The sequence below is a fragment of the Saimiri boliviensis genome, chromosome 7, assembly GCF_048565385.1.
Source record: "Saimiri boliviensis isolate mSaiBol1 chromosome 7, mSaiBol1.pri, whole genome shotgun sequence".
NCBI classification, from domain to species: Eukaryota; Metazoa; Chordata; class Mammalia; order Primates; family Cebidae; genus Saimiri; species Saimiri boliviensis.
This window is the reverse complement of record NC_133455.1, coordinates 41,796,831-41,868,919: the sequence shown is the minus strand read 5'-3', so window position 1 is coordinate 41,868,919 and position 72,089 is coordinate 41,796,831. Positions and strand designations below refer to the sequence as shown.

Genomic DNA, 72,089 nt, shown 5'->3' with positions numbered 1-72,089 from the left:
TATAGAAAACATTCAGATATTTTCTGTATAAAACGATGGGAGGAATAAATGATTTGAGCAGATGATCTTTCAACATACAAACTACAAGCTTTTTATTTAAGGCTATTGTTTGTATGTTAAATCTTACAATAATTTTACAATAATTTAGATAATCTAGATACTCTAGTAGTTGGAAACCAGAGTTAGAAATACATGCATGCTCTGCATGCTGGAAATCAGTTTATCATACTAAGGTAGACCCACTAGGGTACTATAACATCTGCAGCAGAGAAATGACCCTACCAAGTTGTCAAAAGTCACTAGCAGCTCAAAGTTGCAAGGCATTAGGCCCTAGAGTTCATGGTTACAGAGAACATTTTAGCTCTATTATGTAGGATCCAATAACTGCCCATCATTCAAGGAGGGCAACTGTCAGTCACTCCTCTTGGGAATCCTTCTTAATATAGGATTTTTCTGTTAGAGAAACTCTGCTATGTACCTCTATTTATACAAGTATTTGTATGTAAGCGGATTTTCTAAAATGGTTGACATCTAAAAGTTAAATGCTGTACTTGTTATACCCATCTTGACTGAATTTATTTTGAAATGAATGTATGCTTGATTTGAGGCAATGCCAGAGAAGTATTTAAATGTAGTTGGTTCCAGGAATACATTTGTCTCAAACACTCCCTCCCTGCCTCCCACCCTGCCCCTCGTAGTAGAACTACTATTCATATTACCATGCAGTAATATATAGGTAGAGCAGTATATTCTTCTGTGTCTTGATCCTCCAAATAACTCTCTTTTAATTCCTCCTGGCCATTAAAAAAACAAAACAAAACAACAACAACAAAAAAACACTTATACTCTAGGATGACTGATTCCAGCCCAGTGGCCTAGCAAGGCTGAATCAACCTTGCATATCACACTCTTGACATTCATGTGTGCTAGCATAAGAATTATAATTGAAATAAGGATTTTAGCATCTCTTCTCTAGATGCTTACCCTCCTTGGAGTCAGGTCAAATTTATTAAAGGAAGTTTTGTTTCTAGACAAGTTGTTTGAAATAAAACAACAGTATGTTGAAGTAACACAGTGTGCCTACAGCTTTTAACTAAAATAGGGAACTTGGGTCCTGAAATAATTTCCTTTCAGTTTCAGTTATTTTATCCATAAAAAGGGAAAAAAAGCATTAGTTCACAGAGTAGTTATATGTTTAAATGTGATAATGTATGTTAATCACCTTGTACGTACTCAAATGTGTTTTGAAATCTGAGGTTTACATTGTGATAGTTTAAATGCTCTGTATAAGTGACTTACAACAGACATTAAACATTGTTTGGCATTTTCATATATCTGTATCTGTATCTTGATCTACAATAAGCTTAACTTTAAGTGTAGCATAAAACAGAACCTTTGATAAAGTGATAATATGAGGAATGATATCCAGTTATCTTATACAGGTATAAAATTACCTATACATTCTTATGAGTATTTTTCTAAAGTAAAATTTGGATTTTACTTTAATTATATATGAGAAGCAACAAAACAACATTTATAACAATTTATCCCACTCAGGCAACTTTTCCCCACCAAATGTGTATATCTGTATACATTATGCATAAAATATTCATGTGTTAGATTGTCATGATATCACTTACATAAACTATTAAGCCACTACAGATTTTTTTTCAAGTATTACAGTTGCTTTCATTTTGATTGTGAAAAGATGCATTCAACTATCCATTGCCTCTATGAAAAAGGATGAGTAATTCTTAACGCCAACCATTATGACATTAATGTCAACCATAAAAGGACACATCATGGACCTGGGACAAGGGCAGGGGCAGAGGGGCGATAAAAGACAGAGAATACTATCTTGGGAAAGAGTGCAGCTCTAGAGATTTAACTGGTTCTTAGCTAGGCTGCAGAATGGTGTCTGCAGCTCAAAGGTAAAGTATCTGATTATAGTTATACCAGTGGAAATAGGACAGAGTTAATGAATCATTTTGTTATTTTGAGAGATTTTACTTTTGTAGTTGCTCCATCACTAACAAGTAATTTCTAGACACCACGTAATATGTCTATTGCCTCATTTGTGTATTTACCGAATACTTATTATAACTAGAAAGTATTGATTGCCATTGTTCAGAGTGCTTGGTAACTATTATCTCACTTAGTCTTTATAATCTCATTTCATTCTTGAGGTAGGTACTATAGATGAGATGTCAAAATTTCAGTGACAATGCTGAGGTCATACAAGTAGAATATGATAGTTTTTAATGCATAAACCATAGAGTTAATCATTAAATTCCCATGAGCCTTCTGCGGTGGGTCTAACACCTAAACCACAGAGCTTCTGGGACTTTAACATACACGCCTATCACTTAGAGACTTTGATAGAAAACATATTCTAATTTAGTAAGTCTGGGGAAGCCTGGGCATTCTTCAACATTTCTAATAAGCTCTCAGGTGGTATCAGTGCTGCTGGTTCATGGATGTCAAGGCAGTAGACAGTGTGAAGTGCCCATTTACATACTGTTTTGTCAGAAGCCAAAACTAAATTTCAAGGACAAGTTGGTTCATACTTAGTCCTGTGGTATTAATAACAACTGAAATATCGCTATGTCAGCACAATAGAATTCCTATGAGATTTTCTGGGCCTTGCTAATAAATTTAGGTCTAAACTTTTTACATGGGGGGCCAGTTCACTGTCCCTCAGACCATTGGAGGGCCACTACATAGTGTGCTCCTCTCACTGACCACCAATGAAAGAGGTGCCCCTTCCTGAAGTGCAGCGAGGGGCCGGATAAATGGCCTCAGGGGGCTGCATGAGGCCTGCGGGCCGTAGTTTGGGGACGCCTGATTTAGACTGATCTAATGTTCAGAATTTATGTAAGATAACTTTATAAAGTGTAGTTTAATGCATAAGGGTCAACAGTGTTTTGCAGTTAAAATACAGTTCTGCTTAGATATTGGGTATTTTGTCTTCACAATATGACGAAGTAATTGAGTATAATCACTAACATTGAGAAAACAGAAAGCCAAGGCAAGTGGCTACCACCACAGGTCACTTAGGCAGAACGACACACATCTAGGCCTCCCCACACCACATCCAAATCCTTTCCTTCTCTTCCATCAGCCGACCTTGATATTGGACTGTATTACACTAATTAACTAAAACTAAATAAAGAAAAACACTGGTACTGAAACAGCTAAGACAGCCACATTCTGATTTTGATTTTAATATCAAAGGCCAAAGCGATTTGACAGCATTGAGTATGAGTAATTTTCAATTGTTTTGCATTAACATAAACCTGATTGAATACAAAACATGGCTGCATATATCATTCTGTTATCCTGCTAAAAACAAAATAAAATTAAAAAAAATTTTTTTTTAGTCTTATTGATTCCCTTAAAACCCATTGTCACGGGAGAAGTATCAGTTATTTTCCAGATCTGTAGGTTTGGTGTTAACTGGCAGGAGATTGGTCATTTCACCTTTTCCATTTATTCTAATGGAACTAAATATGTTAGAAATACTACCTTCCTCATATATGGATGTTCTAAAATTTTATAAAATTATACTCAGAGTTCAGAGTTGATCTCTAGATGTTAAGTGTATTTATCATCTGAAGAGGGCTAATCTTTTCACAGAAAATAAAATTCCTCTAAGTTACTGTGTAGACAAAGTAATGAAGACAAATTGAGAAATGCTGTCAGTCCCTAGAAGATGAGAATGCCAGAATCTCTACTTGAGAAAAAAAAAAAAAAAAAAAAAACCAAAAGCTCAGAATAGACAGTTCAGGACTTCTAATCATGTTTATGATTTATAGTGTTATTTTTCTGACAATTGACAAAATAGCTTCATTCTTGAAAGAAATGACTGACACCTCATCTTCACTGTGTTCAAACAATAAAGTTTGAAATGATTTTTTTTTTTTTTTTTTTTTGAGACAGAGTCTCGCTCTGTTGCCAGGCTGGAGTACAGTGTTGCTATCTCAGCTCACTGCAACCTCCGACTCCCTGGTTCAAGCTATTCTCCTGCCTCAGCCTCCTGAGTAGCTGGGATTACAGGCATACACCACCATGCCCAGTTAATTTTTATATTTTTAGGAGAGACGGGGTTTCACCATGTTGCCCAGGCTGGTCTCCATATAACCTCATGATCCACCTGCCTCAGTCTTCCGAAGTACTGGGATTGCACTGAAATGATTTTAATAATAACGAACTTATTTTGGAAAATTGTCTTTTCTTTTCAAGTGTACACGTGCCTCTAAAACTAAACATTGGGTTATTGAGAGCCATACTAACACTGTAAAGGCTATGGGATCATCAAGTTGTACTGAACACATGGTGCAAGAGGCTCTACATGGGAGTTGAGAACTATGGTGCTCCAGTCATGCTGAGCAGGAAACCCTAAGATCCCCTGTGTTAAATGATAGTGGGTGGTTAGGATGGTGGGTGTTCCGGGATGAGCAATCCCTTCAACCCCTAACATGACTTAATTATTTCATACAGCCATCAGGATTATTAAAGCAAGCATCACAATATCTGGCTAATTAAAAGTTCAGGTAAAGAATCATCGATGACTCATAGTTTTCTCCTCACATTAAGTTTTGCTGGTGTCTATTTCAGAAGCTATGGATGGCATAAAAGTGAATAGATGATATGGGTTCTGCACACTTCTCTCACCTTCATTAGCTCTTGCTTCCAGTCTCTCTGGTCCGTCCAGACACTCAGTTCCTCAAAGGCACCAAGCTTCTCCCAGCTTTTGGCCTTTAGACTTAAGGGTCTCTCTGCCCACAATAAACATCCTCAGCCTTACTCATGGCCACTTCAGTGCTCTATGTTTCTTTAGTGGTACCTTTCCCTCGGAACACTTGCAATGAGCCATCCATCTAACTCATTTAATGTCTGACTTTTCTACTAAACAATAACAATGTCAGAGAGTGTTTTTGCTCATTCACTATAGTATTCTTATCACTGTTCACAGTGCTTGGCCCCCAGTAGTTCAATATTTGTTGACTAATGGTTCATGAGCAAGAATGTAGACTCCTGAGGCATTGCCCATGTTTACATCCCTTGAAGTAACAAATGAATAACACCTTGTGCATATGAAGTCAATAAATATGTAGTGAATCCTTAAATTTAAAAGTAAAATATTTTGCGGGAAGAAATAGAGAAATATCTGGATGGGATTGTGAAGACATCTAATCTAAAATAAAAAAAGGCTTCTCTAGTGAGAACACACGTAAGTTTGACCTTTTGTATTTATGGGCTGTGACTTGCAAGGATTTATTATTTAGCTTTAGGAGGTGGATTCTTGTGATTTCCCTCTACATGCATGTATTAGAACAGTAAAACACAGAGATGGCTAATTTTAATTTTAGAGGTCATTAAGAAATTCCATCATGTAGAAAGTAATGATTTCTTAGAGTTTTGGTTATTCACCACTGCAATTTGGAATGTTTGGTGTAATTTTAAAATTATCACAATTTTCCACCTCTCTTCTATTCATCCTTTTGGCCACTGAAGCATTGCTGCATAGATTTGTGATATTTAAATAATGAGAAATGAGAGGCAAGTTACTTTTATTTAATACTTTTTTTATCAAATAATAAAAAGCTATTAAATAATAGCTTATGCTTATCACTTTGAAAACTGCAATATATCAGTAACAATCAACACTCAGATAAGACATCACCACACATTCTTCTCTTCAACAAATAAATGCTAAATTGTGGTTCAAAGTCAAATGATGTAATTTCTGAGACGGCAGATTCAAATTCATCATCTAAGGATATCTTGGAAATATGCTATGGATGGAACTTTTATTAACTATCCAGGAAGAAACATATTATTACTTCCTAAAAATGTTTGAACAAAAGCTGTTACTTTGAATGACGTTTCTCCATAGATAATTGCTATTTAGATATCAGAAACTAGCTCACACAGACTCACACTTACATGTCTTTGTTTTACTCTCCTTTATAAGGAAGACAAATTGAAAAACAAAATAAGATATTCCATCCCCAAAAGGTCAATAATGTTTTTCTTTTAAAAAATCCATTCTGCAAAACTATCTTTATGGCTGCTCAGAACTTATGACAAAGACTATATCCAATAACGAGGCTTCAGAACCTAAGCTATGTTCCATTGTTTGCAGTTACCTTGGATTTTAACTAGATGTGCAAGTTGACTTCTGACCATGGGGAATCCTCTCCATGAATGGATTATGGATTGTTGAGGCCATGGCAGATAACCAGTTCCACAGAAGCAACTTCTTGTTCTTCTGAGGAAGATCCATAGCACTGTGGAACAAGGAATATAAATGAGCGATGCCACAAGAGACTGCAAATGGGTTAAGAAAATACAACCCTCAAAAATGAACTCTGAAGGTGGAAAAATCTATTAGGAAAAATATTGTTGAAAAAATGCAGGGATTTAAAATGGCTTCAGTTGTGTTAAGAACACTGGTTAACATTCAGTAGCCTTAGAATGTCCTTCTTAAGCATGTAACAAACTCTCTCTTGATTCCAAGATCAGTAAGTGACTAAGTTGTATAAATTTGCTGCAAAAACAAAGCATTTTTTTCAGCATTACCAGATTTAAAAAACAACTCAATTTTCTGGAGGGGAAGACATCAAATGAAAATATTCAAATGTAAGTAATAAAATATTTGGCCTTTAATCAGTTCCAGTAAAATTATACTTGAAATCTCCCCCACCACCACCCATAGTCATACACAACCACGTCAAATTTTAAACATTTTATAATGGCCAAAGAAGGTGTTTACATAGATCTGTTTATTAATGGAACTCACTTTTTAATCAGTTTTTAATAAATTGCTAATCCAGTTTAGCCTCAAATCAGTTCCATCCTTTTCCTCAATCCCTTTTCTGATGTCTAACAGTTAAAGTCCTGTGCCAGGAACAGGGATTCCTGCGATACGTTGGGAATTATCTGCTCTGGGTTTAAAAAAGTACAGTTTATAAAGTTCTCTCTCGTTTCTTCAGCCCCTACGAAGATTGATAAAGGCATTTCCAAAGGCAAGTGAAATTCTTCCCCTCCCTGCTTGTTCTTCTCCAGGCCCCCCTCCTCCTCCTCTTCCAGCTCCTCCTCCCCCTCCACGTATTCAGCCTCTTCGACCTCTTCCTCCTCCTCATCTTCGACCTCCTCTTCCTCCTCCTCATCTTCGACCTCTCCTTCCTCATCTTCAACCTCTCCTTCCTCCTCCTCGCTCTCCTCCTTTACATCACACATCTCCTGGTCATACTCGTCATCATTTTTCTCTTCCCCCTCGTCTTCCTTCACCAGCAGAGGGGCAGGAGACTGGTTTTCCTCTGGGGTGGGACTGAATGCCAGAGGATTCTGCACAAGGTCATACAGAGTTTCCGGCAGCGCCCAGGTTTCCTCGCTGCCGCCAGGGGGCGCGTCGTTTCCGGAGGATCCGGCCGGGGAGGCCTCGCCCCCCACCAGGGCCTGCTGCGCCCCCAGGGCCTGCTGCTGGCGCTGCAGCTCCTCCTGCTGCCGCATGTCCTCGTAGATCTGGTCCATGATGAACTGGGTGGTGTTGCGCGGCGCTCGCATGCCAGGCGCTCGCCATTCGTACGGGCTGGCCGGCCGCAGCAGCGTGTTCAGATCGGCGGGCGGGCTCCGCGAGGAGGAGCGGCGAGGGTGGTGGCGCGGGCCGCGGCCCCTGCGGCCCCTGCGGCCCCAGCGCTTCTTCTTGCCTGGGGGCCTCGCCCAGCCAGGGTTCCAGGATCCGCTCCAGCAGGAGCAGCAGCAAAAGCAGAGCGGGTGCAGGCCGTACACAGGAATCACTTGCACCCGGCCAGGGGGCCTCGGGAATCCCGGAGGGGGTGGGCGCCAGGGCCCTCCCCAGCACCCCCAGTTAGAGCACACGGGTGGTTGGACCCAAAACCCCGGGCCGTGCTGTGGCTTTGGCTGTTTCCTTGGGGGCCCATACTCGGTCTTGGGGCTATAGTGGTGCCATCTATTGTACACGGGAGCGCCCCGGCGCCTTCGGTGGCAGGACGACCAGGAGCGCAGGGAGGCCGAGTGCGCCCCGCCGCCGCCCAGGTTCAGAGGGCCTTCTCTCATGTTGAGGGTCTCCGTCATGGTTCAGGGGGCTCTGAGAGGTCTAGATGGTAGCGACCCAGAAGCTGTCGTCAAGTTTGGCCAAACAGGACGGTCGGAAGAGCGTCGTCTGGTCACCCCGTCTCTCCACGCAGCGCCACGTGTCTGCCCCTGGGATCACGTCTTCCTCTCCAGGAGGCCGCTGTCTTCCTGATTTGCTCGCTCTTCGGTCGTAATCTCTTGTCCTTCGCACCCGGGTTGCCTCGCCCAGGTATGCTGGGTGAGACTGGGGCTGAGTAAGGATGGTGGGGGAGGAAGGTGTTGGCAGGTGACACGCAGTGAGACACACTCCCGGGTCCCCCCACACCCGGCTCGGCTGAGGCGCGGGCGGGGGCCAGGGAGGCACGGGTTGCGCGGTTACCTTGCTGCTCCCTCTCAACCCAGGTGCTTCACTGTCGCCGTCCTGGCGGGACTGGTGTGGCGCAGGCAGCGGCAGCCTTTAAATATCCGCCGTGGCCTCCCGCGTCCCCAACGCGTTCTTGGTCACCCAGGGCAACAGCCAATTGGGGTCGAAATCGTCCTCCCTGTGCGCAAGGCCGGGGTCTGGCCAGAACCAGGCTCGAGGTGAACATTCGCAGGGGGCTTGTGACGCAGTGTTTGAGGGAGGCGAAGCAGGGGTCCAGGCTGAGTTTGGGCTGCTCAGTCAGGCAAGGCTGGAGGGAGTTTAGCGGAACTCCTATCGCCTTGAGTCAGGGTGGGGACGGGAGAACTTGAGTACTGGAAACCCCACATTCTACACCTTTGGATAGCCTAAGGGATAAAGGAGAGCTACTGGAGAAAGAAAACTTGGCCCAACCTCTTACCTTCTGGCCGGTGCCAGCTCTTCTTGCTCCTGGGAATCAGGATTCATAATACGTAAAACAAGACCACAAACATTTTTATTGCATGTGCTCACTGACAAATAATCCTGTCATCTACCCTGAGAGATAGGCGTATCTTAGCACCTGTCACAGATGAGGGAACTGAGAGATTACTTTCCCTGTGGTTGTGGGGCTAATAAATTTCTGGGCTACTATTTAAGCCTAAACCTGTTTGACACCAAATTTACGTTCTTAATGGCATCGCTATACGCTCTACCAAACCAGCAGTAGGACTCTTGTGATAACTAAATGGCATACGTTTTGGAAGGTACTTTGCTATTTGTAATATACCATACATATGCACCTCGGTTAAACAAATATTATTATTACCAGGATAAATACCGCAAGTTTGTCCTTGGGAATAGAATATTCCCATTGTCTTTCCTTTTGCCCCTTCACTGACCATTACAGCATATACAAGGGAAGCCTTTAAAGCATTGTGGTTAAGCATGTGGATTTTAATTTAAATAAATGTGGTTCAACTTCAACTTACCAATTACAATATCTCCTTAAGCCTCAGTTTCCTTACCCATACCACAATTATACAGGAACATTTTCCCATACAGCTGTGTAAAGAATTAAATGCATATAGCATGTCCTCTAATAATGTTTTACCCAACATCATTTCTTTATAACGTTGCTGAGGCAAAACAACAACAAAACCACATTTTTATTTTATTTTATTTTATTTTTTTATGTCTCTCCACTTAAAAGTAGCAGTTTCCAGGAACCTGTGATGCTAAGTGAGGACTTACTGTAATTCCTTAAAGCACTTAGTGCAGGTACCCTGTAGGTACTCAGTAACTGCTATCTATCACCTTTATATTTAAGTACTTTGTGACTTATAAAGGAGGTGATATAGTACATGTAAAGACACTTGTGCTTAATGCAAAAATAGGTATCCCCCTCCCGTCCCCTGGCTTGTTTCCTTGTCCTGTGTGAAATGTCAAGGAAAGTGCTACCATACTTGAATCTAGAGAAAACTGTCTCAGGGTATATCCCTTTATTGCTTTTCTGTGCTGAGTGGAATTACACAAAATGGAACACTGCCCGCTGGGAACTTCAGTCTCTATAAGACTCCATTAAATGCCAGAAAAGCAAAATGTATAAAAGCCCTGAAGCTAGCAAAGGTCATTTATACATTCCTGGCTGAAAATTGAGAACTTTGTAGGGGGTCTTGGATCAGGACTCCAACATTTGCCCTGGGACCTGTAGAATCCACAGGCTTCATTTAATTTCATTTGCAATGTGGTTTGCTGAGGACAAGCCTACTTGACTCAAAGTACAGAATGCTGACACGTTTAGCCTACAGTATCCCTTTCTAGATATGGACTCACCTTTGACAGTTATTCCGACCCTGCTTTACTTAATCAAAATGGAATGGTAAGAGCCCAGATTTACTTTTCTAAGGACATGTGTGTCATGCAAAAATGGGTTTAAATTGAGAGAAGTATAGATGGACCATGTTGCTGTAGTGGAATTCCAGTCAGTTTCTTTTTGTTTTACAAGAGGTGGTTAACTCATTTTACAGGTGATTAAGGGCATCAGTTTTTGATCAGTTGATGTGACCTCTATACAACTATTCTTGGCATTATATACTTTTTACATGGTGATAATGTTTACTCTCCCCATTAGAAAAACATTGACACATTATTGACTTGCCCAGATTTTCTTAAGAGAAGCAGCAATTTATCATTTTGAATATGATTTTAGTTTTACTGAGATTAGAAATATAATACAAGTTTTGAATGTACTGGTAAATTGTCTAAGAAAATTGACCACCAAAGCATGTTAAATAAAAAGTCAGACATTGAATTAATTTTTAATGACACATTTTTATAGTTTTTTTTTAGTGACAAATAATTGCGTATATCTATATGTGGTAACGTGATCTTTCCATACATGTATACTTTGTGGAATTATCAAATTAGGCTAATTAGTATATTACTTCAAATATTTGTTATTTAATTGTGGTGAGAATTAAAATCCTCTCATAGCTATTTTGAAATGCATAATACATTAGTGTTCATTGTAGTCACCTTGATGTGCAATAGAACACCAAAACTTATTCCTTCTCTCTACCCGTAACTTTGTACCTGTTGACAAATGTAAGGACACATTTTAAATTTATCCAAATTCTTTCAGTACTATGAAATTAAATATTCTGATTCAATACTGAAATATAACACATTCATCCTGCTGTTGAATATTGTATTAGCTTTCTGTTGCTACATAACAAATGATCACAACCTTGGTTACTTAAAACAATAAGCATTTATTATCGCAAGTTTTTCAGGAGTCAGGGGTCCAGGAATAGCTTAGTGGGCTCTGCCCAGGGGTTCAGCTGGCTATGATACGGTTTGGCTGTGTCCCCACCCAAATCTCATCTTGAACTGTAGCTCCCATAATTCCCACACGTTGTGGGAGGGACCTGGTGAGAGATAATTAAATCATGGGGGCAGTTTCCCCATGCTGTTCTTGTGGTAGTGAGTTCGTCTTAATCTGATGGTTTTATAAGAGTACCTTGCCTTTTTTTTTTTTTTTTTTAAATACTTTATTTTTTTCTCAAAATGTTATAAATGTTATTTCTCCTGAGTATCTATAGTACAGATAGCTTTATACATTTATCTACTAATGAATAGAATCTAGTTTAACATTGATCTACTTTTACTAACAATTCCTTAATTTTCAATTGATGTTTGTCCTTTTATTCCCTGACCTTAGCTCTTTTTCTAGGCTTCTGCCACCACAAAATGCTACTTGGAAAACTAGATCCCAGCAATTCCATAATCTGAGATGACCTGTACTTTTCCTCTGCTCTCTCCCCTAATGCAAAGAGTCAGTGAGGGCAGCATTAGTAAGCCTGATTCAGGGGAAGGTAACAGGCCTTCAGAGGAAGGGTACCAGGTCCGCAAGCAAGGCAAGTGAACTTGTCAGACAGATGAAGCCTCTAACTGGAAGAAAGAATCAGTGCATTCATGGATGCACCCCCATCCAGAAATCTCCCAGTGGCTTCCATACAAAAACTACATTTCCAAAAATGGAAAGAACAGGTCTAGGAGGCAGGAAAGTGTCTTCCAGCAAAGTCTTCTATAGCCCAAATAATGAGTGGGCTTTGGTAGCAAAAGCTTTGAAGGCTTCATCCTGGGTGAATCTGACAAGGGCTGGGACTGGGCTGGGGCCAGGCTGGACCTGCAGCACCTCCTCAGTTCCACCTCCTCTTTCCTGGCTTTGCCTCAGTGCATGCTGCCTCAGTTTGCCATCTCAGCAGAGAAGCCCCCATCACTGGGGGTTGGGCATGCCCAGGGCAGGTGTGGGGCCTGTAGTGGGGCAGCAACAAGTGGTGGGTGTCCCTGTAGTAGAGGCTCAGCACACAGCTTCTCAAATGAGAACAGGTGGGAAGTTGCTGCCTTCTTTTCCCTTTTGGTCTTCTTGGGGCCACCCTTCAGCTTCTGCTTTTCTTTATCTTCCTGATTTTGAGGCCAGGAGGCAGCCAGTATCCTGGCCGCTCCTGCTTGAGAGCTAGTCCTCTCATCTTCATCAGAAGAGAGTCCACCTCCTGCATCTGCGTGGGGAGCTGGTGCTTCACTCTTGAGCCCACAGTGATGCTTCAGCCTCTCCCTGATGAGCTGACCTTTGGCCAGCAGCTTCCAGTTCCCTAGAACTCACTTCTCTCTTTTCTCCTTCTCCTTTTCATGATCGTCTGCTCATTTTCCCAGGTGGACAGGAGCACATCTCTGAATTCCGCGCAGACGATGTATCCGTCAGTCAAGGGATGGGAGTGGCCACCGTGGAAATCAAAGCCAGTGATGGCCTGGACACAGTTGATATCCAGCTTGTGGGCCACGTGTTGTAGATTGGGCAGGTCCTCCAGCTGGACACGGCCAACAGGCATCATGGTGGGCAAGAAGAGGTACACATTCCCTAACTTGTTCTGGGCACTATCCCGCCCACGGTCACGAGGGGCTGATACTCCTCTGTCTGCCAGTAGTCAAACAGGACCAGGTCATTTTGTTCCTCCAGCTGGTGCTCAGCAAGTCAGGCTTTCCAGGCAAGGTTGGAATAGCCTATCACCATTTTGTAGGGCACTTCTCCATGCCTCACCACTCTTGCTTTCTTCAGCCATGTGTCCCTGGAGTGCAGAATGTGCATACAATCCCTGGAGTAGACCACTTTTTCATGACAATACCCAAGGATGGCAACTGTCTCTGGAGAGATGGCCTCATATTTTAGGGGATGGTGCTTCAAGGCATACAGAGAGTGGTTCTTACATAAGCCAATGACAGTGGGCAAAGACTGGTCCATGTGTTTTGCCTGAAATTCCAAGTCTTTCTTCCCCTGTCTATAAATAGGCTCTGATATGGTCTTAAGGTCTTGGCGCATCACTCAGCAACAGCCCAATACTTGCAGGTCACTGTCATCCAGGCTGGGTCGTACCTCTATGTGACATCTCTGACCCAGCAGTCACTGTCAATGCCCAACACATAGGTCATGGGCTTGGTGGCGTACCTGTAACAGGTCAGAGGCTGGATCACCATGTTGTGCACACAGTCCACACATACCCACTTTTCCTCCTGTTCTCAGAATGCCTCTAGCCACTGATCTATACCAGCCAGGATCCTTCTTTCTGCCTTCTCACCATGGCTAGACATTTTCTTTCCTCTTTTACTGCTCTAAGAGCTTGAGGATGCCACTGGAATGCTTCGGTCCTTATGATGGCTCCTATGTTGGGTGCTGGAGGCGCTCTTGGATCCAGCCTTTGTCCTCTGAGGAGCAGGGGCCTTCCTCTGCTTTGGAGGGCTGGGCTCAGAATCTTCATCAGAGGGAGCAGAGTTTTCTCCAGTGAAGACCTCAAAATCAGAGCCATTGCCAGCATCATCACTCCCACTATCCTCTTTGTAAAACACCCTGGAGGCCACTTGCCACTCTTGGCCATGTGGACATCACATGGTTGCTTCCTCTTGCTTGTCCCTCGTGCCCTCATCTTTCTCACTGGAGGAGGGCTTGCTCTGTTTCTTTCTGCCTCCCTGTTCCTCTTCCCATTGGCACTTGGCTTGCAGGTGCCCTTAGCAAAGGTTTCCTCTTGTTTGGTTTCTTTGCTGGTCTTTGGCTTGGTGTGATTTTCTAGAACTTGGCTGGAAGTTTCTGAGGAGCCTCCAGGATCCACAGTCAATCTCTCCTTGGAAGGTTTCTTTCCCTTTGCTGCTGCTGACTTCAGAGGAATTGGCTGTAGAGACATTACCAGCCAGGTCAGAAACTGTAGAGCCTGGAGAATCAGTAAGAATATATGGACCAATTCCTCATCATCTCGAACAGAGTAAATAGGAAATTTTCTTTCCAACATAGTCTGCCAGTTATCTTGTTCACTGTCTGAATGAAAGCCTGCATTAACTGTAAATGTTCCCGTGAACCACTTCACCAGATTGGAGAGGTAGTAGCTGCCCACATCTCGAGGAGGCACTCTGATAAAGCAGGCTGGGACGATGGAGAGGCCTATAGTATGTAGATCTGGCTGCCTGCAGATGTTATTTCAATAGAAGCTATTTGCTAGCAGGCAGGACATAACCTTGTGTGTGTCCTCATTGACCTCTTTATTGAAAGATCTCATTGTCCTCTGAAGATGTGTCTCAAACTCCATTTTTATCTTTTCACTTCTTTCTCTTGCCTTTACCTGCTCTGGCATTTCAGTCTTTATCTCCACTGGCTTCACAGGCAGGAGAGATTGAGAGAAGGCTGTGCTTTCTCTCATGTCACCCAGCTAAGTTCTTCAACATCTTCCCAGTCACCTTCACTTTCTTCCTCTTCTTCATTGCTGTCTTCATTTATGGTAGCCCCTCTCTTCGGATAGTGTGCCTTCTTGAGGTCACTTGGAAAGTGTTGAAGTCATCTGCATCTCTGAGGGCTTCATTCTTTATAACCTTGAGGTTTTCAGATTTAACAGTCACCTTGGCTACTTTCTTTTTTGCTGGACCCTCTGCTGAGCCCCCAGGATCACTATGGCCTCTCTTCCTCTCTCCTCGTTAAACTTTGGAGAGAAGGCTCTTCTTTGGGGGTATCTATCTTCAAAGGCATCCTCCTTCTCCATCTCACACCTGGCCTTGCTCTTGCCCTTGAACTCCTTGCTTGGTTCGTGTCCCTGCTGCTCTCTGTCAGCTGCATATTTCTGAGCCCTGTTGTTTGCCATGGCAAAATCCACTTCGTGAGTGATGTGATGCACTGGCCATTGTACGATGGAGTGCGGGCTCTGCCCCGAGGATAAAACCTTTCACTTGGTTCACACTCTTTCTTGCCTGTTGCCATGTAAGACATGACTTTGCTCCTCCTTTACCTTCTGCCATGAGTGTAAGGCCTCCCCAGCCAAGTGGAACTGTGAGTCCATGACATCTCTTTTTCTTTATAAATCATGCAGTTTTGGGTATGTCTTTATTAGCAGCATGAGAACAGACTGATACAGGCTGTAATTAAGGGGTTGAATGATTTGGGTTCTCATTGATGGGCTCAATTCAGAAAAATTCACTCCTAAGATCCTTTGTATCGTTGGCAGAATTGATTTCCTTGTGGCTCTAAGACTGAGGGCTCTGCCCTTTAGATGTCTGCTGTCTGGAGGCCACCTTTAGGACTTGAGACCACCTACTAGTCCTAGGGGCCAAGGGTGGTTCCTAAACACTGTCCACAGTTCTTGCTGTGGGCTTCCTCAATGGGGCTGCTCACAATATCAAACTGGCAAAGAGAATCTCTCTGTAGTTTCTCCTATCAAGATGGAAAGTTACAGATATAAATACAGACATATACCTGTATGTGCGTGTGAAAGTGTGTGTCTGTTTATCATAATCCTGGCCTTGACATTCTGGCCTTGACAATCCTGGACTTTCCATCACCTTTGCCATAGTCTGTGGGTTAGAAGCAGGGCCCAGGTCCCGTGGACACACAGTGTGGATGGGCTGGGGGAGTGGATATGACACAAAGGTGTGAAGACCAGGAGACCAGGAGGCAGACAATCTTCCCATCTGTTTCCCACATATATGAAGTAAACTGAGTCACATATGTCATTCATACTCGCTTGTTACTGCTTTATTTGGAAGATTTTAATGGCACTGTTGGCCTTTTTAAAATTGTCGTTAAGTGCCGTTAAGATGGCGTAGGCTCTGCTCTGTTTTATGTTTTGCAGAGCATGATGTTTTTAAATTGAAAACATATTGCAAGTTTGGTGTTTTTTGTGCATTTGTGTGACTTGAATCTTAGAGTTCTAACACTTGATGGCAGCAGTAGCTCATTCAAAATACAGTACGCAATTGTTCCTTACACAACAAACTGAGAAGTTAACATCTCATTTTTGTTTTATCATGAAGTTCATTTTTAAACTATTCCAGGTTGCAGTATTAATTACCTTTTATTCTTGTGCGTAAAATTGGGTGTTTTTTCATACTTTAGCATTTTTCATTTTGGCTTTGAAAAAGCAAACCTCTGCCAATTAAACTTGTAAATAAAATTCTTCAGAGAGAAGTTGGATATGCCCAGTCTGCTCAGATAAATTAATCAAATATTTTTTTATATTTATCTATGTCACTAATACAGTGCTATGTGATACAAAAATCAACAGAATGCGTGTTACATTGTCACACCTGCCTTTTCCCACTGCAGACGTTCACCCAACATTTTAAAACCAAAGGGTCATCGCCATCTTGTGGTCACAGAGACTAAGTACAAAGTATTAAGCCTTGCTAGCTTTTCAAAGGTGCCATAAAGAGATTCAAAGTGATGTATTGCTTTCTCTTAATAATTTGGAAAGTTATGGGATTAGTTGGCAGATTTTTTGAGGTGTGCTGTGCATCAGGGAATACGACTGTGGTTTTTATCAATTTATGAATCCTTGAGTCATTTTAAGCAAATTTTGAAGAGGAAGTTAACGTTGTGATGACAATGTTTCTATAGATTTAGAGAAACGAGAAATGCCAGTTTTACAAATAATAGTACTATGCGTAGGTATTTGCTTCCACCTTTTGAAATTATTATTGATCCTATAGCAATTCAAGATTTTCAGAGCATTAACATGACATATTGTGGTTATGACATCTGAAAAACATGGATACTCACAAATGCTTACATAGGAATTGTTAGCCTGGCCATGTTTGCTTATAAGTAGTTTTAAAGTATAATGCATGATGGGGTAATAGGATGCAGTGTTCATTTTTTTCTTGGCAAATAACATGTAATATTTAGAGAAAAATAAACATATATAGCAATTGAATATGAAAAATAATTTGATGATTAAAATATATGTTGTGTTTTAATCAGAAGTCAGTTTTAAATTTAGAGTTCTCAAATGAGAATTTGAGGCATTTGAAATGTCCACTTAAATATGATACAGTTAGCAGGATCGCTAAAATATTATCATCACATTTATTTGAGAGTTATAGTAGGCACTTCGGCCTTCTAGAGTTCATGTCAAGTTACATCTACAGAGAAAATTTGTGAGTAGGCAGACATAATGCCTGTGAGAATGTCGGCTAGCACCATAACATTTGTATAATAATGCCCTTTTTATTCCAGTATTTAATTTTATTTATTTATTTTATGTCTTGCTACAGTCTCTTCTTCCCCAAGATTCTATAATAATTGTATGCTGAGTAGGCTGTGAGAACAGAAAGTTATTTTATGCCATTTATGGGGGGAATCTGTTATCATCAATAATGTTCTCATAGGCAGAACCTCATTAAGACTTCCATGGACCCCTTTCTTCAAAAAACATTAATTAAATTATATTTTATGGCTTGTTGCTACAGAAAAGAATATAATCCAGGTTTGAGTGATTATTGCACATGTATTGCTATTACTGTGTTCTCTTTATCTTAAAAGAAACTAAATATTTTTATAGGTTCCTAAGCTCTTGCAAGCTGTGGGCTCTGTGCCTGCTGTACCTAATGAATCAGTCAGTACTGTCCACTAGGAGTCTTCTCTCACCCTGGTGGCACTAAGGATCTCAGTCTGTCTTTTTGCTGATTTTTCAGAGGCCAGATACCTGGAGGACTACTCTGGCCTCAGAAATGGTCCCTCCATGGTGCTTGAAATAAGGCACTTGATCAGTGGGAAGTCAGTGTTGCATACAAAAAGATGATGCTGATCTTTGCATCTCTGTCCAGTTGGCAGTACTTTAGATGCAACAATGGAGTGGAGTAGCACACGATTTAGAAGTTGGTTGTTGATCCAGGCCAAGTTATTTAAGCTCTCTTCTCTGATTTGTTACTTAGAATAGTGATTATCTCCAGCTCCTAGGATATTGTGAATTAATACATGCTGAACACTTTAGTAGATGCCTGGCACATAAAGTTTGTATCCAGTAATAGGTTGCTATTATAACAATGTGTGTATTCATGAATTAACTTTTAAACAACATTTATTATGCTTCAAAGTTAAACACTAGACCTAAAAATGATTTTCTGAGACTGTCCTCTGAAGTATACTCTTTTATGGCTTCTTCTATTTTATAGCAGTGATGTTGTGTAGCTCTCATTTCTATTTTAATAAGAGCTATGCAAAGTTGTCCTGTGGCTGTATGGACATTCTGGGAGCTACAAGTTTGTCCACTGACGGTGTTAATCATTTAACCTCATTAAAATGCATAAAATAAGATGTAGCAAATGATTTTTCTTTCTCCTATATTACTTTTATTTATATTACCCACAAATGAAAGCAAAAGTGACATTAGAAGATAGTTTTGGCTAAAAATATGTCTACATTTTTAAAGTAACTGAATTTTTCGAAGAATCATTGCAATTCTTTTTCTTAAACTGTAACAAGTGAATCGAAACCAAATCATCCACTTGGCTACCTCATTGGCATAGCAGAACTTGAAAAGTCAGTGACTTGTATATTTCTTCGTTTACGTAGAGACATGATCAAAAGATAACTATTCCATCCCAGAGATATAATAGTGAAAAGCTTTCATTAAATGTTACTAATATTTCCTTATTATTCCCACTGCTATCATCACTATTTTTATTTGTTTCTGGCAGTATTTAAGAGTAGAGAAAGGCCGTTATCAATGGTGAATAACCATTTGCTTATACTACTAGGATTTGGAGATTGTGTTAGTTAGAATTTTGGCTAGGTCTCTGAGATTCCTGCCTTCTTGTTATTCAAACATTCTTCTAGGTACTGTTAAAAACAAAAATTGCAGTGCTGGGCACAGTAGCTCACACCTGTAATTTCAGCACTTTGGGAAGTTGAGGCAGATGGATCACAACATCAGGAGATGGAGACAATCCTGGCCAACGTGGTAAAACCCCATCTCTACTAAAAATACAGAAATTAGCTGGGCATGGTGTAGTCCCACACATGCACCTGTAGTCCCAGCTACTCGGGAGGCTGAGGCAGAATTGCTTGAACCCGGCAGGGGGAAGAGGTTGCAGTGAGCTGAGATCATGCCACTGCACCACTCTATCCTGGTGACAGAGTGAGACTCCTTTTCAAAAAAAAAAAAGCAGATATAATTAAAGACCCCAATCAATTGGCCTTTTTAAGGTCATATGAACGTTTCCTGGGTGGATCTGCCCCTACCAAAAGAATACTTTAAAAGAGGAGAATTTTTTCTAGATAGCAGAAGGTGAGGAAATCAGAGACTGAAAGTAGAAGTAGGATTTGACGTGCCATTGCTGTGTTTGAAAATGAAGGGGACCTTGTAATGCGGAGTGTGGGTGCTGTTCAAAAGATGTGGGAGCCTCTGGCTGACAGCTAGGTACTGGGGACTTCAGTCCTACAACCACAAGGAAAAAAATCCTTCCAAAAAGCCAGATAAGCCTGGAAGTAAATTATTTTTGATGTCTTTCATATAAGAGGCTAGCAAGGAACAACTGGATTTTGGTCTTTTGAAATCTTAAGCGGAAATCCTAGGTGAGTCTTGTGGAACTTCTAATCTAGAACAACTATGACATAATAAATAGGTGTTGTTTGAGCTGCTAATTTTATGGAAATTTTTGTCAGGCCACAGTAGAAATCTAATATATGTATACAACATAAGGATACAGTTCTACTTTTAGTCCCATGCACGGTCATATAGTTATTGTGAAGTATATCTAAAAAGTAAAAACAAAGGCTTCTAAATTAGTTTTTAATTGTCACTGGTTTGTGGCATTTGATGATTAGATGGTCATTCTATTTTAAGATTTTTTACTTTTGGGGCATACAGTTTTGATTGAATGTGTGATTAATTTTTCTCCACAGATCTCAAGCAAATTAACATATCCTTTTTGTTATTAAAGACATATTAGTGTCATACTTTTAAATTGAAGTAGAAAAATCTTTATGCACCTAAAGTGGAATACATTAGAGCAATACTCTCTAGCTGTTACATTTTGAAAATTTTTGATTTAACTGTAGTTACATGTAGTGGCTTATAAGGAATGGTATGGAGCAATGGGGAAAAATTCAAATAATTTAGACAAAAATATATTTAATTGAAAGATGCAGTTGAAAAATGTATATAGTATTTTTCAATGCTGGAGGAAATACATTGTCAATTAATTTTCTCTTTTTTAATATATTAATTCAGAAATAGACTATGAAGTGATGAAAAGGTTTTATACTAAACCATCTAAGTGAAGTTCTAGAGGATCATGTACTTTCTCACACTGTTGGTGAAAGTGTAAGTGGTTATATTGTCTTTGAAGGGCAATTTAGCAATGTTTATTAAAATTTAACATAATCTTTGACCCAGAATTCTACTTTCATGAATTTATCAATACATATACTCTCACATGTATACAAACTTATTCATGTTCAAGCAAGGGTATTCTTTGCAGTTTAGTGTAAATGCAAAAAATCTACATCCATGTGATAGACTGATATTTGGTTTTCAGAATCAGTAGCGCTGGATGTGCTGATATGGATTGATTGTCCAGCAATAATTTTAAATTAAACAAGCAAAGTTCAGAATAGTTTGTATCTTCTATACTTAAAAATGCATATTTTATGTATAAATAAACATATACTGGTGAAATGTACATGTAGCATGTGCACATATATATTTGTATAAAAAAGAAAAAATCATTGACATGCAAGTTTTGTTTCTTGTGAAAATCTTTATGAAGGTATGCAAGAAAACATTATTTCTGCAGAGCAGACCTGGAGGTGTTAAAGCTGGAAGGAAACTAACCTTTCCTTGGCTATTCTTTTGTTGTCTTTCAGCTATGAACCATGTATGTGCCTGTATTATGATTATATATTTTAGAAAGATGAACTCTCTTTAGAAAGTGTTACTTCTTTCCTAATATGATTATATCATCTTCTATATTTTTCATTTTCTATATTTTATTTTTCTTCCAGGCACAGAAATATACTACATAAATAATCAGTTTATCAAAGATCTAAAATGAGTTGTCAATCTTTAAGATGATAAAAGGTTATCATTCAAAAACTGGAAGTTATGTGTCTTATTGTTGGCTATGGTTTGCATGGTGTGATTATAATGATGAATATTTCACAAGGCCATTGTAATTTTCAAACACATTTATTATTTTCTTCATGCTCTTTAATGGATTATGGGAATAAAAATGCTTTAGTGGAAGAAAAGGAAGAGAAAGGTTTAATTAAAAACATCTACATCTTGGCAAAAATACCTAAAGTGTTCATTTTAAAATTTTACTTTATTATGCATTTAATTTGAAATTATTTAGGATATGAGCTCCTAAAACTTGCAAGTGATACGTGATATATAAGAACATGTGTGAAATATTTTCTATCACTTAATTTTGCTCTTTTTGTAAATATTTTAGATTTATTCCTAACTCATCCGGTGTTTCCTTAAGTTACATTTTCATTATATTATAACAATGTTAATTATATTTTATGTAATCATATAATATCTCAGAACACAACCTCAGAGTATCATGCTGAGTTTTGTTTTGGAAGAGAGCAGTCAGAATGGTTTAGGTATAGTAGGCATCATAATGCTAAACATTATCTGAAATTAGACAAGGCTTCCAATAGGCAGACGAGGTAGACACATGTATGCTTGAGGAGTTTTGCTGAGATTAATAGGGTTTCCATCCAATCGAATGTCCTCTAGTGCCTTACGAATGTAAGTCACATTTTTAACATTGCAGAATGTATCTTCATGCATCTCCAGAATGTTGTTATTCTAAAAAAGATGAAAGTAAATTATGACGAGATACAACATATTCTTAGTATTGATTGATAGTGCAGTCCACTGTGCTTCACCCTTATTTTTATTCTTTTGTTCTTTTCGTCAATCAAAATCATTTAATGTATATGCCAAGCACTTACTAAACAATGGGGATGAATTAGGAAAGAGATATGCTCCTGCCTTTAAGGAGCTTATACTTCAGTAAGAGAAATAAAATTTGAGGTGAAAACACAACTGAAAGAAAAGAAGTTATTTCCAAAAGTGAGGAGTATTGTGAAGAAAACAGGATAACTATTAAAAATTATTTTTAGAGATAACAATTGAACTGAGAATGGAATAACAAAGAGAAAAACGCATAAAAAAAATAAAAAAAAGGGAAGAACATTCCAGGCACAGAGAACATCAGGTTTAGAGTTCTGAGAAATTAGCATGGAATGCTCCTCCCTCAACATTCAACCTTCAACTCAGTGAGGGGAAGGAAGGAGGGAGCAAATATCCTGAAGGTAAGCAGGGCCCAGGACTGGTACTGTATCTCACATACCATAAAATTCACACACTTAAATGGTATAGCTCAGTGTTTTGTAGTATATTTACAGAGCTTTGCAATCATCTGTCTGATTTTAAAGCATTTTCAACACCCTCAGAAGAAAACCACACATTCCCCATCTCTCATCCCAGCAACTGCTAGTCTATTTTCTGTTTCTAAGATTTTCCTATTTGGACATTTCACCTAAGTGGAATCATATAGTATTTTTTTATACTGAGTTCTTTCACTTAATATTGTGTTTTCAAAGTTCATACATGTTGTAGCATGTATTGGTACTTCATTCTTTTTTATTGTCCAATAGTATTTCATTGTGCTGATATATATATATATATATATATATATATATATATATATATATATATATAAATATATATATATATATAAATATATAAATATATATTTATTTGTAAATAAATATATATATATTTTTTTTGTTTATTCATCAATTAATGGAAATTTGAACTATTTCCAAATCCACATTTTGGCTCCTATGAATATGCTTCTGTTTACATTTATGTACAAGTTTTGTATGGACATATGCTTTCTGTTCTCTTAGTTATATTCTTAGGCATTGAACATTTTGAGGAACTGTTAGACTGTTTTCCAAGGTAGGGGCACCATTTTATATTTAAACCTATAATGTATGAGGGTTCAAGTTTTCTCTGCATCTTAACTAATACTTCTCATTGTCTCTCTCTCTTTTTTTTTATTTTAGCCAACTAAGTGAGTATGAGTTGGTAGTGTATTGAAACATAATTGATACTTCATGTTGATATCATTGCTGAACTTATTTAGTAGTTCAAATACTTTAGTGGATTCCTTAGGATTTTCTGTATCTAAGATTTATAGATTAATTTGGGGACCATTTTCATCCTAATCATAAGTCTTCTGATTCATAAATATGAAATTATCTTTTTCAAATTTAGATCTTAATTTCAACCATGTGTTGTAGCTTTAAGTATACAAAGCTTGTATACTGCCTTCATTAAATTTATTTTAGGTAATTTTTAAACTTTGTGACTATTACAAACAGGATTGTTTTCTTATTGTTTTCAGGTTGCTTATTGCTAGTGTATAGATATGGTGTATACAATTGATATTTGTATATTGATTTTGTAACCTGCCACATTGCTGAGCTCATTTATCAGTTCAACTAGTTTTTATTGGGATCCCTTAAGATTTTTTATATGCAAGATCGTGTCATCTGAAAATAGAAAGATGACTTCATTTCCAATTTGGAAACCATTTATTTATTTGTTGTATTTTATGTATTTATTTTTTCCTAATATTCCTAGCTGTAACTGCCAGGCTCAATACTGAATAGAAGTGGTGAGACAAACAATTTTAGTCTTGTTTCTGTTCTTATGAAGAAAGCATTCAGTTTTTCTACATTGAAGATGATGTTAGCCTGAGTTATTTGTAGATGTTCTTTACTGAAGAAGTTACTTGTGTTCCTAGTTTTGTTGTTGTAGTAATATTACAATAAAATGGTGTTAGATTTTTGTCAAATATTTTTTGACATCTATTGAAATAATCACATAGTTTTTACCCTTTATTCTATGAACATATTACATTGGTTGATTTTTAAATATTAAATTAGTCATATTTTTGCAATCCCACTTGGTTATGATAAGTAATCATTTCTACATGTTGGTGAATTCAGTTTGTTCTGTTTTGTTGAGGATGTTTGCATCAATATTTATAAAGGATATTGACCCATAGTTTCCTTTTCTGGTGATATATTTGTTGAGTATTGTTATTGGGTAATATTGGCTTCACAGAATGGGTTAGGAAGGAAATATTCTCTTTTTTGTTGTTATTTAAAATAGTTTGTGAAAGATTATTTTAAAATGTTTGATAAAATTAACCAGTAAATCCATGTGGGAGTGGGTTGTCTTTTTTAGAAGATATTAAATTGCAAAGTTTATATATTTAATTATTATAGGTCTATTCAGATTATCTATCCTTTAGTCAATTTCAATAGCTTGGATTTTTCTAAAAATGTGTCCATTTAAAATGCTATTTGTTCATTTAAAAATGTAATTTTTTGTTGGTTTACAGTTGCTCATAATAATCCCTTATTATCTTTCTTATTTCTGTAAGGTTGGTAGTAAGGGGCCCTTGCTTATTCTTGATTTTAGTAATTTGTGACTTTTTTCCTAGGTCACTTCAACTAAAAATACATCAATTTGTTGATCTTTTAAAGAACCAACTTTTAATTTGTTTATTTTCTCTATTGTTTTTCTGTTATATATTTCATTTATTTCTGCTTTCATTTTTATTATTTCTATCCTGCTCACTTTGGGTTAGTTTCCTCTACTTTTACTTATCTTAAGGTGGAAGGCTAAGTTATAGATTTGAGATCTTCTTTTTGAATATGTGTATTTACAGCTGAAAATTTCCCTTTAAGTGCTGCTTCAGCTCCATCCCATAAATTTCAATATGTTGTATTTTTGTTTTCATTTATCTCTCATTGTTTTCTAACTTTCTCGAGATTTATATTTTGACCCATTAGTGATTAAGACAAATTTTGTTTCATATCCACATATTTGTAAATTTCTTAAATTTTATTTTTTCTTGATTACTAATGTAATTTCATTGGAATCAGAAAACATACTTTGTATAATTGTAATTATTTTCAATTTGTTAATACTTGTTTTGTGGCCTAGTATGTGGTCTATCCTGGGAAATGTTCCTTGTTCACTTGAGAGAAATGTGTATTTTGTAGTTGATGGGTGGAATGTTCTGTCAATGACTGTTAGAAAAAATTGGTTTTCAGTGTTGTCTAAGTCTTCCATTTACTAATTGATCTTATAAATAGTTGTCCTATCCAATATTGAATGGGGGCCAGGTGCAGTGGCTCATGCCAGTAATCCCACCACTTTGGAAGGTAGAAGGATCACTTGAGCCCAGAGGTTCAAGACCAGCCTGGGCAACATAGTGAGACCCAGTCTGCATAAAAAATTTTAAAAAGTAGCCAGGCATGGTGGTTCACACCTATAGTTCTAGCTACTTGGGAGACTGAGGTAGGACAATTGCTTGAGCCCGGGTGTTGGAGGCTGTGGTAAGCTATGATCATAGTACCACACTCTGCCCTGGGTGACAGAGCAAGACCTTCTCTGTAAAATAAATTAAATAAAATTTAAAAATAAAAAGAAGAAGATGGAATACTTCAACCATTACTATTGAATTGCCTATTATTCCTTTTACTTCTGATAGCTTTTGCCTCATGTATTCTGGGCCTCTGTTATTAGATGCATATATGCTTATAATTGTGTATGTATTGACCTTAATGTATTAACCCTCATCATTATAAAGTGAGGAATAACACATATTTTGTGCCTGTTAACTCTGCTATTCCCTTTCATAGATGATAGATATATGTTGTTAATAACTGTGACTTACATTTAAGTATTTATCATGTATCAGTAACTATATTAAACACCTTACAAACATTGTTTTATTAATCCTGTATAGATCACCTTTTTATTCAGATAAGAAAACAGAAATTCAGGGAGTTTCAGACAGCTTTGGGTCTAGAATTTGACTCCAGGGCATATGCTTTTACCAGAGCCTTCAGTTTTAATTGCTATACTATATGTTGGCAAACATTTTTCAAACAACAAAAAAGGAGATTGATTTATGTATTAAAATATAGAAATGTAAGACAATGTAAGTTAAAAACAGATATATACTGGATGTTGTGAGGTGATAGTGACAGAGAAAAAGTCTTTAAGGTGGTGCACCTACTGCCTTTCAAAGCTTAGAATGGGAATGTAAAACCAGTTACTTTAAATAAATTCCCTCAAACTACATATGCAAACAAATTATATTTAAATATAACATCAAAGACTTCATTTCTTCATAGAATCAATATAATCCCAGATAATAGTAATATAATTTAATTCATAATTAGAAAACACAGTCCAAAATTTATTTGAGTACTCCCTTGGAAATCTTTCCTTCTGTCATAAACAAGAAAATAAATCTTTATATGTATAGAAATTCACCCCCAGAATCAAAGAAACAGAGAGCCATCCAGAAACCAAATGATGGCTAGAAACGACATATGTAATAGGGCAAGTAAGCAAAGTGGAAAAACTCACAGGAGACAGATATTCAGGATGCAGACATATATAGATAGATAGATAGATATCCCAAAAGCATGAAAGATGTATATTAATAGGAATAAAAGAAAAGGCACAAAGGTAAAATATTCACGAAATCCACAAAGAGAAACACAGGAATTTATGTCCTGCTTTTACATAGCAAAATCACTTTTTGTACATTTTCTGCCAAAAATATATTAAACTATAACATTATTTCTTTGAGCATGAAATGGGTGTTTTCTCTGCTTATTCCACAGATGAATTTATAAGAGAATGTTGATTATAGCTACAGACTGAAATAAAAAATAATTTATATTTAACAATCAAAAATATTTGTTTTGATTGACCTATTTTTTAATCAAAGGGGTGAAAATAAAATATTATTAATTCATTAAATCAAGCAAACTGAATGCTTCAAAGATAAATGTAGTTTAATGGGATTTAAAATAACCAAAACTTTCAAATATGTTGATTAGAAAAAAACCTGCACTTTCTTTATCCAGAGTGATGGCGTTTGTCATCTCTAAGCACATAGAAATGCCCTAGGATTGAATTTAATTCAACACATAAAACCTAAAATCACAGACTGAAATCGATTTTTTTCCCTTGACAGCTAAACGTCAAGTTAGATTTTTATTTCTCCCCTTTCTTTTCCACTTCTACTATTTACATTTCCTTGATCAGGTAAAACATTCCATTTTTTTTTTCAAAAGAAACTTTGTGTACCAAAAGGTTGCATTTTGCCTTGGAATATAAGGAAAAGCGTAAAGTTACCAGAATTCAGTTAGGATAGATAGAACTATGAACGTATAAAGATACCTTTCTACTCAGATAAAGGAGAGAATAAATGAGAAAAGACAAAAAGAAGAAAAGTTGTCACAGTGTGTCAACATGTCATTACAGTCAAATTCTTGTGTCCTGACATCTGCCTTCTTGGCTTTGCTTTCTCCAAAGCTTTTGGGGACAGCTTACTGGTAGATTCATACCTGGAGGTGAAGGGCTCGTAGATTTTCCGGGAGTGGCAGAGGGATGTGGTCCAAGTTGTTATCAGTGAGATACAGATGATGGAGGTCATACATGTCCTGTAAACATTCCAAATGTAGGACTCAGTAAAAATTACTGGTGTCACAATTGTATTTTCCATTCCCTTTCCATGCACGTATTTGTAAAATGACATGTTCCGGTTCATGTCTTGTTTTGTAAATTTGAGGCAGCTTAGTTTTCTGAGTTACTAGACAATTCAGATGAGTTTTGGAAAAAGTGACTACAGGCAAATATTTCTTCATGAAAATACAATGTTCTTCAGTCTCTAGGAAAACCTTGTTTTGTTCAGTCTAAGGCTGCTTCTTCCCATGAAAGACATTCTGCAGTGGGATTTCAAGTATTTTGATGAGGCACAGCAAGAATTTCCTTTATTTTATAGACATGGGAAAAAAGAGTTCCTCCCCAGCAATGGCCTGGTAGCACAAGTACCAGGAAAGGGCAGCCTAGCAAGACAGAAAACATTTAGACAGTGGCTGTTGTACTCTAGCCAAACAGCCCAGAATAAACCATGCCTCATTGCCAGCTGCGGCAACAGAGGAAGAGTGGGCAGCCTAGTCTATGACCCTTGTCTGGCTATAGTGAGATGCCCTAACCCCCAGAGCGACCATTAATGGAATCACAAGAGGCCTAGCCAAGAGACAGGACATTCACCACCACCCAGGGGTAATGAGGCCACACTATCCCCTATACCATCCCTGAGAATAAGGTGGTGTCTCTCTAAAGAGTATTTTAAAATTATGTGTTCACGGTACACTAAAAGGGGCTGCTTGAATGTTTTAAGAGTGGGCAAGAAAGTCAGTTGGTTACTGCTCTCAGAGTCTATGCTGTTTTTCTAGGCAACTCCTCTAGCCCCAAACCTGCTTGCTTCACTTAGTAAGATTAACTGAATCTATCCTCTCTTTACAAGGTCATTTAGTAGCCTTCTATCTTCAAGACTGCCCATATCCTGCCAAGTAGCTGTCCTTTCAGTCAGGTAGCCTTTCTGAGTGGAGGGTCTGATCAATACAGATTCTCTGGCTTGCACCACTTCCAGGTACTCCTGTAGGGGGTGCTCCAGGTCACCAACAAATTCTTATTCCAGACCTGCTTTCTGTTCTTGATTCTCGATCACCCTCAGAATGTACCAGAACATGGTATTTCTCAAAAGCATGACAGATGTAGTTGGGAAGTTTATTTTGAAAGTTAAAAGTCTCACTAAATTAAATCCCCTTATGTTGAGCATAGTGGCTCACATCTGTAATCCCTGTACTTTGGGAGGCCCAAACAGGAGGATCACTGGAGCCCAGGAGTTCAAGACCAGCCTGGGAAATATAGCAAAACCATCTCTACAAAAATATACAAAATTTAGCCAAGCATGGTGACATGCCCCTTGTAGTCCCAGCTACTTGAGAGGCTGAGGCAGGAGGATCATCTGAGCCCAGGGAGGTCGAAGCTGCAGTGGGCCATGATAGTGCAGCTATACTAAAGCCTAGGTGACAGAGTGAGATCCTATCTCAGTCAATTAATCAATCAATCAATAAAATTTCCCTGTAGAAAGAAAAAGGCTAGTTAATGACAACAAATAAAATTGGAAGATAAAAGTCTGCAAACTTCTATCAAACTTAAAATTTACTTTAAATGCTTCTTGCTTTATCCCTTTCCTTCCAAGTCTATTGTTGCTAATATCAATAAATGTCAAAGTGGTTGGCAATTCTGGGAGCTGCCTTATTTTGTTGTCACGCAGGACAAGCTCTCGAAGTTGTGGCAGTTTTCGGAATGCATCTTCATCAATCTCAGATATTAAATTTGATGTCAGATCAATCCTTCTTAAGTCACCTAGAAGAAAAAAAAGGAAGTAAATATTATTGTTTTGTTCTCATCAAAATATAAATTCTCCTATATTTTGCAATATTTCCTATATTTTCCTATATTTTGCAAATATAAAGATAAATTTAGCAATGAACACTTAATAAAATGATTATCTTTCTTTTTATAACAATTATTTCCTCCAAATACTAATTTGTATTTGTGTACTTATAAGTATAACTTTAGCAAATAAGTTGGTATACTACATTTAAAATAACTCGTCTTCTCTCTATATTCTTTATAAATAATTGTCTGGATTTTGTCATTTAAAATATTTCCCTCACTGATGAAAGAGTGCTATGTTTTCTAATAGTCAAAGATACAGGCATTAGAAAGAAATCTTCAAATAATTAAAGCACTTTATGAAGACACATACCAAAATTCTCCTAATTGGCAACAACTATAAAGTCAGAATTTAGGCTTGCATTCATCTGTCATAAAACCACGATGCTTTAGTGGAAGTTTATTTTTAAAAAGCCAACTCCTCATAAACATGACCATAATATTTTACTCATAATGTCATAACAAGATAAAACATTCCAGCATATAAAATATAAATATTTATTATGCATATTTAGTTTGAATAGCTCATTTGAAAATATCGACTATGTGGTTTTGAAATGACCATTGCTTATTTGTTGTTTATTTCTTATAATTATTAAAACAAACTGTCAAATTTTTAAACAACAAAAAGTGATTGATTCATGAACCATGTTTTGGCATTCAAGCTTCATTCCCAGTGCTAACATTTGACAGTGTAAAAATTTTAGGGAAGCGTGTAAAGAAGTAAAGGCCATTAATTTTAGGGAAGCGTGTAAAGAAGTAAAGGCCACTAATACTGTCATCCATACTTAGGCTTGCAAAGTCATTTTTGTTGATCTTTTTAATTCGGTTAAAGCGGGAATAGAAGTAAGCGGTGTTCTTGGGCAGCGGAGGAATAGCATCAAGTTCATGGTCATCACAGTACACGGTGGTACTTATGCAAGTACAAAGAAGACAGGTTGGAAAGTCTAAAAGATAAAGGAAAATAAAATTACATGTAAGTAACAAATCAATTTCTAAGAAAGAATTTCAACGTTTGATAAACAAGATTAGAGTCTCCCACTAACCAATTACATTATGTATTTTCTCAAAAAGTTTTTTGTAAATAGAATATTCAAGTCAAATATACCACCTAAAATTGTCTCAACAATTGATATATTCAATGTAACATTTTAAAAATAAATTAAAATTACTGAGTACTTTTTATTTAGTAGAAATTCTGTATTCAAAATGTAAATATTAATATTGTACTTTTCATAAAGTTAAAATATCACATGTAATAGTTTCATTAAGTCTTTGGTTTCATAGTTTAACATCTCAATGAAACAACACCTGCTTCAAGAAAAAGAAAAGATAATAATTGTTAATATTCAGTTGCTCAATACATATTATTGACTCCTTTCTATATAAATGTGCCATGCTAGTTGGTGAAACAGTGGTGAGCACGAAGAGACACAGTTCTATTTTACGATCTGCTATGTGAGATCATTGTTAACCACAGAAATGAAATTATGAATGTGATAAATGTTGTGAAGCATCATACATAACACACAGGGATTTTACCTAGTCTGAGAGTCATGGTAGGCATCTCTGGAGTGAAAACTGAGATGAGATTTGCGGAAGTGGAGTAATTGACTATGTAGGTAGGAAGGGAAGAGTATACCAGGCAGAGGAAGCAGCATGTGCCTTCACTTTGGAGGGACTGAAAGAGAGTTCATATGGCTAAAACTCAGAGGGCTTTGGAAAGTATGGGACATAACATGCAGGGGCCTTGTAGGCTGTGCTACAGCTTTACTTCTTCCCATAAGGATGGGCAGAGGTACCATATGATGCAGTTTGCATGTTAAGAGTTAAGTCTGCTGGAAGGTGTAATGGAAGACTGATGCAAGGCAACTGGAAAAAGTTGAAGTGAATCATAGTGTAGACAAAAGATGGTAGCTTGGCTGCGGTAAGTGGTGATAAAGGAGGCAATGGAGCCAAAAATGCTTCTGAAGCTGGGTGATATCTTGACACACTGATTTTTCTTTTCTGTCTTACACACACACACACACACACACACACACACCCCTATGTCCACCCTTTTTTCACTTTCTGTTTAGTGATCATGGAGAGGACAGTAAGTTTCTAAAGGAGGTATAGAACCAATGACCAGAGGAAAGGAGGAGAATCAGGATAGGGTGATGTTATGGAGGCCACGTGGAGAGAGAGTTTTAAGAGAAAGTAAATAATCAACAACCTAAGCCTCCTGAGATGTCAGGTAAGTTAAAGAACGAAAAATGTTCTTTGATTAGTTATTGCAGTGGGTATCAGAGCGTTTACAAGATCTGCAAAGTGATGGATCTGAAAGCCAGATTACAGTCCATTAAGGGAAAAGTTGGAAGTAAGGGAAAAGCTGCCACAAATACAGGAAATGCTGAAATGTTTGTGAAGAGCAAGGAATGAGGCATAGTGATAACTATAAGAAAATATACTTCTGATGAAGGAGGTCATTAATGTGGAAGCAATTTGGAGAAAAACATCCAGAGGATGTGAAGTTGAATATAAAAAGGATTATGGAAGGACAGTAGGAAATAGAACTCAAAGAACATGGAAGGATTTTCATCCCACTTGTGGAAGGACAGAGTGTCTTTGTTTTGCTAGAAGGAGAGAGAGATAGAGCACATCGATATAGTTGTAGGCAGATTTTTTGCCTGGAAACAGAAAGACCAAGGAGCTGCTGACTGATAGATGGCTTTTTCTTTATGAAGTAGGAAGATAAGTTATCTGACAGGCGTGAGCGGTCTAGGTATGGGGTAAATAAGGGTTGTAAGATGTGAAATGAATGGAGAAAGTGAAATCTCTATGAAATAAACTAGAAAAGTGGTGGAAGAAATGTCCTAGAATTGTTGAGTGATCAACTTGTCTTAGTTTGCCTGAGACTTACCTGTTTTTAACATTGAAAGATACTTATCTGGGGAACTCCTCACACCCAGATAAAACAGGAGATTTGATCATCCTAATTGAAAGAGCCATTTGTGGTTGGTAATCAAATGGCTTATTATTATTATTATTGTGCCTATTAAGGTTTTATTACCATCATTTAATACAAAAATTATTTCAATTTTAAGAATGGAAAGCCAGGAAAAAATGTTTAAGCAGGAGCTGTAAAATATTTAATATGCAGTAATTTCTCCAATCATTATAAAGTAATATGTTTTACTCATCATAAAACTTTTTAGAGGTAAGGCATTTGATTCTACTGCATATTTATCACCTTGATAATTTAGCAGTAATTGCTTAGGGTAATTTTTATATATTCACAGTAGTTATAATTTAATTCTAAGTTTTTCTGCTCATAACTCAAGGCTTCCTTATATAGCTTTAGAGTATTATTTTTAGAAAGTTTAGGAGTAAAAATACGGTGTTTTCATTTTTAATATTCTAAATATTTCCAAACTATTTAATTTTGATGAATGTGTGCTTCTTCTTAAATTAAAATGTGAATTTGAGTTTTAACTTCATTATTGATCCTCAGAGTACAATTAGAGACAAATTTTTTTAAAAAAATCTTAGTTTTTGGCCGGGCGCGGTGGCTCAAGTCTGTAATCCCAGCACTTTGGGAGGCCGAGGCGGGTGGATCACGAGGTCGAGAGATCAAGACCAACCTGGTCAACATGGTGAAACCCCGTCTCTACTAAAAATACAAAAAATTAGCTGGGCATGGTGGTGCGTGCCTATAATCCCAGCTACTCAGGAGGCTGAGGCAAGAGAATTGCCTGAACCCAGGAGGCGGAGGTTGCGGTGAGCCAAGATCACACCATTGCACTCCAGCCTGGGTAACAAGAGCGAAACTCTGTCTCAAAAAAAAAAAAAAAAAAAAAAAAAAAAAAAAAAAATCTTAGTTTTTGTTATGTTTCTAAATTGACATCATTAAACTATTACTCGACTCAAGCTTTCAAAAGAATTAGGCAATTCTGCTTCTCTGTTGTTTCTGGCTCAGCTGAGAGATCCAAAGTCTAGGTATTGATACCAGGTTGGTCAACTTTTAAAGGATCTGAAATCACTTAAACATAAGTAATGTTCTAGAGATATTTAATTTTCCTAGTTTGGGTGCTTTCTGCTGGATATTTGTATTTTCTTCTCATTGTGCATCTTCCTTGTTCTACTTGCAGAGTTTTCTAATACACAGAAATTTAACTGCTTGGAAAGAATATGATAGATTCATTAATGACACTGACAGGATTTACTTGTCTATATTGCGTTCTACATAACACCTCTGTGATACTAGAAATAGATCAACTTTATAGTATGTTGGAGTTTTAGTGTTCTTATTTTTAAAAAGGGGTAATCAGTGCCTAGTACCTAGTGTCATGACTCTTCAAAAAGTTAATGTAGATAAAACACTTCAAGTCTCTGGCATATAGAAAACATTGGGTGAAAGGCCAACTTTTTATATTACTTATTGAAGAACAGTTAAAACTCAAAAAAGCAAAGAGTAAAATGATGGTACCAGAGACTAGGGAAGTGAGGAGTTGTTCAAGGTGTATAAAATTTCAGTTATACAGGATGAATGAGTTCTAGAGGCCTTCTATAAACATAGTATCCACAGTTAACAATGCTGTTTTGTACACTAAAAAATTTAAGAGAGAAAAAATGCATAAAATCCTTTATGATTAAGATTTTCATAACTAACATTTATTGTATTTACTATGGGCCAGTAGCTACATGTATTCATTTAATCCTGACAACACCTCTATAAGTTCTATTATTTATTATCCCATTTATTTTAGATGAGAAAACTAAGGCACAAAAATATTGAATACTTTGCTCAAGACTATACAAACCCAACAAGTCACAGTGCCAGGATTTGAATATACATGTTTTGGCTCCTCTGTCTCTCCAAGAAACTCTCAGTTTTGATTCCTGTACTTGGCTTTTAGTCTTGCCTTATATAATATTGCTCCCCACTCTCTTTTTGTCTCCAACGTGCTCTGTACAGACTTTTCTCATAAGACCTGTAATACAGTTATATGGTTTGGTGGTGTCCCCACCCAAATCTCATCTTGAATTGTAGCTCCCATAATTCCCACATGTGGGAGGGATCTGGTGGGAGATAACTGAATCATGGAGGTGGTTTCCCCCATACTGTTCTCATGGTAGTGAATAAGTCTCATGAGATCTGATGGTTTTATAAGGGGTTTCCCCTTTCACTTGACTCATTCTCTTTTGCCTGCTGCCATGTAAGATGTGCTTTTCGTCTTTCACCATGATTATGAGGCCTCCCCAGCCAGGTGGAGCTGTGAGTCCATTAAAACTATTTTTCTCTATAAATTACCCAACCTTGGATATCTGTTTATCAGCAGCGTGAAAATGGATTAATACATACAATATTGTCTCTAAATTTATTTCTATGTCTATCTTCCTGTGCTAGGCAGAAATATCCATGAGAACAGTGGCTATTTAAAACTAAGTTTTGTGTCTGGAGAACTTGGAATACAGAGACACTCTATACTCACTCAACCTTTGCAGTGGGAACACTCCTTATTTTTTTTCTACACTCCCTAACTATGCCATTCTCTGTGTATATAAAACTATTCCAGTGTGAGTCCTCTTGAGTCTTCCATGGTTGACAGTGATACATTCAAACAAGAAATATAAACATATTATAGAATCACATTCAGCACAAGAATTCCTTCTCATTAACTAAACAGCTCTGGTTTCAATCATCTGCAAGCCATGCAACATGGTGTCTGATGTTGTGTAACATTTTCCTCTCTCTGTTGCTTCTTAGGATTGAGTGAGAAGAAGTCTGTGTTAAATAAATAAAGAACAAATAATCTGAACAGGCTGGCCTCAAACCCACTATATAACAGCTTTGTGATGTCTGGCAAGTTACTATCCCCTTTAAATTATAGTTCTCTCCATGATAATGAAAAGAGTAACATTAACACTCTCACAGGGAGGTTTTAATAATCCAATGAGATAATGTGAAATACTGAACATATGAGCCATAGATTGTATATGCTCAATTAGCACAAAATATTATTGCTATTACCATCACCTTCATCCTCATCATCCCTTATATCCTTGAACTGCTGTGGCCTCATATCAGAGGCAGATTTTATTCTGCTCATCAAATACTCTCTGTTCTACAGATACATTCTACCACACAAGTTTTGAATAATGATGCCCAATATTTTCACCCCAAATCTTTGGCTGTTCGATCATTTTAATCAGACCAAAACTGAATTAGTAAAACTGCTTTGTATTTAAATATAAAATATATGTATAAATCTACTTCAAACCTAGCCTATTCCAAAAATTTCTTCTTGGGTCATGTCATGTGAGTTCCCTGTAGAGTTGAAGCTTTGCAGTTTTGAGGATGACAAAGTGGACTCAATTGTAATTCTGCTTTGATATACCTGACCTTCATTGGTGTGTGGGCCCAGAACCCCTGTGAATTCGGGCTCCTGGAGGGAAGAGCCATCAATCAGCCTGGGAGTGGATTCCTCTTCCTCTTCCTCCTCCTGGGCCTCCTCAGGCCGTGGGGGTGGAGTGAAGAGCTCTCTGTTCCCCGAAGGCATCACTGTGGCTATTTCAAACTGAAAAAAAAAAAGAGAATTTCATCAGGCAAACTTCTCAGTCACTCTGTGTGGCAGTGACACAAATTTAAAATGTACCCATCTTTGCCACAAGAGGACACTCACGTTCTAAAGTTCAACAGTATGGCCAGCCTGCTTGCTAAGAGGAACACACATGGTTCTAGTAACTGCTGTTTTTAGTTAGCTTTGTTTCTCAAATCTTAGAAGTTGTTTCCAATGCCTTTTTTTTTTTTTTTTGTCTTCCTGTTCTTTTATCTTACATGTTTGTTCATTTCATAGGTTTAAAAAAACTCATTTACTGTTATCTAATAACAAGCAGAATTACAAGAATGCATCATTGTTGTGAAAGCATCATAATAATTCAGAAGTATAGAGAGTAAAGTCCAAAAGTCCCCTTCACCATCCAGCCCTCATTCTGCTCCCCTTGAAGGTAAAAACTGAGCAGAAATTGATATGTATTTGCCTGTCCATTCAATCCTTGATTTCCTAGGTTCAAATATTCTGTCCCTGACCAATAACTTAAGTTTCTCTAATAATATTTTACTGAAAAGTATTCTTTAAACTAAACTAAAATATATAGTGACATAAAAACTATGATTTGATTATGATGTGCCATTTCTCATGTGTTTTCAGTATTATTAAAATAACAAATATTATTATATCTAGGAGTGTTAAAATGGACTTTTTGAGAGATTTGACACTAGGAGGCAGTTATAAAATTATGAAAGTGTTCAAATATTATTTTATGGATATTATATTTTAGATTATACTTGCTTTGTGCTTATCTAACTTGTGTATTTTAAGTAATGGATTCACTGCTTTTAAGAATACTGTTTGAATTTTTAAGAAACCTTCTCTTTCAGATTCTTTCCCTTGTTCTGAATGTCTATTTCTTGTGTTACTTAGTAAAGTGTCTACTTCTCTGATGGCTTTGTAAGTTTGGGCTGAAAATTTGATCCAGGTAATTAAGGTGGCGACATCCAGGACCCACCCTTTGTGGTCCAATGTCCTTGTATATCCCCAGAAATCCCAGATTTTCCTTTGACCACACCAATATGGCCTCTTGCTTCTTTCCACCTTTCTTCCTTATTTGTTTTCATTAAAACAGTAAAGAAACATCTAAATTATTACATCTGTATTACTTAATACCAAATAATGTGCAAACTATGCCTTTCATCTATAACACAGGTATATTTTCAGACCAGATATTTTCTAGATGTTTGAATAACCCCAAAATTTTAAAGATACACTTATTATTAAATATCACTTTTAATAGATTTAAATGCATTGCAAAGCACAAATGAATTTTTTTTTAAAGATACACTAAACCTTCTCTTATTAGCTTATATTTCTGAACTGTGCCTCCATAGAGTCTCTCTATTTCAGCTTTTTCTGCTCGGTGTTACATTGGTTCTATTTGCTTTCTGTATTTCCAAACCTACTGGATGGTGAAGCATGTCATATGTTTTATCTGTGTACCTCCAGGCTGTAAGCATAATAGGCAATCAGCAAGTACTTATTGAAGTATAGTTTTTTCAAACATTGCTTGTCCAAAATATATCTAATTCACAGCTCTATGTTTAGAGATTTTCTGAGAAGAATCAGTGAATGTTCTAATACATACTTTAAATTATTTAAAGCATGAAATCAAAACAAAAGCAGATTATACTATATTTGATACATTAGGAGCCATACATGCAGGTACTATAAAGCGTGGCCAGAAAACTCCAGCTGAGTAGATTGGGCACATTTTCTTAAACAGAAAGTCATACGGTTTCCATCTGTAGGTCAGAATGAGGCAGATTCTGAAGGAATGGATTTGTAGAGAGACCAAAAGGAGGCTCCAGGAAGAGCGGAAATTGAGACAGATGTTTCATGGAATGGAGGCAGCCTAAAGGGAGAAACAAATTCCAGACACATTGCCTTGAATTTTAGCTTTGTAAGAAAAATGTTTGCACATACTTTTTGCAGATAATTATTTTTCCACTGATTTGATGTGAAGCTGTAAGATCTCACTTGTCATCCAATATAATGAGGCACACAGCTTTTTGTGTTTATCAAAAATTGTTTTGTTCATGCTTTCTTGCAAATAAAATACAAATGGAATGCAACTTTACAAATCAAGAAAAAGGAATGCCTCTTCACGTCAGCAAAATTGCAGAACTATAACCTCAAAGTATTATGCCTGGAGAGACTTTTGTAGACACATTTATTTTCACTGTTAAGTAGAAGTGATTTAGGCATCTCCTTTTCCCCCCTTCAACAATCTTCATACTGTGATATGAAGTTGTGAGGCAATGCATAAAAAAAAAAAAAAATGAGGCCAGGGAAGCAAGACCACTTGGCCTTCCATGTTGCAGACTTGTGTGGTTATGTTGCAGAAAACTAAATTTGAACATAAGCACAAATGACCAGAAAACATCCCTGCCCTTTTTCTCAAGCTATAATTGGTAACACTTGAATGCAAGTGTAATTGAGCCTTTTATACAAATATTCATAAATTCTTTTAGAGTTTTCCTCTATGATTTTTTCTTCAGCTCCTTGTTTTACTCTGACTTACTTCTTCCTGAATTGACTTTTTAATCTGTTCATTATATTTCCTTAAAAATATAATACAAATGACCATTACTACATATGACTTTGATTTCAGTCAAAGTCACTGTGCTCGTTTATGTTCTTAACATTGTACCAGCAGGGTACATCTTTGAGTTGACTGGTTTGCAGTAAGTTATCTATTTTTATTCTCTTGTGTACCTGGTCTTAGAACTGTAGATAACTAATATCATGGTAGCCTTTGCTTAGGGAATACATTCTGTGTCCACAAAACAGTATATCTATTCCAGAGATGACACATGAATAGCTCACTGTGACCTAGGCTGACTGAGATCAGCAGATGTCAGCATGGACAGATAACTACCATGAGAAGAAGTCCTTTGGTCTGTCCCAGTCTCTGCACTCTGCACACCCTGACCCCAGGTAAGCAACATATCACCTCAACCCAATCTTAGCATAAAAGTGTCTCAGACTAAGTTTCTGCTCCCTTGAGAAATAAGACTTTCAGTAGAAAATAATCCAATTACATTTATTGTATCAGATTGAACTGAGACTTTTCCTAGCAATATTTGTGTTATTATTAAAAATACTACCAAATATTTAAAACTTTCATTTTCTAATAGTCAGCATTGTTGTCTACAGAAGAATCTCTCTGTAAAATTACTCAGAACCATTTTAAGTGACAGTAAGATATGGTTAATAATTTTGATCAAATACATTTACCTCTCAGCAAAAACTGCATCTAAGTTATCTATATAATTATATTGCTGCCACTAAGCCTACTTATTTGTCTTAATTTCAGAGTCAAAATATGAAAAACTGGTGTGTTCAGAAACAGCAATCATACATCTTCCTGATTGCTTCATTATCTATTGAGTCCTTTTAGTACAGATTTCTTGTTGAACATGTTAATTATACCTGTTTATGAGGATCATAAACCAATTGCTGCCATTCAGCATTGTGTTTGAATTAATAAAACTCAATTTTTTTTATATTTTGATTTTTAAATATTAGTGGTTAATCTACAACTAAGTATCTAATAAGGAAATCAGTGATAATGCAATATATATGTTATGGAAAAAATGCTGTTAAGGAATTCAGGTAAACCGGATTTGATTCCAATCAAATTCATTCCTATCCTATTCATTCCTTTATGAATGAATAAAAGGATCACCAGGTGAATGTGTGAATTTGTAAATGATGAAAGGTTTTCCAGTCTTTATAGTTATCTAAAATGTCTATAAGCATTATGCTTAAGTTATGATCAGCTGTTCATTTTATTTGTCAATGTTGTTTTCTAAACATCTGTCAATATCATTACTTTTGCTCCCTATCCACCGTCATCACCATTATCTAAATTACTATCCTCTCTTACCTGGAATACAGCAATAGACTACTTATATAAAGTTAGGAAGTCCTCTAATGTAGATGTAGTAAGAATGGACTCTTTTAAAAACAGCTTTGTTGAGATATAATTCATATATTACACAGTTCATCCATTTGAAGTATACAGTCCAATGGTTTTTAGGTGCAGTCCAGTGGTTTTTGTGCAACTATCACCTAATCAATTGTAGAGCATTTTCATAACTCAAGATAAAAACTCTACAACCATTAGCAATCATTTCTAACTTCCCTTCTCTCATCCTCTTTCCTCCTGCCCTCCAACCTCCTGGTCCAAGCCAATCATTTACCAACTTTCTGTGGTTGTACTTTTGCATAACCAGTTTCTATATTTGCCTATTCTGAACTTTTCCCTCGTCTTTAAGTGTAATTATGTATCTTTTGACCAACATTTCCTTATTCCCCTCTTCTCCCTAACTACCTAAGTTTCTGGTAACCACCATTCCACTCTATTCTATGGAATTAACTATTTTCGATTCCACATTTACTGAGATCATGTGGTATTTATCTTTCAATGCCTGGCTTATTTCACCTAATATAATATTCTCCAACTTCATGCATGTTGTCTTAAATGGCAGGAGTTCATTCTTTTTTATGTCCGAATAGTATTCCATCGTGTATATACCACATTTTATTTATCAGTCCATCCATTGATAGACACCTCAGTTGATTCCTTGTCTTGGCCTTTGAATAGTGCTGCAATAAACATGGGAGTACAGATACATCTTTAACACACTGATTCATTTCTTTTGAATATATACCCAACAGTGGACTCGCTGGATCATATGGTAGATCTATTTTTAGTTTTTAAGGAAACTTCTCACTGTTTTTCACAGTGGTTGTACTGATTTACATTTCCAACAACAGTATGTAAGGGTTCTGTTTTCTCCACAAACTGACCAACACTTATATTTTATCTTTTAGTAGCGATTCTAACAGGTATGAGGTGATATCTCATTGTAGTTTTGATTTGCACTTTCTTGTTGGTTAGTGGAGAATGAACTCTTAAAAAGATGAAACTGACCATGACAGCCCTGTTTAAAATTCTTCATTTGTCTTTTATTCTTCATAATAACCACAAGAATAATGACCTTGCAGAAGCACTATTACATATTGGTGAAAAATAAGGATTCAGACTAGGTGAGTTTGAGTCTAGCCTCATTGTGAGAACTTGGACAAGTTGCTTTACTGCCTTAACCCTCAGTTTATTTATTTTTAAAATCCTAGTATAGATGATTTTAGGATTAAAATCTAAAACATATACAACATTTAGAATAATGACAGGTACATCATAAGTGACAAAGAAGTGGTTGTTATCATTATTATAATAAATTCAAAACTTTATGACTTATAAGACAGTTTCACCCTTCTAAGTGTTCCCATCTTCTGCCTCATACCAACTGAGCTCTTTTGCTGTCTGATTAAACTGTGCTGGCCATCTTTACTTTCTTATGCTTTCAATGATCCTTCTATAGAACATTTGTGTGCACTAGGCCTTCTGCCTGGAAATCCCTTCTCTCCCCAGCTTTTCTTTTCTTTCTTTCTTTTTTTTTCTTTTTTTTTTAAAAGCAGCTTTATTGAGATATAATTCACATACCATAAAATTCACCTATTAAACCATTCAATTCCACAGTTTTTGGTTTGTTACATTATTAATTTTGAAATTTTTATAAAATATGTATCGTATAAAATTTGTCACTTTAATCATCTTTAAGTGTACAACTCATTTATAATATCCAGTTCAAGAGTCACTTCCTCAGGGAAATTCCTTGTGATACACTTGACTTAGATAAATATGTTTGGTGGTTCCAGGAGCACTGTGTACTTCTTGTTGGCACATCAACCATTGCATTTGTGTCTAATTATTTAAATTGTTGCAGTTACTTTCTTCCTTGGATCCATGCCCCTTTGCAATATGACTTTCCAGTTCCTGTAATCAAAAGTTAGAGCCTCATTCCTTATCCTTGAGTTCTTAATTTAGACTGGCCCCCTAATTTGCTTTAGTCAACAGAGTATGCTGATTTCATGTTAATTTTGAGAGTAGTTGTCAAGAAACATTGCAAACTTTCATTGTCTTCTATGAATCCTTTTTAATAATCATATAAACAAGTGGGGCCAGCCTGTTGGAGATTGAGAGAGCACATGGTGGAGAGAAAAGCCACCTCAGCTGAGGCCAAACTAGTCCAGCTAGCACTGTACCAACCTAGCATATATCTGAGTCAACCCAGTGCAAACCAGTAGCATAGCACATCCCATATACCTGAACTACAGAATTGTGAGCTAAATAAATGATTGTTTTAAGTAACCACAATTTGGGGATTGCTTGTTACACAGCAAAAACTAACTGATACAGATTTTTATATTGTATCTGTATTTGATTAATCTCTCTCTCCCCGTGAGGATAAATACTACTACATGTTTATTTTTTCCCCATTATACACCCAGCTGCTACTCCAGCATGCCTAGCAATTATTAGGCCTCTTGCAAAATACATTTGAATCAGTACAGGTAAATAATGATAATTTTGATACATTAAAAGATTGTTTCATGTATAAGAGTAAGAAAATATTATAACATGGTTAAAGTTGCATGAGAGTGACAGAGCAGGAGTATTGCCATCTTGGACAAGCACTGCCATTTTAAAATTCACCTTGATCAAAAACCACCTAAATACAAAGGATATCAACCTAATGGCTAAGGTCAGCATAACTATAAACCACAAATAACATCTCTGATCAGAAACATTTCAGAACTCTCCCTTACCAGCAACATGCCAGCCCAGAGATAACTTCCCCTCCATTTGGAAAGATGTCAGCCCCAAGATAACCACCCTTCCACCCAGAAACATTCCAACCCCACTATAAACTTTTCCCCCACACAGAAACAGTCCAAGCTTGCAATGGCCATCCTCACCCTAAAACCAATATATACTCTTAGTCTGTAAGGGAGAATGCTCCTGACCAAAATTGGCCAGGAGCCCCTCTCTTTGATTGTTAAGTTGTAGTTTTATATTTCTTTCCTCTTTAACTCATACAGAGAGAAGGTATGAAAATATATTAATTATAGCTCAGACATCTCCCTGTCTGCCTATGACCTTCTTGGTATGTGCTAACATATTGTGAAAGGGAACTAAAGGAGATATGCTTCAACTTCATTAGATGAAACTAGTTTTGAATCTATTGCTGAGCCAAGAATTTCAGTTAGATATGCTTTATATTTGAGGGAAAGACAGAAAAATTTTATACACCTAGAGGTAGAGTCACTCCATTGCACAACTCTGAGAGGTGCTATGTTGTATGCTATGTGAATGGTGCTTCCTAGATTTGTACAGTGTAACAGCCTTACCTGAGTACATATTAACTCTTAAGTGGTCAGTTAACCACTAGGTTTCCTTTTTCTTTCTCTACAGCCTCTTCCACACTCCTTACAATTTTCCTTAAAACCCCAATTTAGGCAGAGAAGGAAAATTTTTTTATTAATCGTTCCTTTGTCTGTATGTGCAAATGGGAAATAAGGATAGTCCAGGAAATCTCCAAAGAAAGAGAAAGTAAAAACATGTATACACTGAGGTCCTTATTGATTCCTTGATATTTATGAGGATACCATTTTTCCTATTAGAAAAGGAAAAACAAGGGATATTTTAGTGTAGATACACCTAAGGCCATAGTTAGTCACATTAAAGTCCCCATGCCAAGCAATTGAAGTTACTTTCAGTTATTCTCATCATAGAAAAGTGATCTTTAAAATGCCCAATGAGAGGAAATGATTATTCTGAAGCCATTAGGTACAGCTTCTTTACTCCTGACTCTAACTCATTAGTGATGATGATATAGCTAAAGAAAAGAAAGTAAGCTAAGGAGGCAGCCTAGAAAAACTGGGTTCAGAGAAGAATAGTTTGTTATTATGGTCCGCACTGTTTGGGGGAGGGAAGTATTAAATTTGTTGACAATGAATAATTCAGTCCACTAAAGAGATTATATCTGACATGAAGAATAAAGGTTTTATTGGATCTCATCATGGGCTAGACGAAATATTCCCCAATTATGAAAATAACTAGTATGAATTCTAACCTCAGCCAAGTATATTTCTGCTTAAATCAACCTTCAAAAATTGCTCCCTTTGTACAACGGGGAAATGGATAATAAGGCGAAAGTTTAAAATGTCTATATTATGGCAAGTTACATTATTAGCTGTAACAAACAAGTCCAAAATCTCAGTGGTTTAATACAATAAAAGTTTCTATCTTGCTGACATGACTATCTAATGCAGGTCAACAGGTTTATTACTTTCCTCTATGTAATTACTTCTTTCACGCTAGAACTTCACCATCTTTAACTTGAGACTTCAAGGTCCACTAGAATTGTCCACTGACCGATTAAGGGAAGAGAACTAGCCACATGACCCAACTTAGATTCAAAAGTAAACAATGTGTTTTAGCTGAATGCCCAGAAGGAAAATGAAAGAAGTGAATGCATGAAATTATCTCACCCATCATGTAGATGTAAGTTAAAGTTTCATTCTGACATGATACTTATTTCTCAAAAAAGTAAGAAAAATTATAAAAATGCTGATTGCAGTTTACAATCCTCCTATATCAGTGTTAAATAAAAGTTTTCATAATTGTCAGTTTTAAGGGATAACTAATGATAGGTTGATTTATGTAGTGCATACCAGTGACATTAGAAAAAATAAAAGCATATTTTTGTCTCGATCCTTTCTGATTTCTTTTTTATAAACAACTGTTCTTAGATCTTTTTGTTGTAGTATTCACTGAATTATAGTATCACCACATTTGTGTAAATTCACCATTATTTCAATTTATTTATTGTTAAATCTCAATATTTTGCTAACTGAAATCAAAATCAATAAAGTTGTGTATTGAATGAATACTTGCAAGTCAAATATCAAAATAGTTAATGGCCTTCGATCACATCAGAATAGCATAAAATCATTATATTTGGTATTGACTTGCTAGGATATAAAGTTTACAACATGTGAATGCTTTTTTAAAATTCTATCCCAATGTATAGTTATTATTCATAAAAACTAACTCTAAAATATAATGCTTATTCATATTCAATGCAATGTTCAAGTGAAAAATTCAGTGCAAAAGAAATGAGAGCTGATTTAAAGTTTCATTTAATCATACCCTCTAGTTTTGTCTCTTTGGGGACTTCAGCATTTTTTCTTTGCTCACATATTTCTCTTCTTATTTCCTTTTCTTATTGTCAAAAAAATGGCAATATTCCAGTTTTAGTTGCCAGAAAGAGTTTCTACTTCAGCTTTATCCCAGTTTATTCAATACTCCATTCACCGTCATCTCCTTAGGCTCCAGAAACTTAATAGCTTTCTTAAAATGTGTCATCTAGTTCTAATTAAATGCCTCCAAATAATATTGGTAGTGTACTTTGGCAAATGCTTTAGACACATTATCTAATAGCAAAGTCAGTTCATATTCCTTTCACCCTTATTGCCCTTGTTCCCCATGTAAGGATGCCAGAAAGACAATTTAGACAATTTAATGTAGGCTGAAATCAGTAATCTCATGAGGATGGGAGGAGGGGAGGAGTCAGTCATATTAATTGAAAACAAAGAAGCTGGGCTGAAAACCAAGATATTTGGAACCTTCAGAACTCTAGCTCTTTATTTCTAATGGAGTAACTTAGTATTTTTAATTCAGTTTCAGTCTTTCTCATTATAACACAAAGAAAATTGTTTCTTCCAACATAGCCTTTATTGAGGCATAAAGCCATACCTTTTAATTTGTAGAATTTATTTGCAGAAAACTACTACTTGTACATAATGATAATGACGATAGTGATGATTAATATATTATCACAGGGTAGCTATAGACATTTGTATAAGAAGAAAATGTGTATTTACAGAGGATATTCCAGAGAGGACCAGCACACAATTGCCCTTGGAAAGGGATAATAATTATGTATTATTATTATTTTTTTTCTTTTTACTGTCCAGTATCACTGGCAAGTTCTTGCAAATTTTACAAACTTAGAAATCTGACTTTATCTCTTAGGGCAAAATTACCTTAAACAAGTTCAAAAGATCACATTAAACCTAAAGGCTAACCTGAATCCTTAGTGCCACCAACACATTCTCTGTAGGTAGCCCCACTTGGGAAACTAATTGTAGTGAAAAGATTGTTGATGACCATAAAACCAGTACAAAGAACTCTGGATAAAACAGCTCCATAATAGCACAAGGCAAAAGAAGGACTCTTTTCCAAGGGACTGAAATCTTTAAATGTGTTAATTCTCGTAAGTTTTTGCAGTCATTAGCATGATTAAAACAGCAACAACAAAAAACAAACAAACAAACAAAACATCCTGTAGAAAGAAGACTGCTGAATAGTGATTTATTGACCTTGACAACATGGGATCTTCTTTTTTTCTTTCTACTTCCAAAATTTACTGATTCTCTTCAATGTCCATTCTTTCATTTTATATGTTACAGATTCACTGTAGTTGTAGTAGAATAAATTATTTGATCTTAAATGACCTAGATTTAATTTCTTTCAGTTTTATGTCTTTAATCAGAGTTTTGATATATAACTCCAGAGAGAACACACTGACAAAAAGATGATCCAGTTTCAATATCTTTTAGATGTATTTCTTTGCTCTTCTTCTCAAATGCGTCAAGAAATGGAGCATATAATATAAATTAGCATACATGTCATTTAACCTTTTAAAGCCCACACTGAATATTAGCAAGAAGACTGGCGTGCCTATATGTGTGCATGTTAACCAACACAGGGTAAGTCTCCGTCCCTGGAAAACTCAAGACAGGGTGTACTAGAATTTGCCCTAGGAGTGAGAATGAGAGATGTGGAATTAGGAAACATCCACTGAAAATTAGGCATATTAATGGAGGGTTGGGCAGGATGATGGCAAGTCAAGTTCAATTCTGTCTTAGAAATTAGTCCAATAGGACAACATATCCAATTAAAATTTCCGAATTGAGAAATGTGAAGATTTCCAAAATGTTTTGGACAGTGCTACTTTTAGCAGATTCATGAGTTACTGATTTACAAAATCTAGAGGACTGTGCCAGGAAGGTGTGGAACAGAAAGAAAATTAAAAAAAAAATAAAGAAGAAGGCTATTTTTCTAGAGAACACAGTGCCAGGTAAATAAAGAGATAAAATTAAGAAGTGTATTGATTTTTTTAAAGCAACTGGATGTGACACGGAGAGTATAGATGAGGAAAGTCAAACACCAAACCTGGATCTCATCCACAAATAATTCCACCTTCAGTGGTCAGGGTATGGCTTGGGCACTGGAATTTTTCAAAGCTCTAGAACTGATGCAAATATGTGACTGAGGTTGAGAATCACTGCACCAGAGAAGTGATTTATGATGCAGACTAGGATGTAGGAGACAGAAACACTAATTAAGTTCTGGAACTTTCAACTGTTGAACAAAGCCTTGAGGAGAATGTGGCAAAGGCATTGTTTTTTACTAGGCTCCCAGGAGCACAGACTTCAAAAATATCAACAGTAACTTCAGTTCAAAAATCTGCTGAGGTTGATTCTTCAGATCAGCAGTCCCAAACCTTTTTGGTGCCAGGGACTGGTTTTGTGGAAGACAGTTTTTCCACAGGGGATGGTTTCAGGATGAAACTGTTCCGCCTCAGGTCATCAGGCATTAGATTCTCATAAGAAGCACACAACCCAGATCCTCAGAATGTGGGAGTTCACAATAGTGTTTGCATCCCTATGAGAATCTAATGCCACTGCTGATCTAACAGGAGGCAGAGCTCAGGCAGTAATGCTGGCTGGGAGGCTGCACATCTCCTGCTCTGTGGCCTGGTTCCTAAAAGCCTTCACAGCTTGCTAGAAACTGTGTAGCCAGGGGATTAGAAATTCCTGCTTCAGCTGACAAAAGCATGGGGGATGGCGAAAACTCTCTGAGAGGTAGACTTCTTGAAATCCATAGCAGGAGGAAAGGGGAGAAGCCACTGGTCATACAACATCCAGACTGGAGAATGATACTTGCTCACTAGAGAGTCTGCCATATGACGGAACATGTGCAATGCAGCATCAGGCGGTAGAAAGACAGGCCTTAGCCCAGAAAGGGGAATTTGAAGCCTTCAAATACGAAGAAAGAAAGAGAAACTTCAGATAAGACTTGATTCTGCCACCGTTGCATATCTGTAAACTCTGCCAGAACACAGAAGGATCTCAAATGTTACTCTGAGAGAAGTGACATTATATTAGGGAGTCCTAGTTCAATTCTTCTTGACTAATAAGCACATGAGAATGATCTAGCTTGTTCACTGAGCTCCTTCTATAGACTTTCTGATTCCTTAGATCTGGAGTGGGACCTGAGTATTTGCATTCGTGACTAGCTCCCAGATGATGCTGATGCTGCCAGTTCAGGGACCACACTTAGGGAAGAACAGCTCTAATATTCCTCAGATATGGTGTCATAATTTAACTCTTGGTGGGGCATTTCTCCAAAGCATGTTTGAGTACACAGGTTACAGACCAGAGTCAAGGGATATTAACTGACCAGCATCTGGATGAGGCTAAACCAAGATGTTTTCCATCTTAGGACTTTCCTCAGGAACAGGCTTCCCCAAACTACGGCCTGCGGGCCGCATGCAGCCCCCTGAGGCCATTTATCCGGCCCCCCGCCGCACTTCAGGAAGGGGCACCTCTTTCATTGGTGGTCAGTGAGAGGAGCACAGTATGTGGCGGCCCTCCAACGGTCTGAGGGACAGTGAACTGGCCCCCTGTGTAAAAAGTTTGGGGACGCCTGCTCAAGAACAATCACATCTCTCCTTAGATCCTCTGTTGATCCCTTTTCTCACACCTAAACTAATTAATGATCTACAGAAGTAGCTGGCCCCAGGTGGTTCACCTTTCCTTTTAGGGAGAATTGACTGTTTTATCAATAGCATACATTTCATTTTGCCCCTCCATAAACAAAGATTTATGGGATAGGCTCTGCCCTGAGGCTTGTAGCTGGTCAGCATTGCCTGTGACTGATGGCATAGTTTATTTCTGGAGTTTTGTATTAGGAAGCTCTTACTTGATTCACACTGAAGTCGTATATTAAATTCAGGGGGTACACCCTGCCTTTATCAATATAAAATAGAACATTTTTGAGCTTTATTTTTGGGTGAATCCCATTTCTTCTTCTCAGCTGATCCTGAATTTAGATAAGAAATAGTGGGAGCAAGTATAGAGGTCCCTTAAAACTAGCATTACTGCCCAGAAAAATTTTACTATTTTTATGTATTTCTATGAGTTACAATACAAAATGGTGTGAATTTTGATATATCTACCTGATTCCTGGCTTTGTATTATGTTCCCAACTATTACTTTTTATTTGTCTCACTTTCTTAATTTGTATTTGTCACCTCATAACACATGATCAATAATATATATAATACAAGATATGATATTGCAGATAATAGAAAGTAATACATATTATATATATTTTATATATTTTGAGATAAAATTATTGTGCTAAGATTTATATTTTATCTTTGTATGTTAATTTGTGTGCACATTATAGCATTTATTCATGTAAGTAACCTTAAATACTGTTAAGAAAAGGTAATGGATAAACAAATAAATACTTTGTATCTCAGATTAGCCGCCAGGTCTAAAACTAATGGCAGAGTCAAGAACATAATTTCTCAGCATATGCATTTTGTGAGTGAACTTATAGAAACTTACATTCCAATAGATAGCTACAGATCCTGTATACTTATATCTTGTGTGTGTCTTTTTTAAGTTCCTCTACTGTGTTGAAACTATTTGTAAGACTACTAGACCTAGAAGGCTAAGGCACAAGAAGATACTTGGTCTAAGTTGCCTTCCCTAATTCTTGGCTCTCAGCAAAAGATCAGTAAGTGGATCTAATGTGAACCCAAGCACAATGGGGGTTAGCCTTCATCATAGGCCAAATACTATTCCTTTCTTTAGAGCATATGCCATCATCAGCACATAAGCATCAGTGCCTGTTAATTGAGTGAGTGATTTGATGGTAAAGTTACTCACATTTATTAAACATTTGCTATGTACCAAGCTCTATATTAAACAGTTAACATGTTTATCTTACTTAATCCTCAAAAGGTATCTTCTAAATAGAAAACAGGCCCAGAGAGGTTATATGACTTGCCTAAGGTTATGCAGTTTGGGTGACAGACCTGACACTTACACTGAGAAGTCTGACTCTAGTCCCTGTGTTATTCAGCATTATGACAAGATAGTCTCCCAGTGAGGAAATGGGTGTAGAAATGAGCAACACCCAAAGCCAGTGGTGTCTCTCATTATTCTTTATAGTGTGTGTGTTAATGGTTATGTGCTCAAGTAGAGCCAGATTGGAAATATAATATCTGTACCTATTTATTCACTTAATTTAGGATACTCATTGCACCAGTCAATTGCTAATGAGAAAGCCCAGACCAACAGCAGATAATATTCAGCAGATAATATTTAAATTGCGGTATTGGTCTTTCTTGTTTTGTTCTTTTGAAAAAAGCATTTGAAATCCAGAATATTTGGACTTTTATTCAAGTGCAGAATTAAGGTTTTCATTTAAAAGAAGGAAATTTTGAGTTTATTTCTCTCTCAAGTTGTTCTACACAGTTGAATAAATTAATCATGAAGCTACTTCTCTTTATTACCACTATGGCAACAATTGACTTCCAGAGGTGTTAAAAGACTCTGCACTGTTTGGCCTGAGTTACTAAAGATGTATTTTTATGGGTTTAACATACTGACATGTAGATATGTTAAGCACAGTGGAATTCTGCTTTAAATAAGAGCCTGGTGCTCACATTTGTTTCTGTGATCTACATTAATTATCTAAAAGACTGTAACCATGAATACCTGGCAATGAAGCTGTATCTTATTTTCTGTTTTATCTTGAAAAGAGATGAGGAAGAAATGCATTTGGCAAAGATTGCTCAATCCTCATATTCCTGACAAAGCAGCTCTTAGTTCAGAAGGATCCTATTACCTCTTGCCCCTTTAAACACTTTGACATCCAAAGAGATGTTTGGATATTGTGTTAATTGTAATCACTTTAAAATGGTTGTTTTTCTGATTCTTAATAATCAAATGACTTAATTTCAGAGAAAGGAAACCTCAATATTGGACACAGCTCAAAGAAGTAAAGATTAAACAGAAAACGCAGAAAACAAATGGGGTATTTTAGGGCCAAAGTCTTTCTCCTTTGGCATTAAAATACTCTGATGTAAATTTTACTCAGAAACTTACTAGATGGAAAACTCTGGGCAAAATTGTGATCCTCAGTTATTGTTATTCAGTTAAATGGTTACAATAATATCTTATTTCCAAGGTTAGTTATTTGAGTTATGCTTGTAGTCTCATAAATGATATAGAATACAAATATAAAGAAGTCACTGGCAAAGACTATCGGTGTTTGTTTTCCCAATGAGTTTCAATGATTGTATTTTTTTGTTGTTGTTGCTTAAGTTTTTAAGATTCTAAAATACTGTAGCTTAGGATGAGAATTAAAGAGTTTAAGACTGTTTTTTAAAAGAATCATATGGGAAGTCGATCAGACAACCATATTAAAAGCTCATCAGCAAAATTCTTTCCTCTCTTTCTGTAGATCATCTTCAGTAAAGAGAGAGATTAGCTTTACTTTTCACATACTCTGAAAAAGGATATTTAATTCAGGCCGATAGTGTTAAAGTGTCTTCTTCCAACATAATGTGTTGAGTATGCAAACCGTATGTATGAAGCTTTAAAATATACTGTATAAACTGTCCAAAGTAGGATATATTTTTAAATATAAAGATAAGTATTACATATCTTTTGTCACCGGAATAGTGTAAATATTGCTAATATAAGTACTTTGTGTTCACAAAATACAGAGACAATTTCCTTGGCTAATTTATTCCTTAACCTTAATGCAGTCCTATACTGATGTATTATATTTAGAAAAACTAATGCTAAGATACATTTTATATATCATGATCTAAAATGGACTTTGATTTATAGAAGTTGTGCAGAATTAGCTTGATTCACCTTAAGCAATTTCTGGTGTTACAGAGCATCAACATATATTCTAAAATTATTTTCTATTTTTTTAAATTTTATTTTTAACAAGTTCAGGGGGTACATGTGCAGGTTTAATAAAAGGGTATATCGCTTGGTGCTAAGGTTTGGTTATTTTGCATTATACCATATTATAATAATGACAAATAAAAGGAAACCATTCCTCAAATTTTAATTGATACAACTGCCTTTATTGAGTTCTCTGCCATTACTAAAGTTTTGCTAAATTTAATTGTCATTCCTTTGAAAAATCTTCCAGAGTTTAAAAAAATTCATCATCTGTTATGGTACTCTTATTTATAAGGATGATTTTAAGCAATCTAGCTACTTTATCTCTTCATGGGGGAGAATTGGCCACAATTTTAAGATCATTGGACAGAAATTGGAGGGAAAGCATCTCTCATACAAGAATGTTTTGACCAGTTTTTGCTGATATTCCTTAATTCATTGCTACTTTATTTACTGATGAATGCATATACCATCTCATTCCAAAAAGGATATGAGACAATTTCAAAACAACATATAGTAATACTTTCAAAATATCTACCTAAGTAGTTGAGGTGACAAGAAAATAAAGATAGATGAAGTTACATGAAACCAGAGAAGACAGAAACAAATATTGGGCTCCAGGTTGCTGAGCAGGCCAACCAAAATGACAAGCACAGTCAGTTACCAATATAGAACCCAGAAAGTAAGCAATGGTTTTTAGAAGTTGCAATCCATTCTGACACTGAGACCTGAGAGAAATTTTTCTTATGCCTCTCTACAAAGAGCATTGCACAGTGTCACTATAAATCCCCTCCATTTCATCCTATAGCAAATAAAGTGAACAGCTCTAAAGTGCTTTGTAGTATAGCATTTCTTGGTGATTATTGAATACACAGGGATAGTACAGGCAAAGTAAAAGTAATTATATAAGGTTAAATTAATTAATGCTGTACAGGTGAGGAGGAGTTTATTTATTTGGATGAAACCAAGAAAATTTCACTAGAGGAATGGATGTTGGCATCCTTCTGTAGAGCCTCCATAAATCTTAATGTTGCTACCAAGCACTTTGCTGGAAAAATGCATTACTCAGTATGGCTAATGTTCTTTGAAAACAAATTGAATTTCCCTGCAACCTAATAAATTATTTTCTGATATGAGAAGACAACATCACTATTATGATATATAATTACTAACTGTTTAATCTTAGTCTAGTTACTTACATAACTGCTCTTTGTCTCAAAATCCTCATATATTCAATAGAAATAACAATAGCAATGCACAGTTTTGTGTGAGAAATACATTAGATAATATATGTAATATAACTGGAACAGTACCTAGCACATAAGAGATGCTTATGCAAGGTTAGCTGTTGTTTATCAGAAAGCAAAAAGTCTACAGTTTTATTATATAGCCTATAACCAATTCCTATATGCAACATTAGGGTAAAATAAAAGTACAGTAAAAACTGAAACCATTTTATGTCACACCAATGAATTTACCTACTCGGTAATATATAGCACTCTGATGGCATTGTTGGCTCGAAAACTTGCTTCTAATATAGAAAAGAGTGGATCATAGATATTCTAGAACATGAGAAATCACATAAGTCATCATTTTGGAATTATATTACTGCATATAATTTTCCAATGCAAATAATTTAATGACCTTTCTCAACCACTAAGGAGGCAATAAATATACTACCATCAGTAGAAATCAACAAAGTTCAATTGAAATTCTTCCCCTGGATTTGGGCATGGTTTGGCTTATTGGTCACCTAAATCACTAGACTCACAAATGCAACACTTGCAGTGGAATAATTCAAATTTGATTTTCAGATAAAAAAGAAAAACTTTTCAGTTTTTCCATGTCATTTTATTTTTTTACTGCTGCATAACAAATTGCCATAAACTTAGTAAACCTATACACATTTTTGTAGCACACAATTTCTGTGGGTCAGAATTTGAGTCCTGACCTCACTGGCTTCTCTTCTAAGGGTCTCACAAGGTCAAAGTCAAGATGATGACCAAGGCTGTGGTCTCATGCAGAGCTCAGAGTTCCTTGTGTCTATAGGTCTGAGGACCACACATGCTTACTGGACATCAATTTCTCTCACCATTTAGAGGCCTTCTACATTCCTTGCCAAATGGGCCCTTCTGTCTTTAAAGTCATCAACAGATAGTTCACTTTACTTTGAATCTCTGTCATGCTTCAAATTTTGAGTCTGACATCAAGATGCTGATTTAAAGAGCTCATGAGTTAGGTCAGGCCCTTTTAGATAATCTCCCTTTCTTAAGTTCAACTGTGACATACAGCATAGCCCAATTATAGGAGTGATATCCCCAAATACCCATGATGTTAAGAGTTATGGATGGCATAATACATACTAGGGGATGTGCCCGTTAGGTAATCTTAGGATTCTGCCTACAACATGCATCAAGAATTAATCTGCCAAAGCCTAAAGCAAGTCTTTTACACTGGTCGAAGAAGCCAAGTCTTACAATTTATAAGAAACTGGCATATATGTCAAAGGCATTGTTCAGTTATCCTATAAATTTATAATTTTATAATCAAGGTTTTCTGTTCTACAGTTGAAATAAATTTTCTGTTAAAACAGGCAGAAACATATCCTTGCCACTGGAGATTAAAAAAAAAAAAATCTGAAGAATCTCATTCTACCATTCTCTGTGTGCTTTACTTACCATGGAGTTTTTTCATCAACTGTACCCTGTATTGGTTATGTTAGTAGTATTTAGTCAGAAAGTTTCATATGAAATCAGGAACATTTGAAAAAACTCCCCTTAATATATAAAAACGAGATAAATAAGCTTACCAGAAGTAACTGAAATCTGGACCTCCAAGACCGCATGAAGAAATTCAGGTCCTGAGTAACTATATTAATTAACCTGTTCACATGACTGGATCTATGATCTTTGCATCACATCACTCCATAAGAAATTGTGCACTATGTTTCTTTGCTTGTTTGAAAAGCAATTCATATTAATTTGTTAATATCTCAGCTTAAGTTCTTCTAAATTTTGTTCCTCACGTCATCTTATTTACTTTATCATACTTTTTTATTTTTGTATTTCTTTTTTTCATGGGTAATGGATGAGTGAATTGGTTGATTTCTTGTTACTAGATCAACCCTATAAATATTTTTTAAAATATATTTACAGTTTTTATTTTAAATGCATTAGTTTTATTATAGCATATGTATATGCCTATTTATATCTATATCTACACCATCTATCTACAAACTAGTTTTTCTGATGATGAGTTCATCACCAAGGAATGTTAAGTAAGGGATAAGTGATATATTTCAATCAACCACAAATAATTGTTAGTGGCTCTCTGGATTCCTCAGTCACTGAGGTTTCTAAGTTTGGTTAGAAGTAAAATTGCTCAGAAAGTAATCTGTGTAAAAGTAGAGATGTTTGTATGTGGTAAAGGCTGAAGTATGTAAAGATGCAATGCTTTATATTTGGTATTTCATGAGAAGTTGTTATTTCAGAAAACACAGATGCTAAGATTGTGTATTAAATAATCTTTATATAGTTGTTCGTTAGCTTAAATTTCTTGATGTCATGAAAAATGTCAGAACCTCATAAGACTCCCTAGGGCTTTGTGAGCAGTGAAAATGATCCTGACAGTAAGGAATGGGTTAAAAGAATTATGTAACTAGGCCAGGCTTGGTGGCTCATGCCTGTAATCCCAGCACTTTGGGAGGCTGAGATAGGCAGATCACAAGGTCAGGAGATTAAGCCCATCCTGGCGAACATGGTGAAACCCTGTCACTACTAAAAATACAAAAACTGGCTGGCCATGGTGGTGTGCACCTGTAGTCCCAGCTACTCAGGAGGCTGCGACAGGAGAGTGGCTTGAACTCAGGAGGTAATGGTTGCCGTGAGCCAAGATCGTGCCACTGCACTCCATCTGGTGACAGAGCAAAACTCCATCTCCAAAAAAAAAAAAATAGTTGTGTAGATACAGTCATTTTTTCCATTTCGCCTATAGAAGCTGTGATCCCAAATAGCATTTTGGGTTTTTTTTTTTGTTTTTATTTTATTTTTTTTCTATTGTATATTTGGTCATGTGAAAGGAATAAACAACATCCTTGAATTCATTCCCAAAACCTACTCAACATAGAAGATTCACTTATGGTAATCATCAAATCTCTCTGATCCTCTGGAATAGTTTGGGGGTAAATGACAAATAAGTTTGAATTAAAATTTTTAATTTGGTAGATCAATTCAGAAATGCACTGAAACTTTTTAAAAAATATATGTATTTATGCAGGAAGCTAAGGCAGAAGAATCCTTGAACCCAGGAGGCAGAGGTTGCAGTGAGCCGAGATCATGCCACTGCACTCCAGCCTGGGAGACCAAGAGTCTCAAATATATATATATATATATATATATATATATATAAATGTATGTATTTATGCAAGATGGAAAAAGGAGCAAGGCAGATGAGTTAACCACTGAAAAATTTCATCTTATAATCTACGTTGATGCATCACATTGCAGATGCAGAAGTCACATAGGGCAAGATTAGTGTTAAGGACCATAAATTCTCAATAGAAAATCCTGTTAACAAACAGAATCCATATAGTAAAATAAATCAAACAGTGAATTTTGATAGAGACTTAGAAAATAGAGCCACAATCAAAAGTGCAGAAGGAAAACGATCTGCTATTGAGCATAAACCTTTACTAAAGAGAGGAAAAATGGGAGAGAAAGATGAAATGAAGGTGAAAAGAGGGTAAGGGTGAAAGTAAGAAAGAAAGAAAGAGAAGGGGGAGAGAGCAGTAGACTTCTAAAAACTATTACATTGTGAAAATCTGACTCTTGTATTCCATAAGGCAACATAAACAATATTGAAAAATTTTACTATCTTCTTAGTAAAGATGTTTAATACAAGTTAAATATATTATTTCATCTAAATATTTCCTATCCTTTGTTATCAAAAGTAATTATTCTAAGAAGATTTAGACTTTAAAGACTGCTCAAAATATGTTATAATCCTTTCAAGGTGATGTACTTTCTCTTTTTGTTTATTTATAGTTAATTAGTCTTTGTCAGTGTTGCACATTACTTACACTCCAGCATTTCAAGGTCTGTTTGCTTTCTGATTCATAAAAATTAGCCTGTATCCTTTAGTTATATTTAAAGCCTTGCATTAAATTAGGAACATGTCATGTCAGATTTATGTAATGGGTTACAACCTTGCCAATTTCCACATTACTGCCAAGGAGACAATCAGTTATTTAAGGAAGCACATTCACTCTTCAGATACAGTGGAATTCCAAACTATTGTCCTTTCTCCGTATTTTTATTTTCTTCTAATTTGATTCAATCTCTTATCTTTCTCCTTCACCCCAACTTTTCCTCATCATTGCATGCATAGCATTTTAACTCTTTTTCCTTGCTGATCAACTTTTACTAATTTTCTGTGTTCTAACTTAATAGAAATACATTTTTATGTTCAATTTAGCAACAAAATTTCAAGGAAATAACATGAACTTTTAAAAAGCAGAAGACTGTTCCAGTATTAACCTCCAAAAGATTGAACATGCTTTGGAGAAAAGGTTAATATGAAATTATTAACATAAAATCTTTCTACTTATAAAAAACACAATTCAAACATCTATTTGAAGAGAACAAATCCCACTCATTTCTCATCCCATACTTTTAAAAGTCTCAACAGTACAAAGATTGATTACCTCAACTCGATCAACAGGTATGTTTTCATAGTTATAAAAATTATCCAGATCTTCTAAGGTGGCATCATAGGTTTCCGAGTCATAGTTGATGGACTCTAGAGTTGGGGCAGTCACAGCAGCATCAAAGATGACAAGTCCCAGAACAAGTCTTGCTAATGTCTTCATTTTCCCAACTTTCCTAATTATAAAATGTTAAAATGCCCAAATATTTAATTGAAAACTTATTAATAGTTTGCACTAAATGTAAATGATAAATTAGTGTCAATATCAAAGAACCCAAGCTGGTAGCTTTCCTTTCATGGATAATTTACAAACATAACACACAAAATCATTTTACTTCCTAGGACTATTGCTGTCAGATATTCAAATTCATTCACAAACCTGTCTCTGATTTTACAGTGGATATTTTAATTACAATAATATTTTATTTAGTTTTGTTTTATTTTATCTTATCGGGAAAAATAGAGCTTATTTATAAATCTTTTTTGACATCTAAGAATTTTACCATTTAATTAAATACTAAGGTCTTTCATCAACTCTGGGATATGGAGTTGAAGAAGATGAGGATGATGATGATGATGACTGCAGCTGTCATACCATTTTATAGGTGAAGAAACTGAGGCAGAGTTAACTGGTAATACAACTAAGACATCCACAAATAATTCCAATTTGAGTGGTCCAGGGTGTGGCTTGGTGGGGTTTTAAAAATAATTTTACAAAATCTAGGACTCATAACTGTTTCTTGTGCATTGAAGCCTAAGAACAAAGTAACAAAGTTTTGTTTTATTTTGTTTTGTTTTCTGTTACTTCTTTGTAGCCTCTGGATATATAAATACATACATTATTTAATATGCACATTAATATTTCATGCAATATTTTTAAAAATGTTTTTAATGAAATAGAACAGAAAAAAAATTCCATTAGTCCTTACCATTTTATTTAATTCTTAATAACTATCTAAGATTTGAACTCAGAACCAATAGGAATACATCTTTAAAAGGCACTATTTGGCAAGATTCCTTTGTATGCCTATGGGATTAAAGCTATCTTTGTTTTTTAATTCCTTAATAAGCACAATTCTTATTTTCCATTTTAACATTATGCTTTTTGAGGATTCAATCAAAATCCTATAGTTTTAATTATTTTTTATTCTATATATACTCATTTTGTTTTAGAAAAAAACCTTCATGTTTAATTTTCAACATTTAAGTTAGTCTTATCAAAATGCTACCTTGTGATCCTTTATTGTGCAGGCAAGTATTGTAAAATTCTTTATCAAGCATGTTAATTTTGGAAGGTTTTATATCTTGTGCACACTTCTTGGGTTTACTTTAAGAATGGTACCTGTGGTGTTAGTACTTATGCATACATATAAAAGGGAATTGACGATAAATATTACTTTTAAACTTGAATGCACTGGCAGACAAAATGACCTTCAGTTACTTGAAAGAAAGTCTTTATGAAGCAGGTTTAGGCAGAAGGATATGAAATTCCTCTGAGAATAAGAAGCAGTACAAGGAGCTCCTTCTTAGCCCTTCTATGCTTTCTTCAAATAAATTTCTTATTCACACTGGATAAACTAAGCCTCTATTTCAGTTGCCTTTGCAGAAGTCTTTGCAGGATTGCAGATTTGGAACTGTTCTAGGCAATTACCAACAAAGTCCTACTTAATAAAGCAGTGGGTTTGCAAATCTTCCAGGAACCATTCTCGCATAATCAAGTTGGTAACATTAACAGAAGCCACTACCAACTTAAAAAAAATATTTTCTTTATATATTTCTGGCAGCTTCCATTGTTCAAAGAAATTATACACTTGTTGACCATTTTTTTCACTTCATGATATATTTGATTACATATGGCTACATCTCAGAATTTATTTGCATTTTGCATTGCTCCTAAAGCTATCAGCTATAAGACAGTCTGTATGAATCTTAAAAATATAAACAGTGTCTATCTATGTTAGTTAAAAAATTTATATTCCTTTCTTCATATAATTATATTAGCATTTAATGTAGTTTTTAATTGAAACTTTAATTTTGTGTTCACTTTATACCATTAAGATTTTAAAATTTGTATATTTAAAACTTCCAATATATAAATGTATAATGTCATGTAATCATCACAATACTTTTAAACTCCTGAAATTTCACTATTTCCTCACTTTGCAAAATATTTCAATTAATATGAATCAATAGTACCTGGCTATACTGGCAAATAATGTGGTCTGTGTCAGGGCACTTGACTTCAGGCATATATTGGAAACTACTATACTTTCATTGGCATCTGTCCTGACTATTGAGATGAACTGTTTGCTGTATGTTATTAATTCCTAAGCTATTTCAAAATTTTGGATTTTCCAAGAATAATATAAATACAAAGTCAATAACAAAAATAAACCAAATTCATTGAATCAAAGTTCACCAGAAGATATCAAGCAAGTTGAATTATTTTTTAAAGGTTTTTATAGTAGGGAAAAAAGTCTCTGACCCAAGAAGAAAGCAAGTATAAAAACTTACCTTTGGCTCTGACTTGGTGAAATGGCACAAAGTGACTGAGGATGCAGAGCTAGTGGTATTTGCCCCTGACCAATGGATGTGAATTCTGGTCTGTGGGAGGTGGAATTTATAACACTCAACTTTCTGTTTGCAAAACCTAACATTGAGAAATACTTCTCAGTCTTTAAAAAACCCCAAATTATTTTATAGTCACTCTAAATAAGCAGTAGAATCCAAATCACATAGTATATAAAGTTCTTGAAATTATGTTCATGGAGTTATAATTGCCAAAGTGTCACCTTAAGACTTTTAAATGGAAAAAGTTGGATTTCACATACCTCATCTATAACAAATTCATCAATTAAGAAATAAAGTTTACGTATACAGTGATACTATAGATGGATATTTCAGTTCTAATGAGGAATAATTTTCCCAAAACTCGAAGTCTTGAATTGTTTTCTTCACTTTTCACTAATGTTAAGTGAAATGTGGTAAATGTTGCAGAAACCTTACCTGTTTAATTTTGGGAAAGTTTAAAAAAAAAAAGATATCCAAATTATTTTAATTGCATGGAATGTTTTGATAGCAAAGCAGTGAACAATGAACCTTTCGCATAATTAAAAAAAATATGTCCAGAAGTAATGCATAAATATGATCAGAGTATTTTGGAGAGAAAGGGGGTTCTTTTTTAAAAAAGTTATTTTATCTATCATAGATAAATAAATCAAATTACACATTTTTTCCCTAAAATACAAGCTCTCTTTTACACTCTTGTTAACTTACATGGTTTGTAAAACTAAACTTTATTACACATATGTAGAGAAAAAATATATGTTTTAAATTTCTCTATCTTAATTTTACATTGGATAAGTCTTAGAGAAAGACAAAACTTTCATCTTGTAGTCTGGTATACTTTAGATAAATCTAGGAATTTGGTTCTCACTTATGCTTCAGGAATCTTTTCCTTCATGACCACAAGTGAATTGCTGTATTGAATTTTGAAGGTGGGATTAGTCCTGGGCTAAGTGATGGTAGACAAGAAGATCTGTCTTCAGGATTCTCTCACTCTCCTTTTTGCAAATGTCTTTGCCCATCTATTCAGGGCATTCTCATTTGTCATCCCCATCAGCCAACCCTGTTTCCAAATGATTTGTTTTTAGCATGCATTGCTTTTCTCAGATACAATTTTATTTGGAACAGAAGCAGTGATAATGAATAATGTATGAAGCCTACTAAGATCTCTCCAAAAATAGAGAGGTCATCTTCAAGACAGGGATGTCTTTTTGACATCCATGAAATCTCACCACATCACATAAAGGTCACTTTTAGAAGCAGTGCTGAAAAGATGCCTGAATCCGAGTTTCTAGGCCGGTCCTCTCTAGCAGCAAAGTCCATGTGGGGTGTCAGGTGATCTCATATATGATTGTTAATTCCCTCAGCACATTCTTAAGCAGAGTGGTTCCCACTATTCACAGATGGGAAAACTGAGAGTCAGCTATTAAATGATACAGAACTATGTGTGACCCAAAGAAAGAGACAATCAAATTGGCTCTTCTCTGGGTCAGGTCCCTAGACATGATTAAGCCTGTCTGAGGGATATGGGTATATATAAAAAGGCAGCGTTAGCTCACAGTTCCATAGATTTCTAATTCAAAGCCTATTTACCTGTCACTAACTTTAGGTTCTGCTGAATGTTTTGGAAGAAATGACAGATTCCAAGAATATCTATGAAAATAATTTACTTTCTTCTTTTTCCCTCGATATTTGATCCAGTACTCTGTGCACCTTGTTAGGTGACAGAGAGGTGAGAGCTACCTAGCCTCTTGCTTTCTGGGGGGCTCTGATTAAACTTACGAGACTATTTCCAGAAATAATTTTTGACACTATCCTTGGTTGAACTGTTGGTGTTTAAATGGTGTCTTCCTTAGGCTTCAGAATGCTGTGCAGTTGAAATTCGATATTCATGACAATTTGAAGGTCAAATTGTTTGTTTTAGTTTAGCATTGAAAGCAGAAATGATCATCCTTGAACCTTTTCTTCCTCCAAAAAATACAAATTTTACATTTCCTTACAATTCAGAAATTACAATTAATTTCTGAAATCATTTTTCTTTATCTTATTGCAACCCTCTCCAATATTTCAAAATCTGTTTTGAAGTGTGAGCACTCAAATTTGTAACAATCCCTTGAGGACCTAATCAACACTGAACAGTGAGGAAGGATACATGACCAGTTACAGCCTCTGTTATCTTGGTAAATATCTTCTAGTCTCATGATAGTTTTCTTAATAGTGGCCAAGCTTGGTTATTAGAAACCCTCGGGGGATCAGTTATTATGACTCCTGGCGTTATCTAGAAACTGAGGCTTTGTGGCTTTATCTCCTTAAACCCCAAAACACTTTACAAAACCTTTTGACTGAAGCTCTTAACAAAATTAATTAAACACCATCCTGCTTGTTTAAACAGAATTAATTTTAAACAAAACACAGCCTTCTCCCAATGATTTCTTTCTTGTTCTACAACAAGGGTGAGCAGAGAGCAGCAGATACTCTGAGGACAGCCCCCTGCTGCCTTCCCTTGCCCCTGGCTCCAAAAGGTGACATTACTAACTACTAGAGGGTGTGAGTTTTCCACCTTACTGACTGTAAGGGAAAACAAGAACAAGAACAACAGCAAAAATTTGCTGCAATGATTACCTGTCTTCCTAAAAAGAACTGTTAAAGTAAGTCTCATCTTGTCTCAGAGGCCCCCTGCTCAGCAGAGATCCAAAACTCCAGGCTTTCATATCACCATAAACTCATATGTACCATGCTGATTTTATCCAATCTTCTCCTCCCAGTATCTTTTAAACTTTGTCTGCAATCTTTGTCTCAGCTTCTTTCAGAAAATGTCTCTTTACTTCCTTTACCTTAAAAGAATCTGGCTGTCTCCTGACAAAGGTTTTCCTTTGCAGTCCTTTCAAAGTGGTGGTTGGTTGGTTGTTCTTCCTCCCTCACAAAATTCAAGAATGGAGAGGTTTTTGTGCTCTACATTTTCTCTCCCAAATGATCTCTTTACTGTTTCAAAAACATTATTCATTCTGAAACTCGTAACACGTGGCTTAGTTACCCACAACATCCTCCCTGTCATCAGCTGCTAGACACCCTTGTCCAGCCCTTTTATGGTTGATGACTTTTGCCCCTGGTTCATTCATTCCTTCCACACATGCCCATCATCATTTGCAATTACATGAACCTCCATGTATGATCCATCTATTGTGGTGGCCTGGTGGTTGCTTTGTCTTCTTACATATAGAAGTTACTACATTCCTATCCCCTCTCACCATCATTGTTGAACCCATCAGCTTGTTATCACCAGGTATTATATAACTTAACAGTAGAGTACTGTCATTATTTCTCCTTTTGCCACATGAGACTTTTGTTCCATAGACCCCATCACTTTTTTTTTTTTTTACCATCCATTAAAACTTCTATCTTCACTTTCTCCTTATCCTTGGATTCCATGGGCTTTTATCATAATTACTCCCTGTAAAACACTTTTGTTCTTTTTTTTTTTCCCTTCTATTATACTCAATTTTGGGAAGACCTCAATTTTGGTTTAGCACAACTCCCAAGTGTCTTCCATTCTGCATCTGAGAAGCTGTATATTACTAGTGAAGATCACACACAATGATATTTGATTTCATTTCAGATTCTTTCAGATAAGTTTCAACCTTGGCTGGCAGATTAGTGTGTCTCTGACATTGATTCCCTTTCCAACATTAAGATGAATATTTTATAACACAACTTCTGTCCTCAAAGATCCTGTATTCCTTTTCTCTGCACTGAAAAGATAGAAGTCATCAGAGAAATAGTTAAATTTCCAGCATCAAATTCACCTGCATTTCCACGCATTGTCTTTGACTTCCGTTATAACAGCACAAGAAGTTAAAAATACCTTCCCATTCCTAGGATTGTATTTCCTTTTCTCTCTCCAAGGCTTCTGTTTATTCAGTTCTCACCTCCTTCTCACTCTCCCCTGCTTCTACTAGATTAATTCCATGTAAATGCACACATTCTCTTATCACAAGGTCAGCCTGGTATTCTATATAAACCAAATGAACTGAGTTAAGGTCAACAGAAAGTGGTAGATACAGCAGCAAATTAAAGATAACATGTTACGTCTAAAGGAATTCAAATAGCAAATGATTTCAAATCACTATAGAATTCAAAACTGTATCTTCAGATGTAGTTCAGTCTATAAATTCTTCAAATTTGGTTCCTGCAATTATGCTATTTTTTTTTAACAAAGTAATTGCCATTGAACTCTACATTTTCATCTTGCTGCATTCCTATTTCTATGTCCCCTTTTTCAGGAAAATAAATCCCCAAATAAGTAGTATGCACTGGCTGTTTCTGCTTGCTCTGTTCCCATTCACTCATCATTCCACTGCAGTTTGGGTTCTGTATGAATAGTTTTCTGGCTTTGTCTTAATTAATGTCCCAGCAGCCTACCTTGGCTGTGATGTGGTTTTTCTCTGATCACTTTAGCTCTGCCTTCTCAGTGTCTTTGTTTGCCTTCTTTTCCTCAACCCAGCCTCTAACTTTTGGAGTGCCTGAGATTTTAATCATACGATTCATCTTTTCTCTTGTTATCCTTTCTCTGTGGGTCACCTCATTTGCTTCCATGCTATAATTACAATAAAAACGATAATATTTTTACTATAGCTAGTTTTGAACACATACCATGAGCCTGACATTGCTTATTATCCTCATTTATAGAAGAGGAAAGTAAGGTCCAGGGAGGTTAAGTAACTTCAACAAATAGGAAGTGAGCCAAATCAAAGCTGAAGCAGTCTGGCAGCAAAGCCCAAGTTCTTACCCGCAACACTGAGCTACCGTTTTATGTGTCAATCTTCCAGCTTTACATCCTCTGCCTCCATATTTTGTTCTGAGCCAAAGATTCATATATGCCATTGACTACTTAGAACTTGACATCTTCGCTTGGGTGTCTAATTAGAAAATCACACTACACCTGATATGATGGCCTTTAGACCCACCCTAAGCTTTGATCTTCTCCCCTTTGCAGTGATTGGATGGTATCACATCACCCTAATGGGTTCCAGCCCAAAGCCTTAAAATTGCTTTTGATTTCTTCCATTTCCTAATGTTTCCCCTCCATCTAATCTATCAAAAGAAATCAATTATACTACAGATATATCTAATTTCACAATCATCTCTCTCCTGTACTACCAGAAAAGCATATTACCGAATCTTCCTGCTTCCTTTTCTTGTATCATTCACTCATCAAATACAAGGCAGAGAGATGATGAAAAAATACACACAATTCCACATTTTTTGTGTGTGTTTCATCCACTTTATTTTATTTTTTAATTATATTGCTTGAGATTATAATTATACTTTAAGTTCTGGGATTTATGTACAGAATGTGCTAGTTTGTTACATAGGTGTACACATGCCATGCGGGTTTGCTGCGCCCATCAATCCCATCATCTGCATTAGGTATTTCACTGAATGCTATCCCTCTTCTAGCCCCTTACCCCTTGACAGGCCCCAGTGTGTGATGTTCCCTTCCGTGTGCCCATGTGTTCTCATTGTTTAACTCCTGCTTATGAGTGAGAACATGCAGTGTTTGTTTTTCTGTTCCTGTGTTAGTTTGCTAAGAATGTTGGTTTCTAGCTTCATCCATGTCCCTGCAAAGGACATGCATGTATCCTTTTATGGCTGCATAGTATTCCATGGTGTATATGTGCCACATTTTCTTTATCCAGTCTATCACTGATGGACATCTGGGTTGGTTCCAAGTCTTCGCTATTGTGAACAGTGCTGCAATAAGCATATATATGCATGTGTCTTTACAGTAGAATGAATTACAATCCTTTGACTATATACCCAGTAATGGGATTGCTGGGTCAAATGATATTTCTGGTTCCAGATCCTTGAGGAATTGCCACACTGTCTTCCACAATGGTTGAACTAATTTAAACTACCACCAACAGTGTAAAATTGTTTCTATTTCTCCACATACTCTCCAGCATGTGTTGTTTCCTGATTTTTTTAATGGTTGGCATTCTAACTGGTGTGATATGGTATCTCGTTGTGGTTTTGATTTGCATTTCTCTAATGACCAGTGATGATGAGCTATGTTTTATGTGTTTTTTGGCCCTATGAAAACTTCTCTTGAAAAGTGTCTGTTCATATTCTTTGTCAACAATTTTTTTTTTTTTTGCAAACATTGAATAATTTCACATTTCTCTTTGAGTGAAATCAAAACTCTTAAGCCATGGCCTGCAAAATTCCCCTTAAGCTAGATCCTTCCTACTTCTTCAAGCTTAGGTCAAGCACACCTCCCTCAGTCACTCTGCTTCAGTCATATGGATGACCTTTCTGTTCTGGAATTGAGCCAAATCTGTGTATCCTCAAAATACTACAATCAGTGTTTGCTCCCACGCCTTGCTTTTTAAACTTCTGCATAAATATTCCTTCAAAAGAGGCTTTTCCTGACACCCTTCTCATCAAGGTAGACCCTCTTCCTTCCCGTTATACTCTACAAGCCCACCACATTTGTTTCTTCAAGGCACTTGCCATATCTGTTTTTTTTTTTTCTTTCTGTTCTTATATATGTCTGTTCAAGGTGAATAGAAAACACTATGATAAATATATTTTACTGGTCAGATTTACAGTTGTATTCTCAGTTCTAAAATAATCCTTGGCTCAGTGTTTTTGAATGAATTAATCAATTAATGAAATAGTGAATTAATAATTGAAAAACCATTATGATTTGCTTAGCTATTCTAATACATAGGAGGTTTTTTGTATTTAGATGATAGCTAGTTCTTGATCAACATGCTAAATTAATTTCTTTTCCTGTTTTTTTAAGTTAGTTTTTTTCTGTTCTTTTTATCCAAACTACCAAGCTGTTCAGTGACGCTTTTCAAGCTGCTATCATACCTCTCTTGACATGAGGTTTCACTTTTATTTGCTGCTAACACTTTCTTATGTAATCTACAAAGATATATGGCATGGACTTTTGATGAGAATCCGAGAGTTTCTGAAGAATTTAAGACTCTTTCTGGCCAAAAGTTAAGAAAACCAAAATTCAAAGCTGGCTTAGGAAAATGTAATTGATTTGCCCAAATAACAGAAAAGTACAAGTTTCTTTTATCCAGAGAGCTTTCTTTGGTAAGCACCATTCTCAGATGGGTTTCCAAATGGAGGAGATGGCTACAGCTGCTCTATATGATACATGTTTTTCAGGTTGAAATCCAGAGTTGAGGAATTATTTATTCTAGAAAGCCCCTCTAAATATTTTCTTTGTATAATCGATTCTGAGCAAACCACATACTCATCACTCAAAAAAGAGGTGGCAGGGGAGAGTAATTGAGGGAATTAAGTAATTAGGTGTCCTAACTGGCCAAATCCTCATGTCATTCAAGGTTCTACTCAAGTGTTACTTCTTCAGCTGCTTCTTCCCTGACCACTTCGTTTAAAATAGAGCTGATCTCTTTATAACACTTAAAACATATGTGACATGATTACATAGGATATTAGCTTATTTGTATCCTACACCAGAATATTATCTCCATGAAAACACAGTTTATCAATTGTGTTTGCTGCTTTATTCCCAGTCGATGACACATAGCAGGCATTCAACAAACATTTGTCAAATAAATACATGAACTGACTTATACCTTAGGACAAATGCTTTCATCCCTTAGTTTTCAGAGAGCTAAAAAAGGGTTGGAGTGGTTTTCAGCAGGGACTAGTAAATGAAGAGCAAATTAATCACGAGTAGCAGTAGTCTTTGAACCTTAGCACATGGTCTTTCTGACGCCTGTTTGTTCTGGCTGAGCTGAAGCCTCTTTTGCTACATTTCTCAGTCTCTTATCTGTCTTCCAAATGAATTGGATGCAAGACACTCATAGTTCAATTGATAAAAAAAAATATGTCATAGTAGTATTATTAAATTTCCATTTCATGTATAGCTTGTGGTACATTATATTTCCCATATCACTTTTCACAATACACATGCTATGACAATAATAATTAAAGTAATAGTTATATTCAACCACTATTAATTCTCATTTTATCATTATAATTTGGACATTAGATTGTTTTCTTTTACTTGCCTTTTTATGTTGCATTTTTTAAAAAAAGCTTATTGTTTTGGTATATACTGCATCTTTTGTCATTATAAGTTTTATCATTATGAAAAAAACAAGAACTAGATATCTTATTCTTTTTGTTGCTACTTTGAATAGGATTGCATTTTTGATTTGGCTCTCAGCTTGGATGCTGTTGATGTATAGAAGTGCTACCAATTTTTATGTATTGATTTTGTATCCTGAATCTGCTGAAGTTTCTTATCAGAGCTAGGAGGCTTTGGGCGAAGTGCAGAAACTATAGGGTTTTCTGTATAGAATCATATTATCTGTGAAGAGAGAGAGTTTAATGTCCTCTCTTACTATTTGGATGCCTTTTATTATATTTCTTTCTCTTGTCAGATTGCTCTGGCTAGAACTTCCAAAACTATGTTGGATCGAGTGGGGAAAGTTGGCATCCTTGTGTTGTTCTAGTTCTTAAGGAGAATGCATCCAGCTTTTGCCTGTTCGGTATGATGTTGCCTGTGGATTTTTTTCATATATGGCTCTTATTACTTTGAGATATGTTCCTTTAATGCCTAGTTTGCTAAGTGTTTTTTAACATGAAGGGATGTTGAATTTTAATAAAAGCTTTTCTGTGTCTATTGGAATGACCATGTGTTTTTTTCTTTTCAGTTTTGTTTACGTGGTGAATCTCATTTATTGATTTACATATATTTAACAAACCTTGCATCTCAAGGATTAAGCCTTCTTGATTGTGGTGGATTAGACTTTTAGTGTGTTGCTACATTCAGTTTGCTAGTATTTTGCTGAGGATATTTGTTTCTATGTTGGTCGGCAATATTGGCCCGAAGTTTCCTTTTTTGTTGTTTCTCCTCCAGGTTTTGGTATCAGAATGATGCTTGCCTCATAGAATGAGTTAGGAAAGAGTTCCTCCTCCTTGATTTTTTGGAATAGTTTTAGTAGGATTCATACTAGCTCTTCTTTATAAATCTTGTGGAATTTGGCAGTGAATTCGTCTGGTCCAGGATTTTTTCTGTTTTTATATTATTATTATTATTATTACTGATTCAACTTCAGAATTTGTTATTGGTCTGTGCATGGTTTTAATTTCTTCTTGGTTCTATTATGGTTCTATTTGTTTCCAGGAATTTATTCATTTCTTCTGAATTTTCTAGTTTGTGTGCATAGAGAGTATAATTGTCTCTCAGTGGCTATATTTGTTTTGTATTTCTATGGGGTCAGTTATAATGTACCCTTTGCCATTTCTGATTGTGTTGTTTGAATCTTCTCTCTTTTTTGTTAGTCTAGCTAGCAGTCTATCAATCCTAGTTATTCTTTCAAATATCCAGCTTTGACTTTTGTTGATCTTTTGTATGGGTTTTCACATTTCCAGTTCATTCAATTCAGCTCTTTTTTTTTTTTTTTTTTTTTTTTTTTTTCCTGATACCTTTGGTATTGGCTTGCTCTTGATTTTCTAGTTCCTCTAGGTGTGATGTTAGATTGATCATTTGATTTCTTTCTAACTTTTTGATGTATGATGTAAAATATCTATACTATGAGAATTACAAAACACTGCTGAAAGAAATCAGAGGTAACATAAATGAATGGAAACACATTCCACGCTCATGGATAGGAAGAATCAATATTGTTAAAATGGCCATAGTGCCCAGAGGAATTTATGTATTTAATTCTATTCCCACAAACTACCAACAATATTTTTTCATAAAATTAGAAAAAAAAACATTCTAAAATTATTTTAAAACCAAGAAACTGCCTGAATTCCTAAAGCAATTCTAAGCAAAAATAATAAAGCTGGGAATAGCACACTATCCAACTTCAGACTATAATACAAGGCTGCAATAATCAAAACAGCATGACACTGGTACAAAAACAGACACATAGATCAATGAATGGAACAGATTAGAGAACCTGGAAATAAAGGTGCACACTTACAGCCATCTGATCTTCAAAAAGCTAAAACAACAAGCAATGAGGAAAGGACTTCCTATTTAATAAGTGGTGCTGAGATAACTGGCTAACCACATGCAGAAGATTGAAACTGAACCCTTTTTGTTTATAATATACAAAAATCAACTCAACATGAATTAAAGACTTAAATGTAAAACCTGAAACTGTAAAAACTCTAGAAGAAAACCTAGGAAATACCATTCTGGACACAGACCCTGGCCAAGATTTCATGATGAAGACACCAAAAGCAATGGTAACAAAACCAAAATTAACAAGTAGGACCTAATTAAATTGAAGAACTTCTGCACAGCAAAATAAACTATCAACAGAGTAAACAGACAACCTACAGAATGGGAGAAAATATTTGCAAACTATGCATCTGATAAAAAGCTAATCTGGAATCTATAGGTAATTTGAACAAATAAAACAACAAAAACAAACAACCCCATTAAATGGGCAAAGGACATGCACAGACGTTTCTCAAAAGAAGACATACATGTGACCAACAAGCATATAAAAAAATTCTTGACATCACTAACCATTAGAGAAATTCCAATCAAAACCACAAGAAAACACCATCTTATGTCAGTCAGAATAGGTATTATTAAAGTCAAAAAATAACAAATATTGGCAAGACTGGAGAAAAGAGAATGCTTATACAATGCTGGTGGGAATCTAAAGCAGTTTAGCCTCTGTGGAAAGCAGTTTGGAGATTTCCAAAGAACTTAGAACTCTCAGTTGACTAACAATTCCATTACTGTATATACACCCAATTAAATATAAATTGTTCTACCAAAAAGACAAGCTCTCATATGTTCATTGAAATGCTATTTACAAGAGGAAAAACATGAAATCTACCTAGAAGCCCCAAAACAGTGGACTGGATAATGGATAATGAAAATGTGGTACTTGTAAATGATGGAATACTATGCAGTCACCAAAAAGAATGAGGTCATGTCCTTTACAAGAACATGAATAGTGCTGGAGGCCATTACACTAAATTAACTAATGCAGGAATAGAAAAAAAAATACCACATATTATCACACATAAATGGGAGCCAAACAATGGGTACATATGAACATAAAGAAGGAAACAATAGACATTGGGTCCTACTTAAGGGTGGAGCTTAGAAGAGGGATGAGGATTGAAAAACTACTGGTTGGGTACTCTGCTTAGTAGCTCGGTAATGAAATTTGTATATCAAACCCCAGCAACATGCAACTTACTCATGTAACAACTATGCACATACACCTCCTCTCAATCCTAAAATAAATGCTTGAAGTAAAAAAAAAAAAAAAAAAAAAAATCAAGAACTATAATTATTTTGAGAAAAAGGAAAAATAATTGCTCACCTTAAGTATTTTTCACCACCTTAAGTTTTATTATCTCTGCATATCTGCAGATAAAAGAGAAGGTGATATAGACAGTTACATGTAAATAATATTACAAAATACAAGATATCTTATAAAATGTTTAATTCTACTTATATTTCATATTAGAAAAAATGTTGTA

The 72,089-nt window shown here is 36.0% G+C and overlaps 2 protein-coding genes and 1 pseudogene across 2 annotated transcripts; all 3 read right to left on the bottom strand.

Moving 5' to 3' along the window:
* Positions 1-6,888: 6,888 nt before the first annotated feature.
* Positions 6,889-8,103, bottom strand: CCER1 (coiled-coil glutamate rich protein 1). The gene has a single exon (XM_003927871.3). The coding sequence runs from the start codon at positions 8,101-8,103 to the stop codon at positions 6,889-6,891; it is 1,215 nt and encodes a 404-aa protein (XP_003927920.2).
* Positions 8,104-12,232: 4,129 nt separating this feature from the next.
* LOC101047045 (DNA repair protein complementing XP-C cells pseudogene) lies at positions 12,233-15,165 on the bottom strand (annotated as a pseudogene).
* A 6,305-nt stretch (positions 15,166-21,470) lies between these two features.
* EPYC (epiphycan) lies at positions 21,471-60,553 on the bottom strand. The gene is made up of 7 exons (XM_003927873.3): positions 60,528-60,553; positions 58,012-58,189; positions 36,116-36,290; positions 30,519-30,677; positions 29,435-29,637; positions 27,765-27,860; positions 21,471-22,116 (listed from the first exon to the last, which is right to left on the bottom strand). The coding sequence occupies exons 2-7, from the start codon at positions 58,174-58,176 to the stop codon at positions 21,946-21,948; spliced, it is 969 nt and encodes a 322-aa protein (XP_003927922.1). The 5' UTR covers positions 58,177-58,189; positions 60,528-60,553; the 3' UTR covers positions 21,471-21,945.
* Between the last annotated feature and the right edge of the window lie 11,536 nt (positions 60,554-72,089).

Coding starts and splice junctions, on each gene's coding strand:
- CCER1 (XM_003927871.3), bottom strand. CDS start 8,103: ATGACGGAGACCCTCAACATGAGAGAAGGCCCTCTGAACCTGGGCGGC.
- EPYC (XM_003927873.3), bottom strand. CDS start 58,176: ATGAAGACATTAGCAAGACTTGTTCTGGGACTTGTCATCTTTGATGCT. Junction 36,291..58,011: donor TACCTGTTGATCGAGTTGAG/GTAATCAATCTT, acceptor TTTTTTTTTCAG/TTTGAAATAGCCACAGTGAT. Junction 29,638..30,518: donor AAATGACTTTGCAAGCCTAA/GTATGGATGACA, acceptor TTTTTCTTCTAG/GTGACTTAAGAAGGATTGAT.